The sequence below is a fragment of the Emydura macquarii genome, unplaced genomic scaffold, assembly GCF_026122565.2.
Source record: "Emydura macquarii macquarii isolate MOO-44397 ecotype Brisbane River unplaced genomic scaffold, CSIRO-AGI_Emac_v2 contig_3512, whole genome shotgun sequence".
In the NCBI taxonomy this organism is placed as follows: Eukaryota; Metazoa; Chordata; order Testudines; family Chelidae; genus Emydura; species Emydura macquarii.
Genome location: NW_027133649.1, coordinates 37,418 through 105,145, shown reverse-complemented (window position 1 = coordinate 105,145; position 67,728 = coordinate 37,418). Strand labels below are relative to the sequence as shown.

At 55.6% G+C, this 67,728-nt stretch overlaps 6 protein-coding genes across 6 annotated transcripts in view; all 6 read right to left on the bottom strand.

The window, feature by feature from the left end:
- LOC137145113 (mast cell protease 1A-like) overlaps window positions 1–4,537 on the bottom strand; it is a 5,130-nt gene extending 593 nt beyond the window's left edge. The window contains exons 1-4 of the mRNA XM_067535731.1: window positions 4,408–4,537; window positions 1,137–1,281; window positions 400–547; window positions 1–169 (exon numbers count right to left, since the gene is read on the bottom strand). The exon at window positions 1–169 is cut by the window's left edge and continues 89 nt beyond it. Coding sequence (XP_067391832.1) covers window positions 1–169; window positions 400–547; window positions 1,137–1,281; window positions 4,408–4,465 — 520 coding nt within the window. The 5' untranslated portion in view covers window positions 4,466–4,537. The remainder of the gene's footprint in view (window positions 170–399; window positions 548–1,136; window positions 1,282–4,407) is intronic.
- A 6,863-nt stretch (window positions 4,538–11,400) lies between these two features.
- LOC137145117 (mast cell protease 1A-like) lies at window positions 11,401–16,219 on the bottom strand. Its single transcript, XM_067535735.1, has 5 exons — window positions 16,153–16,219; window positions 14,022–14,169; window positions 13,355–13,490; window positions 12,944–13,198; window positions 11,401–11,547 (listed from the first exon to the last, which is right to left on the bottom strand). The coding sequence occupies exons 1-5, from the start codon at window positions 16,217–16,219 to the stop codon at window positions 11,401–11,403; spliced, it is 753 nt and encodes a 250-aa protein (XP_067391836.1).
- A 6,487-nt stretch (window positions 16,220–22,706) lies between these two features.
- LOC137145112 (cathepsin G-like) lies at window positions 22,707–26,304 on the bottom strand. The gene is made up of 5 exons (XM_067535730.1): window positions 26,229–26,304; window positions 24,693–24,840; window positions 24,006–24,141; window positions 23,470–23,724; window positions 22,707–22,853 (listed from the first exon to the last, which is right to left on the bottom strand). Exons 1-5 carry the CDS (start codon window positions 26,302–26,304, stop codon window positions 22,707–22,709), a joined length of 762 nt encoding a protein of 253 aa, XP_067391831.1.
- A 3,725-nt stretch (window positions 26,305–30,029) lies between these two features.
- On the bottom strand, window positions 30,030–31,358 carry LOC137145115 (mast cell protease 3-like; the record flags this gene model as incomplete). Its single annotated transcript, XM_067535733.1, has 4 exons — window positions 30,030–30,179; window positions 30,454–30,726; window positions 30,925–31,060; window positions 31,201–31,358. Coding segments are annotated over 4 exons (717 nt in total), but the record flags the coding sequence as incomplete, so codon positions are not given.
- An 11,187-nt stretch (window positions 31,359–42,545) lies between these two features.
- On the bottom strand, window positions 42,546–47,227 carry LOC137145114 (mast cell protease 3-like). The gene is made up of 5 exons (XM_067535732.1): window positions 47,137–47,227; window positions 44,114–44,261; window positions 43,396–43,534; window positions 42,960–43,214; window positions 42,546–42,695 (listed from the first exon to the last, which is right to left on the bottom strand). The coding sequence occupies exons 1-5, from the start codon at window positions 47,192–47,194 to the stop codon at window positions 42,546–42,548; spliced, it is 750 nt and encodes a 249-aa protein (XP_067391833.1). The 5' UTR covers window positions 47,195–47,227.
- A 5,797-nt stretch (window positions 47,228–53,024) lies between these two features.
- Window positions 53,025–57,737, bottom strand: LOC137145116 (mast cell protease 1A-like). Its single transcript, XM_067535734.1, has 5 exons — window positions 57,608–57,737; window positions 54,594–54,741; window positions 53,875–54,013; window positions 53,439–53,693; window positions 53,025–53,174 (listed from the first exon to the last, which is right to left on the bottom strand). The coding sequence occupies exons 1-5, from the start codon at window positions 57,663–57,665 to the stop codon at window positions 53,025–53,027; spliced, it is 750 nt and encodes a 249-aa protein (XP_067391835.1). The 5' UTR covers window positions 57,666–57,737.
- Window positions 57,738–67,728: the final 9,991 nt, after the last annotated feature.

Genomic DNA, 67,728 nt, shown 5'->3' with positions numbered 1-67,728 from the left:
TCAGCACCTCCACGTCCACCTCCTGCAGCGTGTCTAGGGTCCTTCCCATCCCTGGGCAAATCATGCCCCAGCCGGCAACGCTGCAATTGGTCCCTGGCGTTATTCTCTCCTGAGCATCGGGCAGGGGGATGGTTTTCACCCATTTATTCAGCTTCACTTTCCTCTTCAGCTGCGACACAGGAACGATGAACAAAATGAGGGTCGCGCTCAAGGACCCAGAGAAAAACACCTCACCCCAGAGAAAGGCAGAGCCATGACTGAGACCTCACTGGTGGCAGGGGATGGGATGGGGTCGGGGCCTGCAGCAGAGTGAGGTCACAGGGGGCGGGGAATGGGATGGGGGCAGGGCCTGCAGCAGTGTGAGGTCACAGGGGGTGGGGGGATGGGATGGGGCGGTACCTGCAGCAGCATGATGTCATTGTTATCAGTTTTTTCGACATATTGCGTGTGGGGAATCTTGGCACGCACGGGGATCTTTTTTCGTCTCCAGTCCGCTCTTTCCCGTTTGCTTTTTATGTTGTGGGCCCCCAGAATCACCGTGATCTTCCTGTGAAAGCCAAGAGCAACGTGTGGGGCGTTAGGGGCAGGGCGGGGAGCTGGGGGAGGGGCGCAGTGACAGTGATATGGGGGGACGGGGCAGTCTGGGGCTCTCAGGCCGAGATCTCGGACTCAGCTCCTGGCCTGAAAACCCTCAGCCCACTGCACGCGTGCCGGCTGCCATCCGGCCCCGGGGCCGGGCACTGGCTGGCTGGGGGGTGGGAACGGGGCACAAGGGGCCTTTCCCCTCTAGGGGCGCCGGCTTCAGCACAGAGCCCCTGCCCCGTGGCATTGGGGTCCCAGCTGGTGACTCCCCCTGTGCTGTTCCCCTGAGTGCCTTCGTTGCCTGGTGTCCTCCTGGCCCCTGGGTCTCATCTCCCTGCACCCCAGGGACCCCCCAGCTAGATCCAGAGACCTGTCGAGCTGTCTTGGGGCTGGGAGGCACCCCCTGCCCCGATCTGGCTGGGGGGTGGGAAGGGGGCCCAAGGGGCCTCTCCATCCCCGATCTTCTCCTTCCCCGTGACCTACGACGGTGCCAGAGCTCCCAGCCCCCCATCGCCCGCTAACGCCCGACCTGCCCCCCATGCAGAGACGCTTACTCTCCATTGCAGTGAGCAGCCGTCAGCACGAAGTTCTCCGACACCAGGAACCCACCGCACATACCATAATTTCCTTTTTTTATATCCAGATAGGCCATGTAGGGCCTGGAGTGGGGCTGGGCTTCCCATCCCCCGACGATCTCACCTGGAGCAGAACCAGGTTCACATAAAGGGCCTCATCATCTCCACAAGACAAACTGGGACCGAGCTGCCTGTCCCATAACCTCAGCCTGCTCCCCCCGGTGATGCTCTCCCTGGGACATCCCTGTGCATGGATCCCTGCCCTCTGCTCAACTCCCCACCAGACAGGATGCCCCGTGCGGCCGGAGGGTGAATGTAAAGCTGTGACATCGCTGGGTGGAGACTCGGTGCCAAATGTACCGGGGGTGGGTCAGTGATCACACGGCCTTGAGTTACCGGCGTTGGGGGCCGGGGTTGGCTAGAACTTCACTGACATCTCCCCTGCTGACATTCCACCTTCTCCGTCAACCCAGTTACAAGCCAGGCCTCATCCAAGACTGACCCTCCATCTGTTTTCCAACAACTAATTGGGTTATCTAGAAAATGAACATTTTCCCCGAATGTGTCCCCTCGCCACAAACATTGCAGCGTTATTCTTGGAAAACTGATGATATCCCCTAGTTTTCTGAATTTTTCAGCTACAAATTTGTTGGGTTTTTGTTGCTTTTTTTTTTTTTTTTTTTTTTTTTTTTTTTGGTAAACTTTTGGTCACGTTAGAGACTGAGAAGACGTGGCAAAATATTCAACGGAAACCTGCTGTTTTCCATCCGTTTAGCCCCGACGCCTTCGCTACCCATAACCCATTACTGCTTTTGCGTCTCCCAATGCTACCCACATTGACAAGGTCTACGGCAGCGTTATACGCACACCTGGCTGGCCAGTAAATTTGAACTAAACATGGATCCTCTAAAAATGCAATGGGAGGAGGAACTAGGCCAATTAACTAAGTGGAAACAAATTTTCGCCAGCGCTCCACTCTGCTCCTTGGACCTACATTGAAGATTAATTCAGCAGCAAATCACATGGAGGATGTGTTGGCCCCATGTTCAAAACAGGCGTTGCTAAGACCCTGTCTACACTTACCTGCGAGATTTGGCGGCAGTCGACAGGAGTTATGCAAAGTACGCAAAAAATTTGTGTAACTCCCATCGACTGCTGAGCTTCTCTTCTGTGCTCCATGTTCACTTCACAGCGCTACACTACTTGCGTAGCTGGTATTAGTACATCGATTTCTGATTCGACTGAGGAGGTCTTCACTGACCAGAGAAATCAAACTGACGGCGGCAAATTTGCCGCTGTCAGTGAAGCCATAGCCTCAGTCAGACAAATATTGGTGCTGTGATTCAGGAGGTGGTTACTTAACCCAAATGCTCTAGGAAATTTCCAAGACCCGTGGGCTTTGGGCGGAATTGAAGGGGAGAGGTAATAGTTTTCCTGTCAAATAAAATTTCAACCAAATGGGTGTTAATTGGAAGTGCAATAAATCTGAAAGACTTTGGCTCAGCAGAGCACTAATAATGGTGAAAGGACTAGTACTACAAAACCAGAAATCCAAAAAGTGACCAACAATCAAAGAAGATTGGAGCACAGACCTCATAAACTTCAGAAGAAATGTAGACCATTACATTTACAGAGATGTACCCCAAACAAGTTGTCAAAGATATGAGATATTTTCCTGGAAGTATCTGAATGATCTGATCAAATGCATGGGCCCCCTTCACTTCCCCCTTCTCTCTACCCACTTCCTTCCTCTCCCGACTCTGAATTTTCCTTCTAGTCTTTATCAGACTTCAGTAATTTTTCTTTTGTTGAATTTTTATAACCAAATTTGGTTTGTAAATTGTGGAATACAATAAAGGATTGATATTTTAACCATTCATATTACAGATAACTAAATGTTTCAAGCATAGCTAAGGTGAGGTAGCAAATACATAATATCTTATGGGACGTATATATAGTATGAAAGGTTTATCTATTTTTTTCTCTTTCTTTTCTCACTCTCTCCAAATGTCTTTTAAAAAAATTAATAAAATGTGAACAGGAAAACAAATTCCTTTTGGGGTTTTCAAGGAAAAGTCAAAATTTCCCGTAGAAAAACTTTTCAGACCAACTCTGAACGATTCTCAACCCAGGTGGATGTAACCAAAACTCGACATTTGGTGTAAAGACAGCAGGGTGGAGGGGAGAGAAGAAAGGGCAAGGAACAAGTGAAGCTGAAGGACAGGGCTGGCAGACGACCGAATGGGGATAAACTGGGCAGGGACGGATGGAGCTGGAATGAGAAGATCTCTGTCCATCAGAGGCACGTAGGACTTAGAAAATGCCAGGCTGCACATTTGGCTTTAACCTCGCTCAATCCCCATCTGCAGACACTCGTAGGGGTTGAACGCAGGGTCTGTGGGGCTAGCTGGCCCCTGGGAAGTTTTTGACACTATAGGCCAGGTGGAAATCAGTATCAGGGCAGCCACATTCAGAGCTGACCCAGCCGAATGACAGATGTGGGTTAAAATCAGTTTAGTTAAACCCGTGCAAGTCCGTGAGTCGCTCAGACTTGAACGTTTGCAAAGACGACTCAGGGATGTTGGTTTGGCTTCCAAATCAATGAGGGAGGTTGGAAAATCTGATGCCGTTATTTGTATATGGTCCCCCGTTGTGCCGGACACGGCACAGACCCCAACCAAGATCAGGGCCCCCCTTTGGGACGGTTGCAGCACCAGCCCTTCCCTAAAGACCTTCAGTTTAAAACAATAGCACAGACGAAGGAAAAAGAAGCTAGAACCCCGATTCCCAGCCCCCCACCCCACTCTAATCAATAGACCCACTGCCCTCCCAGAGCTGAAGAGAGAAACGATGCATCCTGGCTCCCTACCTCCCTCCTCTAACCATTATACTCCACTTCCCTCCCAGACCTGGGGATAGAACCCAGGCGTCCTGATTCCCACACCCTTACCCCTCCATGACCACTATACTGCACTCCTCTCCCAGAGCTGGGGATAAAACCCAGGTGTCCTGGCTCCTGGACACCACTTAAGATCCCCTGTGTCTCTCTCCTATTCTCAGTCTCTCTCTCTGTCTCGCAGGGGCTTCATCTTGGTACCAGCTCCACAGCTCAGGCTCCCTCACCCACACCTGCAAACCCTTCACTAGCTGGTTTTAAGAGGCCGCAATTGCCCTGGCAGATGCATCTGACTCTGGGGAGGAGCTGGGATTTGCAGAGAGCCTAGAGAGATCCCGATTCCCCGTCACTCACCAGCCCCAGCCCCGGGAGGCAGAAGAAAGGCCACAGGCAGCAGGATGAGGATCAGCATCGTCACTGTCTGGGGAAAATGACAGCGCTGGTGCCTCCACCCCGGGGGATTTATAGAGCGAGCAGCAAACCCCAAGTCACGTACGCAGGGCCCACAGAAACCTCAGCCTGTGGCTGCTGACACGTCGGGGGCAGGTGGGAGGGAGCTGTTGGCTGGAAAACAACCTGCCTCTGGAGGCAGAAGCTCAGTGGGAAAGACCCTCTGGGATAGGGCGTCTCCTCCCCCAGAACATCTGGGAGTAGGGGCAGGAGCCCCACACATTTGGGGCTGGGTTCCCCTGCATGTCTCCCAGCTTCTTTGTTCCAGCATCTCCTCCTCCAGAACATCTGGGAGCAGGGCTAGGAGCACATCTGGTGCCGGGTTCCCCTGCACCTCACCAAGCTTCTCCGCTCCAGCAGCTCATCTGTGGAGAGTGCAGCCGGCACTGAGTCACCCACTGGCTCACCTTGGCTCCCCACTTCCTTCCCAGCGCGCGTCTCAGAGCAGCGAGCAGAGGACAGGGCCCAGAAGCCACAGAGCCCCCTGAGAAATTCTCCTAGAGGGTTGGGGAGCTCGGAGTCCAGCAGCCGGTGGGGACTGACAGGACCCAGGGGACAGCCCAGATACCAAGGTGACAACAGGAGAACCCCCTTTTCTCTCCTGGGGGTGTCCTCCAACTCCCCACGAGTGGCATCTTCATGGCCCATATGAGGAGGTGCTAGGCTCTTCCCGTTCCCATAGCACCAGGCACATGGTACGGAAGAAAGGATGGGCCCCCAACATCTGCGGCTGCTCAGTAAAATAGTAAAAGTAGTCTGCTCTGAAGCCCCTCAGGGGTTCCACGCAGGCACAGAGCCTGGTATGGCCAAGCTGGCCCGTTAAAGGGGCACGTCTCCTTTAACTCAGTTTCTGCAGAGGGTCGTTGAGCGTCAGATACAACATTTCCCCAGCTGCAGGCCTGTCCCCCACGCTGTGAAGTGCACCGTTTGGGCTTTCTGACCTCAGCCTCTTCCGTTGTCTCCCTCACGGTGGCAGGAGACGCCTGGGAAGGATCAAAGGGCCTGCAGAGGAGATGAACTGGGGTTGACCACAGACCCTCACTGCAACAGGCGGGGAAAGAGATGAGTATCTTGTGTTGTCTGGGGATGCATATTTCCCCCCACCTCTGCTCTGCTCCAGCTGTGCATGGAGACAGAAGTTGCAGGGCCCTGGATCCAGTTGTGCACAGGGGGGGCATTGGTCAGTCCCAGCTGTGCCGGAATCCAGGTAGAGAAGGAAGCCCAGCTGTGCAGAGCCAGACCCTTCCCCCAGCACCCACGGGGAGATCTCCGGAAAACCACACGGCAGAGTTTGACCCTGAGGTTTCCTGTCTCCCCCTCCACAACCAGCCATGTCTATAAACCCCCGGGGCTGTGTGAGAAGCACCTTCTCCTTCTTTGATCTGGTGCAGACGATGCTGCTACTGCTACTGCTGCCCGTGGGCGTTCTCCTGCCCCCCCCCCCCCGGCTTGGGCTGGTGAGTGGGCGGGGGGCCCCCCACAGGCAGCAGAGCCTGCTGTGGCTCGTGGGAAGCGTGTGGGGCTCCTTCCCCAAAACAGCAATCCTCCCCCTCTCTCTGCCAGGGGAGATCATCAGGGGGTGGGAAACTGTGCCTCACTCCAGACCCTACATGCTCTTTTTGAAGATAGGGAAAGGAGGGAAATGTGGCGGGTTCCTCATCCGGGAGGACGTGGTGCTGACAGCAGCTCATTGTAACCGCAGCCAGGAGTAAGAAACGTGTCATCTGCATCCACAGTATTGGCCCGTGTGCAGCACCTGCTCCCCTTCTACCTCACAGCAGCATCACCGCGCTGCTGGGCGCCCACAATGTTGCAATAGATGAACCCGGCAGGCAGGAGATCCAGGTACGTCAACGAATCCCCCACCCAGACTACAATGACGAGACGTTTGCAAATGACATCATGCTGCCGCAGGTACCAACCCCTTTGCATCCCGCCCCCAGGGACCTCACACTGCTGCAGGTACCGCCCCCATCCCATCACCCCACCCCGTGACATCACACTGCTGCAGGTACCGCCCTCATCCCCTCACCCCACCCCCACACATCACACTGGGGAAGGCACCGCCCCATCCCATCCTCCCTCCCCCAGTGGCATCACACTGTTGCTGGTACCGCCCCCATCCCATGACTCCGCCCCAGTGACCTCACACTGCTGCAGGTACCGCCTCCATCCCTGTGCCCCGCCCCCTGTGACCTCACACTCCCAGGACTGTTATCTCACTGGAACTTTTTATTGTCTCCTGGCAATCTCGTGGCAGCTGGCCCGGAAATCACAGCGGGATGAGTGCGTGACAGCTATCTCCCTGCCAACGCGTGGGGACGGAGGGAAGCCAACAGTCCAGTTTAGTGTGGCTGGGTGGGGTCTGATCAGCATGGAAAGGCGCACCAGCACCCTCCACGAGGTGAACCTGACGGTGACGGAGGACCGTGTGTGCAGGAAGAAATACGGCCCTCGACCATGCTGTGTGTGGGCAGCCGCCAGAAGATGAAAACAGCATTGAAGGTAAATTTCCTATTACCTTTGTGGTTAGCTCTTCTCAGCTATTCATAGCCGTGAAGATCACTTCATGGTGATGGCTGCCCTCTGATGTAGTGGTCCCCACCCAGGCACGCAAGGTGCAGTTTGTGGATCTTGATTTTGCTCCCTTTTCCCAGGAAATCACTCGCCTGCAGATAGCAGTCCAGGTCAGAGCAGACGAAGAAGCTTCCGCTGCCATTGTGGAAGACGTCGGTGCCGCGGGAGTCCTTCCAAGGGACCAGTGACCCAGTGATTGGCGTGAAGCCCTGGTGTGGGGACAAATGGGAAGGGAAGTAAGGGGAGGAGTTGAGAAGAGGATCAAGGCAGCTTGAGAAGACCACGTGGGGTTGGACGGGAGCACATCAGGGGACTTCTCTGTTTCTATCCAGGGGAAAATGTTTCAGTGACCCCAGGAGTGAATCCCTCAGGACCACGACGGCTCCTCTCTCAGCCCCATAGACCTACAACTGATACGCACCGGCTGGGGTCTGGCCCACTGACACCAATGGAGCTAAGGACATTTGACCGTAGCTCATCTGATCTTTTGTGAATCTTTAATGCTAGAAAACACCCCGAGCTCCAACAGTGCCCAGGCACCTGGGATGGGAATGGGGCAACCCTGGGAGATTTCTGCTGTGACGTTTCCTCAATTCATCCTGGGCCTGCAGCCGTATCTCCAGGGGGTGGGATTGTCCTGAAGGAGGGATGGGCGAGGAATGCCCAGGGTCCTGCCCCTGGGGTTCCTGCCTTGCACAGGATCCGACTTACCACCTCTGGTCTATTGGACGGGCCATGTCTCCTCTGTCTCACCCTGCAAGTCCGACGAGGTGCCCTGCGTGGAAATAAAGAGGTGAGACAGTAGCAAGGAGATGCTGATGTGTAACTCGGTGCCCAGCAAGGAATCCATGAATAGAGCTCACAGGAAAACAATGCGCCAACGTTTGTCCAATCCTGACCTACAGCCCCTAATATCCCAGCTCCCGGCTCAGCCCTGCCCCCAGCTGTGGTAGTGCTCCTCTGTCCTGACCCGCAGCCCTCTGCCAGCCCAACACTGGACTCAGGGTTTTCTCCAGAAATTGAAATTAGAGGGGTGCTCACATTTACAGGGGGGGGAGGTCCCTGATAGTGCAGATGTGCTGCATGTAACTGTTTTTTTTGGTTTTCTAAAACAAAAAAGATCCAAAGTATTTTAAAATGTATTGTGGCGAGGGAGGCCTATTCTGCCCCTGCAGGTCCTGCGCTTTCTTCAGCTACGCCGGTGGTGTGTGGGTGGGTGGGAGCAGGGGGGCCGGTCCCACCCTCTACCCCGGGCCCCGACCCAGGGACCCTGCAAGGAGTAGCCTCAAACTGCTTAGTCCCTGAGACCTACGACCTTCCCTGGGTCGTCTGTCTGTTGTCCCGCTGCTTGTGGTCCACTTCCTGGAACCAGGGAGGAGGGTTGTTCCTCCTTCCTCGCCTTGAGCCTCTCCGTCCTGTGATCGTCCCCTGTCTGGGGTGAGGTTCCCCCGCCTCAACTCCTTCGCCCAACTGCATGAGTGACCAGGTCCTCCTTCAGGCCTCTGGGCCCACGACCCTCGGCCCCGCCCAGACAGGCTTCTCCCTAGCTCCTGTACCTGGTGTTGTCACCGCACCGCACCTAGCCACTCTACTCCTTCTCTCAACTCCCTTCCAGCTGCCTGAAATGGAGACTTTTAACTGCTGGGGCAAGCTCCTTAACTGGCCTCCGCTGGCCTAATTGCCCTGGAGTAACACCCCTGAATCACCCAGGGAATAAGGATCTATTGAGCTTGCAGCTAATGTATATGCCTTCCAGCCCCCTTCTAGATGGCCCTGGCCAAAGTATGGCCCTGGCCAAAGTTACCATCTACAATACCAGGGAGGGGAGGTTGGCTGGGGAGGCGCCCTGCGACTGTGGGGCCTATTTCCGTTCCCGTCTCCATTCACGTCTCCGGGCAGAGTTCTCCTGGGCGGCGTCCGCCGGCTCCATGGATACCTTCCGGGAGCGGTGGGCGCTGTCCGGGGTTCTCTGCTCGGTGTCCCCTTCCGGTTCCCTTCTTTTATACCTTTGACCCTCACGCCCTTTTCCCGTTTTTACATTTGTTGTCCCAAGTAATTAATTGTATCCTAGGTCTGGTGGCTCCTCCCCTTAGGCTGGGGGAGGGGCCTTGAGCGGTGGGCGTTTACAAATAGGAGCCCCCTTCTAGAGCTGTTGGGGAGACTGCTGCCCTGGGGAGCCCCTAAAATTGCTGCCTTTGCTTTTTTGGGGGTCCCCACTAACCTTCCTGCCTCCCCTGGCCAGCTGGGAGGGAGCGGGTGCGTGAGGGGCCTCCCTATCACCCCCACCAGCTGTAGAGGGACACCTTTCTCCTGGCTTGCTGTTTTCTCCTGCTGTGGCTGCTGCCGTGAGCACCCCTCCCTGCTGCCCCCCCAACCCCCATGCTCGGGGGCACCCCTGCCCTCCCCTCTTTTTGCCCCCCCTGTAGCTGCCCCTGCTGCCTAGGCTCCCCCTCCCCTTACTGCCCCCCTGTAGTTTGTTGCTTGCCTGTTAGTCTGTGTTGGTTTGTTTGCCCTGCCCTTCTTGCTTTGCTCCCCTTTGGTCTGTTTGTTTGCTCCCTGCCCAGCCCCTAACTTCCTTTGTTTGCTCCCTGCCCAGCCTGGATTCAGGGGTCTGCCCCCCAGGCCTCCCAGCCCTGCCCCTGTCCCACGTCCCCCCCCTCCCAGGCTGCAGCAGCTCTCCTGTTGCCTCTTCCCCTCTGGCCCCCCGTGCTCTTGACCCCCCAGTGCTCATGGCCTCCCTTTAACTGACCCCCCCTTTTTAGTTGACCCCCCTGCACACTGCACTCCCCTCTATTGGTTTAGCCCCCCCCCCCCCAAGTGCAGCCGGAAGAGCCGGGTTTCCATCTCCGGGCTGGTGAGTGCATCGCCCCTGCACCCCCGCCTGGCTTAGGCCCCCCGTTTTCCTTGTGCTGGTGCCCTCCTCCCCTGCTTTCAGCCTAGCGGGGAGGAGCATTTGCCTCCCCTCCCCTCCCCCACCCTTTCCCCCTCCCCCATCTTCCCCCTCCCCTTCCTCCTCTGCCCCCTTACCCTCGCCCCTCTGTCCTCGCCCCTTCTCCTCCCAAGATGGCGGGTGTGCCTGGGGCCGGGACCCCCTCCCTGGATGCCCCCGCCCCTCGCCCTGACGCTCCGTCCCCACCCATGGAGACTGGCCTCCCTGCCCATACTGGGCCACCAGGCGTCGGTCCCACAGCCCCGGTGGCGGCCATCTCGAGGGGGGACTCCAGAGGCCCTGTCGCCACCACGGTTACTACCCCCCTCCTCCGGGGGCGCGCCCTCGGCTGGGAAGAAGGGCCGGGGGGAGAAAAGAGCAAGGGAGCTGCAGATAGTGTATGGCAAAAGCTTTAAAGAGACTGGGACCCAGGCGTCCGGGACGGCAGTTAATGGGGACCAGATGCTCTATGCAATCAATATTAACAAGGGGTAGGAGACGCAAGTGAACATGGAGATGTAGAGATGGGTGTGGAGAGGTGGAGGTGCCGTAGCCAGAGAGAACCAGCCCTGCCCACCCTGAGAGTCAGAGCACACAGCTCCTCCAGACTGTCCGTCATGCATAGACCTCACAGCACAGGTGGGTGTTAATATCCACACGGGACAGGTGGGGAAACTGAGGCCCAGGGAGGGACATAACTTGCCCCCAGAAGGCCAGGTCAGAGCCTTTCCATCATTCTCTTTGGAGCCACCCCATGGCCATTCGCAGGGTGTACACTCGGGGGGAGACCTGAGCCCTACAGAGGGTTTGCAGGTTCCTCTCCAGGTATGGGAGGAAGATGGAGATCCTTGTGGGTCGTTGGTGGGAGGGACCCGCTGGGATCTGCTGTGAAGACGATGCCCTGGGCTGCCCCATCGCTCACCACAGCTGCCCTGTCAGGAACCAGCGCCAGGCAGCTATGGACCGTTTCCCCACTGAAGATCTCAAGCTACTTGGTTTAAGAACTGAGGCTGACCATCCATTTGCCTGGCGCTGAGGGAGGGTGATTGATTCAGGCCTTGCAGAGCCAGTAGATGCAGATGGCCCAGCTGTGGATGTGTGGAGCAGCCTCCCACCCACCCCCAAATCCCCACTCAGAGGGACACGGGGCAGTGCGAGGGGCTGGGGACAACCCAGCTGTCACAGGCAGCGAAACACTCAGGAGTCCAGCCACCAGCAACAGCTGCTGCGAAAAGCCATTTATTGCGCCACAAGCTCCCCAGCGGAGGGAGCGCTGCACATTTTCCATTTCCGGGGCTATCGAGGATACAAGCAAAAAGGAACGGGGTACGTGGCCTGTCGTCTGGAGGAGGAGGTCGCGTAGCAGCAGGCTGACCACGCTCTCGCTGTCGCTAGAAATGTTTCATGGTGTCATTGATCCAGCGCATGAAGGGGGAAATCCGGGTGTACACAGCGGGAGGTGCAATGCTGTTGTTTTTACCGTGTGAGACGATGCCCTCGGCCACTCCACCGCACACGAGAGGGCCTCCGGAATCGCCCTGCCCCAGAACAAGCAGGGAGACGGGGGTTCATACCCGGGACTCACGCATTGTTTGTACCAATGTTACACTGGAAAAGGAAATGAACGAACACCGAGACGGGGGATTCATAGAATCTAAGACCAGAAGAACCACGGTGATTATCTCGTCTCAGCTCCTGTGTAACGCCGGCCATGGGACGGCCCCGAATTAATTCCTGGCTGCACTAAGGCAAGAACATACAGAATAACATCCAGCCTTGATTTAAAAATCTCCAGTGCTGGAGACTTTACTTTTATAGCTGTGGCTGATGGGACTCCGCATCTCCAACTGGGGCAGCTCGTATCTTTAGCTCTGGGGTAGGGTGACCAGCTGTCCTGATTTGATAGGGGCAGTCCCGATATTTGGCGATTTCTCTTATATGGGCGCTTCTTACCTCCCACCCCCTGTCCTGTTTCTTCACACTTGCTGTCTGGTCACCCTGCTCTGGGGGTCCCCGGTTCAGTCCCCCGGTGTGTCTGCCAAGACATTACACAAGTTCCGTGTAAACTGGGTGCAGGGGGCGGGGGTTGATCTTCCTCCTCTGAAGCCTGAGAAGTGGCCGGGGCCAAGGATGGGACACTGGACAGCGCTGTGTGCTGATAGAGAAGATTCTGTCCCGCGGGAGCTTGGCTGGGTCTCGCTCACATGGCCAGGGTCTGAGGGATCCCCATATTCAGAGTTGGAAGGAATCTTCCTCCCAGGTCAGATGGGTGGGGACCGTGGGGAGTTACCTCCCTCTGGGGCCTGGGTCACGTCTCTCCTAATCCATTCCCTGCCACTGTGGGCCTTGGTCATCGGTGGCCCCTCGGTCCCTCCTCTTCTCTGCCTGTCGCCCCAACAGCTGAGTCTCCTGTGGACCATGATACCTTGGGTGCTTTCTGGATTGGCTGATCTGCTCCCTGCTGGGCTCAGCTCTGTCATGCCATGACTCTGTGGGGCTCGCCTGGGCTTTGAAAGATTGAAAGACCCACCTTGGGTCTGCCTCCGACCGAAGGGAATAGGGGTGTCTTGTCAACAACGCAGAAGCCTGTGGTGGGGTTCACAGTGTCTCGTGTCTCGTGCGTTACTGGGGACAGGGAGCCGGGCCTCGTGGGCTGTGTGTAGTCAGGGAACATGGATCTTGGGACCCCACCGCATCGGACCCCTGTGACGTGTGAATCAGACAGCAAGGAGCCGCGTGATGGCCCCGGACAGTGGGTGGCAAGGGGAGGTGAAGGTGTCAGTGCACGACCTGGGCCAGGTCACTTTGGGTAGATAATCAGGAGGGCTCCAGTCCCATTGTCCTCGCCAGGCCCCTGTGAGCCCCAGCAGCCCCCCCACAAAGCGGCTGAGGAAGGACAAAATGCAGCAGAGCTCACAGCCGGCAGCCACTTACCCGATAAACTGTCTTTTTGTCGCGGGGATCCCCTGCACACAGCATGCTGGAAGGGTCGTAGTTAGGGTACCGTCTGTTACAGGTCTGGTCGCTCATCACCGTCAGGTTCACTTCCCGAAGGGTGTTGGTTGTATTGGTCAGGGAGGTCATACCCCAGCCAGCCGCACTGCACAGGGTCCTCACGGGGACAATGTGATCAGCCGGTGGTAAATTGATCGGTCTCACCCAGTTAGTCAGCGTCGCGTTGTCCCTCAGCTGTCGGAGCAGAGACAGGAGGGGAATGAACCCAGCCCAGAAACCTGTGTGTGTGTTTGCATGTTTGTGTGTTTGCGTGTGTGTGTACGTGTGTGCTGGATGAAGAAAAATCAGAAACTCAAGAATCAGGGGGCAGGGGATGGGATGGGGCGGTACCTTCAGAAGCATGATGTCATTGTTATAAGTTGTATGGTCATATCGCGGGTGAGGGATGTGGTCCCATGCTTGGATCACTTGTTCACTTCCTTCTGGATCACTAATGTTGTGGGCTCCCAGTATGACAGTGATCTTGCTGCAAAAGTCAAGAGCAACGTGTGGGGCGTTAGAGGCAGGGCGGGGAGGTGGGGGAGGGGCGCAGGGACAGTGATATGGGGGGACGGGGCAGCCTGGGGCTCTCAGGCCGAGATGTTGGACTCAGCTCCCGGCCTGAAAACCCTCACCCCACTGCACTGGCTGGGGAGATGGGAACAGGACACAAGGGGCCTTTTTCCTCTAGGGGGCACCAGTTGCACCTGCCCCGTGGCATTGGGGTCCCAGCCAGTGTCTCCTCCGGAGCACTGTGCTGTTCCGCTGAGCACCTTCACTGCCCAGTGTCCTCCCGGCCCCTAGGTCTCAGCTCCCTGCACCATGGGGACCCCCCCGGCTACATCCAGACAGGGTCTGTGCCCAGCTCCTCCAGCTCAGAGCCCTGCCCTGCTGCCCCGGGTCTGGGAGCCCCCCTGGCTCCACTCTTCTCCTTCCTTGTGACCTATGACGGTGCCAGAGCTCCCAGCGCCCCATCGCCCACTAATGCCCGACCTGCCCCCCATGCAGAGACGCTTACTCTTCATTGCAGTGAGCGGCCGTCAGCACAAAGTTCTTCGACACCAGGAACCCTCCACAGCGGGAGATCTTTTTTCCATCTTGTATTTTCAGAAAGGCCATGTAGGGCCTGGAGTGGGGCCGGGCTTCCTGTCCCCCGATGATCTCACCTGGGTGGAAAACAGTTTCATATATAGGGTACCATCGTCTCCCTGGGATGGGCTGGGACCCAGCTGCCCACCCCACACCCTCAAGCCATGCCTCCCCTGGTGATGCTCTTCCTGGGGCATCCCTCTGCCTGGATCCCTGCCCCCTACCCAGCTCTCCCCGGAGACAGGATGCCCCATGTGGCCGGAGGGTGAATCTAAAGCTCTGACTCGGTGCCAAATGCACTGGGACTGGGTCAGTGATTGCACAGCCTTGAGTTACTGACATCTCCCCTGCTGACATTTCACCTTCTCCGTCAACCCACAGTTACAAGCCAGGCCTCCTCCAAGGCTGACCCTCCAATCTGTTTTCCAACCACTAATCAGGTTTTCTAGAAAATCAACATTTCCCCAGAATGTGTCACATTGCTCCAAACATTGCAGCGGTTTTCTGCACTTTTCAGCTGCAAATTTGTTGGGTTTCAATTGCCAATTTTTTTAAAGCTTTTGGTCATGCTAGAGACTGAGAAGGACTGGCAAGATATGCAATGGAAACCTGCTGTTTTCCACCAATTTGGCCTTCACACCTTCGCTACCCATAACCCATTGCTGCTTTTGCTTCTCCGAAGGCTACCCACATTGCCAAGGTCTATGGCAGTGTTATACGCACACCTGGCTGGCCAGAAACTTCAAACTAAACACAGATCCTCTAAAAATGCAATGGGAGGAGGAACGAGGCAAATTATTTTCTGCTAACTAAGTGGAAAAAATTTTTAGCCAGCGCTCCAGCCTGCTCCTTGGACCTACAGTTAAGACTAATTCAGCAGCAAATCACATGGAGGGTGTGTTGGACCCGTCTTCTAATCAGGCGCTGCTAAGTCAGACAAATATTGGTGCTGTGATTCAGCAGGTGGTTAGTTAACCCATATGCTCTGGGAAAGCTCCTAGATGTGTGGGTTTTGGGCGGAATTGAAGTGGAGGGTTCTCTTTTCCCCTATGAAATGAAATTTCAACCGAATGGGTGTTAATTGGAAGTGCAATAAATCTGAAAGACTTTGGCTAAGCAGAGCACTAATAATGGTGACAGGACTAGTACTACAAAAACAGAAATCCAAAATGTGACCAACAATCGAAGAAGGTTGGAGTGTAGGGGTTGAATGCGGAGTCTGTGGGGCTAGCTGGCCCCTGGGAAGTTTTGACACTACAGGCCAGGTGGAAATCAACATCAGGGCAGCCACATTCAGAGCTGACCCAGTCGAATGACAGATGTGGGTTAAAATGACTTTCCTTAAACCCGTGCAAGTCCGTGAGTCGCTCAGACCTGAACGTTTGCAAAGACTACTCAGGGATGATGGTTTTGCTTCCACATCATCGAGGGAAGCTGGAAAATCTGCTGCCATTATTTGTATATGATCCCCCATTGTGCCGGACACGGCACAGACCGCAACCAATATTGGGGCCCCCCTTTGGGCTGAGTGCAGCACCATCCCTTTCCTAAAGAGCTTCAGTTTAAAACAACAGCACAGACAAAGGAAGAAGAAGCCAGAACCCAGGGGTCCTGACTCCCAGCCCCCCACCCCACTCTTATCCCAGAGCTGGAGAGAGAACCGAGGCATCCTGGCTCCCTGCCTCCCTGCTGTAATCACTGGACCCTACTCCCCTCTCAGTGATAGGGACAGAATCCAGGCATCCTCACTCCCAGCCCCTCTGCTCTAATCACTATACCACACTCCCCTCCCAGAGCTGTGGATAAAACACAGGAGTCCTGGCTCCTGGACCCCACTTAAGATCCCCTGTGTCTCTCTCCTATTCTCAGTCTCTCTCTCTGTCTCGCAGGGGCTTTAATCTCAGTACCAGCTCCACCACTCGGGCTCCCTCACTCCCACCTACAAACCATTCACTAGCTGGGTCTGAGGATGCAGCGATCACCCTGGCAGATGCATCTGAATCTGGGGAGGAGCTGGGATTTCAGAGAGCCCAGAGAGATCCCGATTCCCCGTCACTCACCAGCCCCAGCCCCAGGGGGCAGAAGAAAGGCCACGGGCAGCAGGATGAGGACCAGCATCATCACCATCAGGGGAAAATGACAGCGCTGGTGCCTCCACCTTGGAGGATTTATAGAGCGAGCAGCAAACCCCAAGTCACGTACACTCTGGGTTCATGCAGGGGCCAACAGAAACCTCAGCCTCTGGCTGCTGACATGTCGGGGGCAGGTGGGAGGGTACCGGTGGTTGGAAAACAACCTCATTCTGGAAGCAGGAGCCCAGGGTGGAAAGACCCTCTGGGATAGGGTGTCTCCTCCCCCAGAACATCTGGGAGAAGGGGCAGGAGTCTAGCACATCTGGGGCTGGGTTCCCCTGCATGTCGCCTGGCTTTTTTGCTCCAGCAGCTCATCTGGGGAGAGAGCAACCGGTACTGAGTCACTTGCTGGCTCGCCTCGGCTCCCCACTTCCTTCCCAGTGCGCATCTCAGAGCAGTGAGCAGGGGACAGGGCCAGAAGCCACAGAGCCCCCTGAGAAATTCTCCCAGAGGGTTGGGGAGCTCGGAGCCCAGCAGCCAGTGGGGACTGACAGGACCCAGGGGGCAGCCCTGTTACCAAGGTGAAAACAGGAGAACCACCCATTCCTTCCTGGGGATGTCCTCCAACTCCCCATGAGTCGCATCTTCATAGCCCATATGAGGAGATGCTAGGCTCTCCCTGCACCCATAGCCCCAGGCACATGGTACGAGAGAAAGGACGGGCCCCCAACATCTGCGGATGCTCAGTAAAATAGTAAAAATACTCGGCTCTGAAGCCATTAGGGGGCGTGTCTCCTTTAACTCAGTTTCTGCAGAGGGTCGTTAAGCGTCAGATACAACATTTCCCCGGCCGCAGGCCTGTCCCCCACGCCGTGAAATACACCGTTTGGGCTTTCTGACCTCAGCCCCTTCCGTTGTCTCCCCCACGGTGGCAGGAGACGCCTGGGAAGGATCAAAGGGCTGGGTTCCCACCCGCAGAGGAGATGAACTGGGGTTGACCACAGGCCCCCTCAGCAATAGACGGGGAGAAGGCTGAGTGTCTTGTGTCGGCCGGGGGGATGCATGTTCCACCCCACCTCTGCTCTGCTCCAGCTGTGCATGGGGACAGAAGTTGCAGGGCCCCGGATCCAGTTGTGCACAGGGGGGCATGGATCAGGCCCAGCTGTGCCGGGATCCAGGTAGAGAAGGAAGCCCAGCTGTGCAGAGCCAGACCCTTCCCCCAGCACCCACGGGGAGATCTCCGGAAAACCACACGGCAGAGAGTTTGACCCTGAGGTTTCCTGTCTCCCCCCTCCACAACCAGCCGTGTCTATAAACCCCCCCGGGGCTGTGTGAGAAGCACCTTCTCCTTCTTTGATCTGGTGCAGACGATGCTTCTACTGCTGCCTGTGGGCGTTCTCCTGGCCCCCCCGGCTTGGGCTGGTGAGTGGGCGGGTGGGGGCTCCACAGGCAGCAGAGCCTGCTGTGGCTCGTGAGACGCGTGTGGGGCTCCTTCCCCAAAACAGCAATCCTCCCCGTCTCTCTGCCAGGGGAGATCATCGGGGGTGGGAAGCCGTGCCTCACTCCAGACCCTACATGCTCCTTTTGAAGATAGGGAAAGGAGGGAAATGTGGCGGGTTCCTCATCCGGGAGGACGTGGTGATGACAGCAGCTCATTGTAACCGCAGCCAGGAGTAAGAAACGTGTCATCTGCATCCACAGTATTGGCCCGTGTGCAGCACCTGCTCCCCTTCTACCTCACAGCAGCATCACCGCGCTGCTGGGCGCCCACAATGTTGCAATAGATGAACCCGGCAGGCAGGAGATCCAGGTACGTCAACGAATCCCCCACCCAGACTACAATGACGAGACGTTTGCAAATGACATCATGCTGCCGCAGGTACCAACCCCTTTGTATCCCGCCCCCAGTGACCTCACACTGCTGCAGGTACCGCCCCCATCCCATCACCCCACCCCCAGTGACCTCACACTACTGCAGGTACTCCCCTCATCCCATCACCCCACCCCCTGTGACCTCACACTGGGGAAGGCACCGCCCCATCCCATCCTCCCTCCCCAGTGGCATCACACTGTTGCTGGTACCGCCCCCATCCCATGACTCCGCCCACAGTGACCTCACACTGCTGAAGGTACTGCCTCCATCCCTGTGCCCCACCCCCTGTGACCTCACACTCCCAGGACAGTTATCTCACTGGAACTTTTCATTGTCTCCTGGCAATCTCGTGGCAGCTGGCCCCGAAATCACAATGGGATGAGTGCATGACAGCTATCTCCCTGCCAACACGTGGGGACAGAGGGAAGCCAACAGTCCAGTGTAGTGTGGCTGGGTGGGGTCTGATCAGCATGGAAAGGCGCACCAGCATCCTCCACGAGGTGAACCTGACGGTGACGGAGGACCGTGTGTGCAGGAAGAAATACAGCCCTCGACGATGCTGTGTGTGGCCAGCCGCCAGAAGATGAAAACAACATTGAAGGTAAATTTCCTATTACCTTTGTGGTTAGCTCTTCTCAGCTATTCATAGCCGTGAAGATCACTTCATGGTGATGGCTGCCCTCTGATGTAGTGGTCCCCACCCAGGCACGCGGGGTGCAGTTTGTGGATCTTGATGTTGCTCCCTTTTCCCAGGAAATCACTCGCCTGCACGTAGCAGCCCAGGTCGGAGCGGACGATGAAGCTTCCTCTGTCATTGTGGAAGACGTCGGTGCCGCGGGAGTCCTTCCAAGGGACCAGTGACCCAGTGATTGGCGTGAAGCCCTGGTGTGGGGACAAATGGGAATGGACGTGAGGGGAGGAGTTGAGAAGAGGATCAAGGCAGCTTGAGAAGACCACGTGGGGTTGGAAGGGAGCACATCAGAGGACTTCTGTTTCTATCCAGGGTAAAATGTTTCAGTGACCCCAGGAGTGAATCCCTCAGGACCACGACGGCTCCTCTCTCAGCTCCATAGACCTACGACTGATACGCACCGGCTGGGGTCTGGCCCACTGACACCAATGGAGCTAAGGACATTTGACCATAGCTCATCTGATATTTTGTGAATCTTTGATGTTGGAGCTGGGGGTGTTTTCTAACAGTGCCCGGGCACCTGGGATGGGAATGGGACAACCCTGGGAGATTTCTGCTGTGACGTTTCCTCAATTCATCCTGGGCCTGCAGCCGTATCTCCAGGGGGTGGGATTGTCCTGAAGGAGGGATGGGCGAGGAATGCCCAGGGTCCTGCCCCTGGGGTTCCTGCCTTGCACGGGATCCCACTTTCCACCTCTGGTCTATTGGACTGGGCCATGTCTCCTCTGTCTCACCCTGCAAGTCCGACGGGGTGCCCTGCGTGGAAATAAAGAGGTGAGAAAGTAGCAAGGAGATGCTGACGTGTAACTCGGTGCCCAGCAAGGAATCCATGAATACAGCTCCCAGGAGAACAATGTGCCAATGTTTGTCCAATCCTGACCTACAGCCCCTAATATGCCAACTCCTGGCTCAGCCCTGCCCCCCAGCTGTGCTAGTGTTCCTCTGTCCTGACCTGCAGCCCTCTGCCAGGCCAACACTGGACTCAGGGTTTTCCCCAGAAATTGAAATTAGAGGAGTGCTCACATTTACAGGGGGGAGGTCCCTGATAGTGCATACATGCTGCATGAAACTGGTTTTTTTGGATTTCTAAAACAAAAAACATCCAAAATATTGTAAAACGTATTCTGGCGAGGGAGGCCTATTCTGCCCCTGCAGGTCCTGCGCTTTCTTCAGCTACGCCGGTGGTGTGTGGGTGGGTGGGAGCAGGGGGGCCGGTCCCACCCTCCACCCCGGGCCCCGACCGAGGGACCCTGCAAGGAATATCTTCAAACTGCTTAATCCCTGAGACCTACGACCTTCCCTGCGTCGCTTGTCCGTGGCCCCGCTGCTTGTGGTCCACTTCCTGGAACCAGGGAGGAGGGTTGTTCCTCCTTCCTCGCCTTGAACCTCTCCGTCCCTGTGATCCTCCCCTGTCTGGGGTGAGGTTCCCCCACCTCAACTCCTTCGCCCAACTGCGTGAGTGACCAGGTCCTCCTTCAGGCCTCTGAGCCCTCGACCCCGCCCGGACAGGCTTTTCCCTAGCTCCTGTACCTGGTGTTGTGACAGCAACAGCAACAGCACCCAGCTCTGGAGCGGAGCGGAGCGGAGCGGAGCCGAGCCGAGCCACTCTACTCCTTCTCTCAACTCCCTTCCAGCTGCCTGAAATGGAGACTTTTAAGTGCCGGGGCAAGCTCCTTAACTGGCCTCAGCTGGTCTAATTGCCCTGGAGTAACACCGGCTGAATCACCCAGGGAATAAGGGTCTATTGAGCCTGCAGCTAATATATATGCCTTCCAGCCCCCTTCTAGAGCTGTTGGGGAGACTGCTGACCTGGGGAGCCCCTAAAATTGCTGCCTTTGCTTTTGGGGGGCCCCCACTAGCATTCCTGCCTCCCCTGGCCAGCTGGGAGGGAGCGGGTGAGTGAGGGGCCTCCCTATCACCCCCACCAGCTGTAGAGGGACACCTTTCTCCTGGCTTGCTGTTTTCTCCTGCTGTGGCTGCTGCTGTGAGCACCCCCTCCCTGCTGCCCCCCCCCAAACCCCATGCTGGGGGCACCCCTGCCCTCCCCTCTTTTTGCCCCCCCTGTAGCTGTCTAGGCTCCCCCCTCCTCTTAATGCCCCCCCTCCCTGTAGTTTGTTGCTTGCCTGTTAGTCTGTGTTGGTTTGTTTGCCCTGCCCTTCTTGCTTTGGTCCCCCTTTGGTCTGTTTGTTTGCTCCCTGCCCAGCCCCTGACTTCCTTTGTTTGCTCCCAGCCCAGCCTGGATTCAGAGATCTGCCTCCCAGCCCTGCCCCTGCCCCACGCCACCCCCCCCCGCCCGGCTGCAGCAGCTCTCCTGTTGCCTCTTCCCCTCTGCCCCCCGTGCTCTTGACCCCCCAGTGCTCATAGCCTCCCTTTAACTGACCCCCCCTTTTTAGTTGACCCCGCTGCACACTGCACTCCCCTCTATTGGTTTAGCCCCTGGCCCCCCCCCCCCCCCAGTGCAGCCGGAGGAGCCGGGTTTCCATCTCCGGGCTGGTGAGTGCATCGCCCCTGCACCCCCGCCTGGCTTAGGCCCCCCGTTTTCCTTGTGCTGGTGCCCTCCTCCCCTGCTTTCAGCCTAGCGGGGAGGAGCATTTGCCCCCCTCCTCTCCCCCACCCTTTCCACCTCCCCCGTCTTCCCCTCCCCCATTCCCCCTCCCCTTCCTCCTCTGCCCCCTTACCCCCGCCTCTCTGTCCTCGCCCCTTCTCCTCCCAAGATGGTGGGTGTGCCTGGGGCCGGGACCCCCTCCCTGGATGCCCTCGCCCTGATGCTCCGTCCCCACCCATAGAGACCGGCCTCCCTGCCCTACTGGGCCACCAGGTGTCGGTCCCGCAGCCCCGGTGGTGGCCATCTCGAGGGGGGACTCCAGAGGCCCTGTCGCCACCACGGTTACTGCCCCCCCTCCTCCGGGGGGCACGTCCTCGGCTGGGAAGAAGGGCCGGGCGGGGGAGAAAAAGAGCAAGGGAGCTGCAGATAGTGTATGGCAAAAGCTTTAAAGAGACTGGGACCCAGGCGTCCGGGACAGCAGTTAATGGGGACCAGATGCTCTACGCAATCAATATTAACAAGGGGTAAGAGACGCAAGCGAATATGGAGATGGAGAGATGGGTGGGGAGAGGTGGAGGTGCCGTAGTCAGAGAGAACCAGCCCTGCCCACCCTGAGAGTCAGAGCACCCAGCTCCTCCAGACTGTCCGTCATGCATAGACCTCACAGCGCAGATGGGTGTCAACATCCGCACGGGACAGGTGGGGAAACTGAGGCCCAGGGAGGGACATAACTTGCCCCCAGCAGGCCAGGTCAGAGCCTTTCCATCATTCTCTTTGGAGCCACCCCATGGCCATTCGCAGGGTGTACACTCGGGGGGAGACCTGAGCCCTACAGAGGGTTTGCAGGTTCCTCTCCAGGCACGGGAGGAAGCTGGAGATCCTTGTGGGTCGTTGGTGGGAGGGACCCGCTGGGATCTGCTGTGAAGATGATGCCCTGGGCCGTGCCATCGCTCACCACAGCTGCCCTGTCAGGAACCAGCGCCAGGCAGCCATGGGCCGTTTCTCCACTGAAGATCGCAAGCTACTTGGTTTAGGAACTGAGGCCGACCAGCCATTTGCCTGGCGCTGAGCAGGGGTGATTGATCCAGGCCTAGCAGAGCCTGTAGGCGCAGGGTCCAGCCGGCCCGGCTGCAGACGTGTGGAGCAGCCTCCCACCCACCCCCAAATCCCCACTCAGAGGCACACGGGGCTGTGTGAGGGGCTGGGGTCAACCCAGCTGTCACAGGCAGTGAAACACTCAGGAGTCCAGCCACCAGCAACAGCTGCTGCGAAAAAAGCCATTTATTGCGCCACAGGCTCCCCAGCGGAGGGAGCGCTGCACATTTTCCATTTCCGGGGCTATCGAGGATACAAGCAAAAAGGAACGGGGTACGTGGCCTGTCGTCTGGAGGAGGAGGTCGCGTAGCAGCAGGCTGACCACGCTCTCGCTGTTGCTAGATTCGTCTCATGGTGTCATTGATCCAGGGCATGAAGTGGGAAATCCGGGTGTACACTCCGGGAGGCGCGATGCTGTTCGCGATGCAGTGTGAGACGATGCCCTCGGCCACTCCACCGCACACGAGAGGGCCTCCAGAATCGCCCTGCCCCAGAACAAGCAGGGAGACGGGGGTTCATACCCGGGACTCACGCATTGTTTGGGCCAATGTTACACTCGAAAAGGAAATGAACGAACACCGAGACGGGGGATTCATAGAATCTAAGACCACAAGAACTACGGTGATTATCTCGTCTCAGCTCCTGTGTAACACCGGCCATGGGACGGCCCCGAATTAATTCCTGACTGCACTAGGGCAAGAACATACAGAATAACATCCAGCCTTGATTTAAAAATCCCCAGTGCTGGAGACTTTACTTTTATAGCTGTGGCTGATGGGACTCCGCATCTCCAACTGGGGCAGCTCGTATCTTTAGCTCTGGGGTAGGGTGACCAGCTGTCCCGATTTGATAGAGGCAGTCCCGATATTTGGGGATTTCTCTTATATGGGCGCTTCTTACCTCCCACCCCCTGTCCTGTTTCTTCACACTTGCTGTCTGGTCACCCTGCTCTGGGGGTCCCCGGTTCAGTCCCCCGGTGTGTCTGCCAAGACATTTCACAAGTTCCATGTAAACCAGATGCAGGGGGCGGGGTTCGATCTTCTTCCTCTGAAGCCTGAGAAGTGGCCGGGGCCGAGGATGGAACACTGGACAGCGACTTACCCGATAAAATGTCTTCTTGTCACCGGGATCCCCTGCACACAGCATGCTGGAAGGGTCGTAGTTAGGGTACCGTCTGTTACAGGTCTCGTTGCTCATCACCGTCAGGTTCACTTCCCGAAGGGTGTCAGTTGTATGGTTCAGGGAGGTCCTACCCCAGCCAGCCACGCTGCACGTGGTCCCCGGGGGGACACGGTGAGGAGCCGGTGGTAAATTGATGGTGCTCACCACATTAGTCAGTGTCACGTTCTTACTCAGCTGTCGGAGGGGAGGGGAATGAACCTGGCCCAGGAACGTGTGCGTGCGTGTGCGTGTGTGTGTGTGTGCTGGATTAAGACAAATCAGAAACTCATGAATCAGGTGGCGGGGTGATGGGATGGGGGCGGTGCGTTCAGCAGTGTGAGGTCACGGGGCGGGGAGATGGGATGGGGGTGGTACCTGTAGCGGTGTGAGGTCATAGGGGGCGGGGAGATGGGATGGGGGCGGTACCTGCAGCAGTGTGAGGTCACAGGGTCGGGGGGATGGGATCGGGGAGGTACCTGCAGCAGCATGATGTCGTTGTTAAAAGTTGTATTGTTGTATTGTGGGTGGCGGATGCGGCGCCCTGCGCTGATCACTTCTTCGCTCCCTCCAGGTTTCCTAACGTTGTGAGCTCCCAGTGTGACATTGATCTTGCTGCAAAAGACAAGAGCAACGCGTGGGGTGTTAGTGGCAGGGTGGGGAGATGGGGGAGGGGCTCAGGGACAGTGATATGGGGGGACGGGGCAGCCTGGGGCTCTCAGGCGGAGATCTCGGACTCAGCTCCTGGCCTGAAAACCCTCCCCCCACTGCACGCATGCCGGCTGCCATCCGGCCCCGGGGCTGGGCACTGGCCGGCTGGGGGATGGGAACGGGGCACAAGGCGCCGGCTGCAGCACAGAGCCCCTCCCCCATGGCGTTGGGGTCCCAGCCGGTGTCTCCCCCGGCCCCCTGTGCTGTTCCCCTTTGCCTCTTCGCTGCCTGGCGTCCTCCCAGCCCCTGGGTCTCAGTTCCCGGGACCCCCCCGGCTAGATCCAGACTGGGTCTGTGCCCGGCAACCCCAGCTCAGAGCCCTGCCCAGCTGTCCTGGGGCTGGGAGCTCCCCTGACCCTGATCCGGTCCTTCCCTGTGACCTACGACGGTGCCAGAGCTCCCGGCCCCGCATCGCCCGCTAACGCCCGACCTGCCCCCTGCCCAGAGACACTTACTCTCCATTGCAGTGAGCGGCCGTCACCACGAAGTTCTGTGTCACCAGGAAGCCTCCGCAGAAGACGTATTTCGTTCCACGTTGTATGTCCAGATAGGCCATGTAGGGCCTGGAGTGGGGCTGGGCTTCCCATCCCCCGATGATCTCACCTGGGGGGGAACCAAGTTAACATAAAGGGCCCCATCATCTCTCCTCCCACAACCTCAACCCGCACCCTCGGAGATGCTCTCATGGTGGGATCCCTGTGCCTGGATCCCTGCCCAGCTCCCCCCCAGACAAGACGCCCCGTGGGGCCGGAGGGTGAATCTAAAGCTCTGACATGGCTGGGTGGAGACTCGGTGCCAAACGCACCAGGAGTGGGTCAGTGATCGCACGGCCTGAGTTACCGGCGTTGGGTGCCGGGGTCAGTAGAATGCTACTGACATCTCCCCTGCTGACATTTCACCTTCTCCGTCAACCCCTAGTTACAAGCCAGGCCTCCTCCAAGGCTGACCCTCCATCTGTTTTCCAACCACTAATCGGGTTTTCTAGAAAATGAACATTTCCCCAGAATGTGGCCCCTCACCCCAAACATTGCAGCGTTTTTCTTGGATAACTGATGATATCCCCGGTTTTCTGAACCTTTGAGCAGCAAATTTGTTGGGGTTTGGTCGCCAATTTTTTTTTTTTTAAACTTTTGGTCACACTAGAGACTGAGAAGGACTGGCTAGGTATGCAACGGAAACCTGCTGTTTTCCATCCATTTGGCCCTGACGCCTTCGCTACCCATAACCCGTAACTGCATTTGCTTCTCCGAATGCTACCCACATTGCTGAGGTCTATGGCAGCGTTATATGCACACCTGGCTGGCCAGCAAATTTGAACTAAACACGGATCATCTAAAAACGCAACGGGAGGAGGAACTAGGCCAATTATTTTCTGCTAACTAAGTGGAAACAAATTTTCACCAGCGCTCCAGCCTGCTCCTGAAGATTAATTCAGCAGCAAATCACATGGAGGATGTGTTGGACCTGTGTTCAAAACAGGCGCTGCTAAGTCAGACAAATATCGCTGCTGAACTCAGCAGGTGGTTACTTAACCCAAATGCTCAGGGAAAGCTCCTAGACCCGTGGGCTGTGGGCGGACCTGAAAGGGAGAGGTCATTGTTTTCCTGTCAAATAAAATTAAACATGTCATTTTCAACCAAATGGGTGTTAATTGGAAGTGCAATCAATCTGAAAGACTTTGGCTAAGCAGATCCTGCACAGAGGTGGGAACTGCTCCCAGATTTCTTGGGTCCCTGGCGCCTTAGCCCCACGGCCGGCATCCCTGTGTGGGGCACGGATTGGCAGAGGGGTTCCCAAGGAGCCTGCGGGAGCTGGGACACCCAGTCCCTTGGGCTGCTTTGAGAGCCCCAGCCGCACTCAGGAGAGTCTGAGGGTTACCTAGAGTCCCCTTGGCCCAGCAGGATTGGGGGGGAGACCCTTACTGCTGCCCATAGCTCCCCCTGTGGGGCAAGGGCCTCTCTCCCCATGGGCCTCGATCCCCCCCGACTCACCAGTCCGAGCTGCTGGGGGCAGGAGAAAGGCCGTGGGGAGCAGGATCAGGATCAAGAGCTGCATCGTCAGAGCCATCCAGGAACGGGCACAGAGCCTCTGCCTCAGCCCTGGGAGTTATATGGACTGGGAGGGAGGGCAGGGCCTGGTGACCACAGGGGTACGGACCCTGCTGCCGTGGATCCCCCGCCCCGGATGGGCCGGGTCCAGACGCCCATTGGGAAACCTCAGGTCACAGCCACACGGGGCAGGGATTTCCTCTCTGCTCTGCTGCGCAAACCACCCAGCTGAGAATGTGGCTAACACCCCCCTATCTACCCGTGTTAGAAACGCCCCTGGGCTGTTCCGCACCTCGATTCCCAGACCCAGAGATTGCAAACCCAGGCGAGGCCCCTGGGACTTTCCAGCCTGATCCCCTGGGCACCCCAGAGCCCAGAACCCACCCAGCGACTCCGGCCTCCAGCCCCACACCGTGGTGACACTGGGGCAGGTGTCTGGAGAGAGACACCCCATCTCCAGGGAAAGTCGCTCTGCGATGGAGGCGCCATGGCGGCCCCAGGTCCGCTGCTACCCCGGCTCTGTGTTCACCTCTGTCCCAGCTGGACCTTTGCTGGCTCCAGCTCCCAGCCATCGGGGCCCGTCTTGCCGTGGCCAACGAGGTTGAAAGCCCTCTCCTCATGGAGGCTGCTGCAGACGGGGGCCGAGTCCCCTCTTCGCCTCCCACACCCCCAGGCGGTGGATCTCCGTGAAGCTCTCCCCGCTGGGCAGGGTCTCCAGATCTTGGCTCGTCCTTGAAGCTCTTTCTAATCCGCCAACATCCTGCTGCAGGTGTGGACAAACCAGAGCTGGACACGGGTCTCCGGTCCCGGTCCCACCGAGGCCTTACCCAGAGGTGACCCCATCGCCTTGCTCCTGGTTGATATCCCATAGTTTGTACACCCAAGGACGGCGTCTGCTCGCTGAGCTCCATCATCGCGCTGGGAGCTCATGTTGGGTTGGTTTCTACCCTGCTCCCTTTCAGCATCCCTGCTCCCCAGGATCCAGTCTCCGTCCTGCCAGCCTCAGCGACATCCCTTGTCCCTTGAAGTCTGACCATGGCTTTGGCTGGATTCACGTGCAGAGAGCTTTTATCCTGAGGTTTAACAGTGTCACCACATCCCTCATCACAGGGAGGCGTTTCAAATCATTGTTTATCACACCACGCCTTCCGTGTTCCCAAGCTGACGACACAGATCAGTAACCCACACAACAACACTTCCTGACTTCACAAGCAACGATAACACACACAGCCCAACAGCGTACAAATGGTCCAGAGATCAAGGCTTTTCAAATGACACCTCGCCAGGCTCACTTTGCACAAAACGTCAGAATTAGAATCAGAGAAGATGTGGGTTGGAAGGGACCTCAGGAGGTCGTCTAGTCCAACCCCCTGCTCAAAGCAGGACTAACCTCAGCTAAATCATCCCAGCCAGGCCTTTGTCAAGCCTCATCTTAAAAACCTCTAAAGATGGAGATTCCACCACCTCCCTAGGTAACCCATTCCAGTGCTTCACCACCCTCCTAGTGAAAAACTTTTTCCTAATGTCCAACCTAGACCTCCTCCACTGCAACTTGAGACCATTGCTCCTTGTTCTGTCATCGACTACCATTGAGAACAGCCTAGTTCCATATTCCCTGGAGCCCCCTTTCAGGTAGTTAAAGGCTGCTATCAAATCCCCCTCATTCTTCTCTTCTGCAGATTAAACAAGCCTAGTTCACTTCTGCCTCTCCTCATAAGTCTTGTGCTCCAGCCCCCTAATCATTTTTGTTGCCCTCCGCTGGACTCTCTCCAACTTGTCCACATCCTTGTTGTAGTGGGGGGCCCAAAATTGGACACAATACTCCAAATGCAGCCTCAGCAGTGCCGAATAGAGGGGAATAATCACTTCCCGTGATCTGCTGGTAATGCTCCTATGAATGCAGCCCAATATGCTATTAGCCTTCCTGGCAACCAGGACACACTGCTGACTCGTATCCAGCTTCTTATCCACTGTAACCCCCGGGTCCTTTTCTGCAGAACTGGTTTTACCCAGGCAAAGTCTTTCACATCCATGGAGTGGGGGGGGGGGTCACTCTCACTCCAGCCCCCCATCACAACCAGCCCATGGCCCCCCCACGCCATCTGCTGGCGTTTCCCTTCCTGAGGGCATGGTGCGCCCCTCAATATTTCGGCTCCTCCACCGACCTGGGTTGGGTTCAGCTGCCATTTGACCCCCCTCTAGGTGGGGACAGGCTCCCACCATTGCTTTATCCCAACACAAGCTTTGTGACCCTTGAACCGCCCTGCCCACCAATGCAAAGCACAGAGGGGAAACTGAGGCACGGCCCAGGCATTGTAAAAAAGTGACCAAGATTCCCACGTTTGTCGCAGCTGGTGCCCGCTCGCCTTGAGAGGTGGGTGGCTGATACAGAGAAAGTGCTGCCATTTGTGAACCCTCACGTGTGGGGCAGGAGATTGTATCTTGCCGCTTTAAATCAGAGGCAGGGAGTCAGCCAGGAGAGGATGTGCAAATAGCTTTACAGAGACTGGGACCCAGGCCTCCGGGAGGGCAGTGCCAGGCACTCCCCCACAAAAGGTTTCCAGAGCTCCCGTTCCCTATGGGCAGAGACTGGGACATGGGATGGGACCCAGGCATCTGGGATGGGAATCAGGTTGAACAACCCCAAGTGGGCCCCACAGCTTCTCAGAGGAGAAGCCGATTGGGGAACAGGGATAGATAGATAGATAGATGTGTATGGGGATGGACAGACAGACAGATAGACAGACAGACAGATGGGGGGGAAGATGTGGTGGGAAGAAGCCGATTCATTTGTCACTCGAACAGTTTCCAACCTGTTTCCCTTTTGTCCCGGAAGCTGAACCTCTGGGGTAGGACCAGCTGCTTGCCCAGGGAGCTTTTCTCCTTGAGTTTCCCTTTGCAGCTCACCCCGGCCAGCGGGGATCCCTCCAGCCCTGCGCGGGTTCATTCCCTGCTGCCACCCACCAGCTCCCGGTTCCCAGGGCCCAGCCCAGTGCATTACGCAACCAGCCCAGCCTTTGTCTGTGGAGCCGATTCACCCCACGCCCGGCGTATGCAGCGGCTGTGCTGGATTCACGGCTCGGGTCGGTCGCTCATTCCCGGAATCTCGCTTGTTTTTTTTAACTTCATTTTTATTCATTGCTGGCTACAAAGCAGCGAGTGAGATGCACCAGGCCGCTCAGCAGTGCGGGGAAGGGGAGGCGGGACCAGTGCAGCCTTGGCAGAGTTCCCTTCCCACCAGCGAACGCCCGTTGGCGTGGCCGGCGCTGGGACAGGGTGTTTGCAGCGGTAGGGGCCGCCCCATGGTGACTAACACGTGGGACAGGCCTGGTGAGGACGGGGTTTTCACACGAGTTAGCAGGGCAGGGACGGACAAGGATCTCCCATGAACAGCCCCTCGACCGGCTGACAGAGGGAGAGCTACAAACCCCCGCATCTTCCCCAGCGCTGGGCTCGTGTCTGTCACCCCGGGGTAAAGAAACCAGCTGTTACCCTAGTGAAGGGACAGGCTGTGGGCTGGGATTTCCAAGGGAGCTGAGAGGAGCCGGCCTTGAACCCAGCTCCTAACTCCCCTAGGGTCCCTGCCTTGAGGCTCCTGGGTTGGGCGCTGCCTGAGCGAAGCGATAGCTGGGGGGGCTCACTTTGGAGGGGCTCAGCCCCTCTGCAAAGCAGGCCCAATGGGTAGACCTCGCCAAAGGGCAGAAGCGGCGCAGCTCTGACCCCTGCAGAAATTCCCAGTCGGGCTCAGGGATGCAGCTTCTTCATTGTCTTCTCAATCCAGGGGACGAAAGTGGAGACTCTTGTGTACACCCCGGGGGGATTCCCATCAGTGCGTCCCCAAGACACGATGCTGTGGGCCTTTTTCTCACACACCAGGGGGCCCCCAGAGTCACCCTGTGAAATGGACCAAGAAACAGATAAAGAACAGGTCTCAGCACCAGCTCCCCAGCTCAGCCGGTCTCAGCTTCGCCCCTGCCCATCCCTGGCAGCCACCTGGGCTCTACCTCCCCTGGCAAAAGAGCTGCTATTTTCACATTCATGTGTACAGTACTGAGTGCAGGGGAGGACCTGCCCTTCGATCTCTGCTTTGTGGATTGACTGCAACACTGACAGACTCGTAAGTTACAATCATTGGTCAAGGGGTATTTGAAGCCAGGAGGAGAATCACCTGTGCAGAGTCTTTGCCCTCGTGTGGGTCTCCCACACATAGCACCGTGGAGGGGTTATAGTGATGATATGGCCCATTTCGAATCCTCAGACAGTCAGTATCCAGCATCACCTCCACGTCCACCTCCTGCAGCGTATCTGAGAGCAGCTCACTGTCTGCACTAGTCCGGCCCCAGCCGGCGACACTACACACGGTTTCTGGAGGCACTGGCTGATGGTCCAGGGGCAGGGGGATGAGGTCGATGCGTTTGTTGAGCTCTGCCTCGTCCTCCAGCTGTGCACAGGAGAAGACACAAACACCAGGGCCAACATGAAGGTCAGAGTCGATGCTGGGCAGAGACATCCCAATCCCAGGAGAGAGAAAGTACAACAACCCGTGGCCAGGAGGTCACTGGGGGTGGGGGATGGGATGGGGGCAGGGCCTGCAGCAGTGTGAGGTCACTGGGGGTGGGGGATGGGATGGGGGCGGTACCTGCAGCAGCATGATGTCGTTGTGCAACGTCTCGTCATTGTAGTCTGGGTGTTGGATTCGGCGATGTACCTGGATCTCCTGCCTGTCAGGTTCATCTATTTCAACGTTGTGGGCGCCCAGCAGCACGGTGATGCTGCTGTGAGATACAAGAGGTGCTCTAAAGGTCAATGCACAGAGGCCCGTGCACTAGGGTCTCTCCCCTCTAGGGGGGCATGGCTTTGACCTGCTCCAGGGCAGGGAAAGGCAGGTAGGGGGAGGCGATCTTGCATGTCTTACCCCAGGTTGCAGTTACAATGAGCTGCCGTAACCACCACGTCCTCCCGGATCAGGAAACCTCCACAACTGCCTCCTCCTTCGTCTATGTTCACAAAGGCCATGTAGGGTCTGGAGTGAGGCCAGGCTTCCCATCCCCCGATGATCTCCCCTGGCAGAGCCCCCAAGAGAACACGTTAGTGCAGCCCCCTGATCCAGCAAGCTGGTGTAACCCTCCCCTGCTTGAGTTCAGGCCCCGTTGTGCCAGGCACTGAGAAACCCCCAACCGAGATCAGGGCCTCTTGTGCTCCAACCACTAGACTTCACTCCCCTCCCAGAGCCGGAGACTGAACCCAGGAGTCCTGGCTCCCAGCCCTCCCGGCTCTAACCCACAGGCTGCCCAGACCTGCATTTCCTGTCTAGGCACTGACTGTTCACATCAGCCCCTACTGAGCTTCTCTGTGCTGGCCCCCTGCAGGGGAGTTATTACGGTGCCAGAAGCCCTTCCTCTCCCCTTTAGCTCCCTGCCCACCTGCCCCACCTCACGGCTCACCAGCTGAGTTCTGGGAACACACCGATGCCCCTCAGGTCCCACGGCCCAGGGGCTATCCAAACACTGATGGCTTTGGTGGATGCATCTGACTCTAGGGAGCAGCTGGGCTTTGCAGACAGCTCTAATGGCACCAGGCTCCACCCCCATGGATCTGGGGGGCCTATCCCCTGTGTTCTCACAGCCCAGAGGCAGCGCGGCTGGGTGCTGTGAACACACCGATGGCATTTTTTTACTTTGGTCACGCTAGAGACTGAGAAGGAGTGGCAAGATATGCAATAGAAACCTGGCATCTTCCATCCGTTTATCTCCGACACCTTCACTACCCATAACCCATTACTGCTTTTGCTTCTCCAAATGCTATCCACATTGCCAAGGTCTATGGCAGTGTTATACGCACACCTGGATGGCTAGCAAATTTGAACTAAACACGGATCCTCTAAAAACGCAATGGGAGGAGGAACTAGGCCAATTATTTTCCTCTAACTAAGTGGAACTAAGCACTAAGCTTTGGGCAGATTCACCAAGGGCAAGTTATGCCTGACAAAACTGATTGCCATCTATGAAGAGGTAACTGACTCTGTGGATGTGGGGAAAGCAGTGGTGATGATATATATGGACTTTAGCAAAGCTTTTGATACGGTCTCCCACAGTATTCTTATCAACAAGTTAAAAAAGTATGAGTTGGATGAATGGACTATAAAATGGATCGAAAACTGGCTACAGCATAGGGATCAACGAGTAATGATCAATGAAACTACTGAAACTTCCTGTTGTGGGATTTATTTGTGGCATTGACACACCCACAGTGGCCAGGATCTGGAGGGGAAAACTGGAGCCGACTCTCAGACCTGATTGACCAGCCGAGAGTCTGAGCTGGGCTATCTCCCCGTCCCCCGGCAGGGCAAGGCGGGTCCCTGCGCACGGCCGTGTCAGGAATGAAAATTGATCTCAGACGCAGACATTAGGGGGCCCAGGGGATTTGTCTGAGGGGCAGCAGGGCCAGTCCAGGGCTCGATGGCAGGAATGGAGAGGCCCCTAATACATTAGTTATTTCTCCACTCATTTTCTTTTCCTCCTGTTTCTCAGAAACTTTTCCAGACCAGCTTTGTTTGCTGGGTGTGATGTTTCATATCTGCCTGGCCCCCTGCCCAGCTGGGCTCCCGGTCACGGGCAGTGGAGAGGAAGGAAGCTCAGAGGATTTCTTCATGGAAGATCTTGCATAGCATAAAGTCATAGACATATCGGTCTGGAAATGACCTGGAGAGGTCACCTAGTCCAGTCCCCTGCTCTGAGACAGGACCTACATCCTCCCTGACAGGTTTTTGTCCAATCTTGTCTTAGAAACCTACAATGATGGGGATTCCACAGCCTCCCCGGGGAGCCCTTTCCAGCGCTTAACACCTCTTAGAGTAAGAAAGCTTTTCCTAAAATCTAACCTCAATCTCGCTTGCTGCAGATTAAGCCCATCACGTCTTGTCCTCCCTTCAGTGGACACGGACAACGGTTGATCCTGTCCCCTTGCTAACAACCCTTCAGGTATTTGAAGACCGTTATCAGCCTCCTCTTCTCTAGATGAAACATGCCCCAATTATTTCCACCTTTCCTCGTAGGTCAAGGTTTCTAAACATCTCATTGTTTTTCTTGCTCCTCTTGGGACCTTCTCCCACTTCTCTACATTTCTCCTAAAGTGCAGGAGGGGAGGTGGGAAGGACACGATCAGCACTGTCAATTGATCTGCCATCAATTCCCTTCCCATGAGCGAATGCCCGCCGGCCTTTCCAGCACTGGGAGAAGGGGTGATTGGAGCCTGAGGTGGCCACCCCGGGGTGACTAACATGTGGGAAAGGCCCAGTACGGGCAAGGATCTCCCATAAACAGTCCCTGCGCTGGCTGATACAGGGGAAATCTCCAATCCGCCACGTCTTCCCCAGCGTTTGGCTCATATCCATTACCCTGGGGGAAATAAACCAGCTGTATACCTAGCAAAGAGTCATTCCACTCTTTGGCTCTGGGTCCTTCTCCTGGAAATGGGACGTTTGGCGGATGAGGAATGGGATCGATTGATCCATTGTGACACTCTGTACCCCAAAGTAGCACCCTGACAGCCCCCTATCCACAGTTGTCTTATAATTCTGACATGTTCTGTGCAAAGACGATAGAGCTCGTTGGGGGACAGGCCGGGCTGGGTAATGTCGGTCACTAATGTTATTCTCCATATTGCAGGGCGATTCAGGCGGGCCGCTGGTGTGCGACGGGGTGGTCCAGGGCATCGTCTCCAACAGAGATCCCGCCAGGCGCCCTCCCAGCGTATACACAAGAATCTCCAAATTTGTCCCCTGGATCAATGAAACTCCACACAAACTGAGTTAAAGAAGATGCTCCCCTTTAACGGGCCAGCTTGGCCATACAGGGCTCTTTGCCTGCATGGAACCCCTGAAGAACTTTAGAGCCGAGTATTTTTTTCTTCTGTTAGAGAAATGCTATGAAGGGCTCAGCCCGGAAATGGCCTTGAGGCTAGAAATGCCCCAGCGATGTTTGAAATTTTCTTCTCTTCTATTGTCACCCCCAGCGGCCGGTCAACGTTCGAGGCCCTGCCTGTGTTCTGGATGGGAGCACAAATTGATGATAGACTCTGGCATTTCGTTTGATGTGATCCGGTTTATTTACCAGGAATCTTGAAAGTCAGAATCAAACAGCAGCAGAGAGCTCCTCTGTTCGCAGTCCTGAGCCTGCCTTTCCAGCCACGACTCTGTGCCCAAAATGCTGCTTCCCTCAGCTGTCTCTCGGGGCCATGTTCCTGAGCATCCATGTATGTCTGCTGGATTTTTATCTGCGTCTGCCTTGTTTCTCTTCCCGGGTCTTTCTGTTTGGGTCTCGTCTTCTCCAAACCAGAGAGAAGGAATGGGGCCATGTGGTTTAGACAGGCAACCTATCACCATGGAGGGTGGCTAGGCAAATTAAACAGCCCCTGACAATCGCACATCAAAACGATTGTATGAAAAACCTGACCTTTCAAATGTTTTGCTTCATGCATTTTGAGCTGGGCCCAACTTTCATTTTCTTTTCTTTTTTCTCTCCCCACCCCACAAGTATTTAACTATTTATTATTTATTTTGTTGATACTGAATAAAATATGTATTGTTTGGAGAATTTGCCCTGACTTTTCCCTCCCTGGCCTGTCGATTGGACGTTGCATGCGTGAATGATGCAGGGCTGGGTTTATGATAAAGAGGTGGGGGGGCAGGAGGAAAGGTAGCTGGGTTGAGCCATAAACAACGTTAGGGCTAAATAAGAACAAATAGGCCCAGATCTTAAGAGGTGTTTAGGGCCTAACTCCCCTTGACTTCACTGGGAGTCTAAATACCTTTGAGTATCTGGGACCAGGCTCTTCCCTTCAGCAAATCTCAAAGCACTTTCCCAAGGCGGTTGGGATCATTATCCCCAGATGGGGAAACTGAGGTGCAGAGAGGGGATGTGACTTGCCCAAGGTCACCCAGCAGCAGAACCTGGAACAGGACCCAGGCATCATGAGAGGCAGGTCTATGCTTTGGCTACAATGCCACACAGCTGCCCTGAAACTCACAGCCCCTCTATCAGGCGGCCCCAGGCCCCACGACCCCCCCAGCCCCTCCACCATGGCTTACTAATTTCACTTCCCATCTCGTATCCTCTGCAGTCAGTACAGATCTGATAAAAAGGTCTCTAGTCCTCAATTCCCTCCTGAACCATGTGTTCTGGGGCAGGCCCTGGGTCCCCCAGGGCAGAACGGGTCTCTGGATACAGGTGTGGGGCTGTAACAACCACAGGCTAAAGGCCAGATATGTCTGGGTCCCTGGGTCCCCCACCCCAACTCGCCGCACTAAGAGATCCACGTGTCGTCGATAGATTCGACCGCTCCAAGGCCAGACACACCACGGGGCTCGTCCCGTCAGACCCCTGCCTGCCCCAGCCCCGAGTTAATCCCGGTTTGAACTAGGGATGAGCTATCAGAGAAACGTCTCCGTCCCCAGGGACGGGGAATCCAGCCCAGCCCTGGGGAGCAGCATCTGCGAAACTGTCCAGGGCCTAGCCGCCGAAGGGATTTCAACAGGCTTTTCCTGGGTAAAGTCTTTCAGATTCGGAGAGTGTGGGGGGGTCGCTCTCACCCCAGACCTCCATCACATCCAGCCCATCGTCCCCGCCGCCATCTGCCGGTGTTTCCCTTCCTGTGCTCGTGGCGCACCCCTCGATATTTCGGCCCCTCCACCGATCTGGGTTGGGTTCAGACGGGCATTTGATCCCTGTAGCAAGGTGCTGTGGCCATCCTCGGAGCCTGGGCCCAAGGAAGGGTCGCTCTGCCCCCGCTGGACAGAACCAGGCCCTGCAGGCCCAGCCACCCGGAACAGAGGGGTGGAGCCAGGCCCAGGGCAGGCAGTATAAAAGACAGGCCCAGGAGCTCAGTCAGGGGGAGGCTGCTGCTGGAGGCAGATGTGTCTTCCCAGCGTTTGCAGTCTAGGCCTGACCCAGGCCCTGTGGCTGTTTGGTGTAAACGTCCCGCTGCCCGGAGCCACCAGACCTTGCCGAGCTTGCCAGGCCCGAGCAAATGGAGGGGGCTGCCCAACCCTGGTGACTGGATAGGGCTCCCAGACCTCGTAGCTGGGAGAAGCCAACCCCGCCCGCTGGATGGGAGAAACCCCCGGAGGAGCTGCCCGACACTGGGGAACCCCAGGAGCCTCATGACCCAGAGGAACTGCCCTCCGCTGCAGAGTTCCCAGACTTAAAAACGACCGACGAGGAGGGACTGGTGGTCGTGCCGAGTACCCCAGCGATCCCGAGGACATGGAGGACACAGGTACCTGGGGACCAGGGGAGGAAGTGGCCCAGGGACAGCCATAGCCAGTGGCTGAGTCAGGGGCAAGACCCCGTCAGCGTGTTGCGTCAGGAGCCCTGCTGTGACTCAGTGGCAAACACCTTTGCCAGTGATAGGCCCTGGACTGGGATGCAGTGGAGACTGGTGGGCCTGCCTCCTCCTCCCCCCTGCCCTCGCCACCCAGGGAATAATAGCCGTCCTCTGTTACTGGCCAGAGGGCATCATGCGTCCCTGCCTTGCCGTTCCGAAGGGCCAGGGGCCATAGACTGTGCCAAGAGCCCGCCGGTGGGAAGGCCGGGGGCTGTGGTCTCATAAACAGACTGCTAATTCCCCATAGCAGAGGCACTGTGACCTTCCTCGGAGCCTGGGACCGAGGAAGGGTCGCGATGCCCCAGCCGGGCTGTGCCGCCCACTTACACATGGTGGAGAATGCGGGCAACCACCCTGTGACCAGAAGGGGACTGCCCGCTTGGACACTCCATTAACCCCACAATGCCAGGGACTGGCTGAGCACTGCAGTACGATAAGTTTAGGAAGTGGTCGGCCGACCACCAGCAACAGGCGGCCCACAGCAGCAGCTGCTACAGACACTAGTCACACAGCAGCAGCAGTTGATCCAGGATTTGGGGGCCCAGTAACAGGAGCGACAGGCCCAATTTCTCCCGCCTGCTCTCTGGCCACCCTAGTCAGGGCGAGAAAGACGTGTCGGGAGCAGAACTGGGACAATGTCACCCAGGAAGATTTCCTGGCAGCTCATCCAATCCAGCTGAAATTTTTGTTCGGGGTTTCCAGTTTTAACACCCCCCTCCAGCCTCCATCCTGCAAAAAGAAGGGAAGATACTTTTCATAACATTTTTCCCCCTTGATTTTGGTCCAGGCGAGGTGTTTGTAGGATGGATTAGGAATCCCTTCCAGCCTCCTTTGGTCCAAAGGAACCATTATCGAGGGGGCGGAAAAGTGCTGCTGAAAATTATTCGAGGCTATCGCAAAAATGGGAAAGGAAAGCGTCTTTAGCCACTGAGACACACCTGCCGATCTCGCAGCCGTCGAATCCAGACCGGCCACCTTCCCAGAAGAGGCTTTACAGACCCGCAGAGAGCTGAGGTGCGGGACGTAATATCTTTTATAGGGCAGAACCGGCTCTTTCGCCAGCGGGAGTGGGGCCAATAAAAGACGTCGCCTCAGCCGCTTTGTCTCTGTGCTGTCCTGGGACCCAGCGACCCGGCTCTCAAGCTGAAACCTCCAGCGTCTGACGGGACCTCGGCCAGCTTTTAAAATCATGCGCATCAGGCAGCACAAACAGGGATCTGATTTATTAATCGGCTTTGCTGTGAGCCCATCCCGCAGCAGCGGGGCTTCGGGCAAGGCTGTACAGGGGTGGTGAACAGAGGGATGGCTAACAGAAGGAGAAGGAGGGAGTTTGCCTGGGATCTGTCCGAGAGGAGCCCAGGTGAGTGCTAAGTGAGGGGAGCTGTGTTTTGTGTGCTGTGATAGAGGGGGGAGTATCTGAGAGACCAGGTGTGTGACTGGTGCAAGTTACAGCTGACCGTGTGTGGGTGCTTGTGACTGGTGCAGTTACAGGCACCATTTTGGCAGTTGGGAGTTTGTCTGTTTGATTGATTGATTGGATCCAGGTGGGCTTTGAGGGGGTTAATTGCGGGGGCGGGGCTTTGAGGGGTAATTACAGGCACCAGTCACACAACTGGTCTCTCAAATGAGCGGCGAACAGAGAGGCGGCTAACAGAAGGAGAAGGAGGGAGTTTGCCTGGGAGTTCGCCTGCAGGGAGAGCCCACTGCAGGTTTTTGCCTTTCACACGTTGCTGAGCAGGAAATACAGCATCTGAGGAGGCTCTCAGAGCAGAGATATGGAGATGGAGCGATCTGTTGTTGTCACCTGCACTGGATGTGCTATGTTTGTCTTCCTCCCACAGGATAGAGATGACTTCATCTGTACCAAGTGAAGGCTGGTTTCCTTATTGGAAGAGAAGGTTAAAGGACTAGAGACCCAAATATCAACCCTGCGTTGCATTAAAGAAAACGATGTCTTTCTCCATCGGGCACAGGCATAGTGTAAGGAAGATTCAGAAAAGGCCGGGCAAGCGAATCTGAAGAACAGGGAAGAAAATCGGCAGCATGTGACCTCCCGAAGAAAGAGAACCCATGTGCCCACCATGCAGATAGAAGTAAGGAATCGTTTTCATCCTCTCTGCACAAGTACTACGGCAGAGAATGATTTGGAGGACCCTTCGGAGGGAATGGATCAGAAGGAGACCTGTTTGATCAGAAGGCAAGGGATGCATTCTCCTAGGGACGGGGGTTCCACGACCACCATTCCGAAGAGGAAGAGAAGGGTGATGGTGGTCGGGGACTCCCTCCTAAGGTGGACGGAGTCATCCATCTGCCGTCCAGACCGGGAAACTAGAGAAGTGTGCTGCTTGCCTGGAGGTAGGATTAGGGATGTGACGGAGAGACTGCCAAAACTTATCAAGTCCTCAGACCGCTACCCCTTCCTGCTCCTCCATGTGGGCACCAATGACACTGCCAAGAATGATCTTGAGCAGATCACTACAGACTATGTGGCTCTGGGAAGAGAGATAAAGGAGTTTGAAGCGCAAGTGGTGTTCTCGTCCATCCTCCCTGTTCAGGGAAAAGGCCCAGGTAGAGACCATCGCATTGTGGAAGTTAATGCGTGGTTACGCAGGTGGTGTCGAAGAGAGGGCTTTGGATTCTTCGATCATGGAATGTTGTTCCAGGAAGAAGGATTACTAGGAAGAGACGGGATTCATCTAATGAAGACAGGGAAGAGTATCTTCGCAGACAGGCTGGCTAACCTAGTGAGGAGGGCTTTAAACTAGTTTCGACGGGGGATGGGGACCTAAGCCCGAATGTTAGTGGGGAAGAGGGACACCATGAGGAAGCAGAAGGAGGAGGGTGCAGCAGGGGAGGCCTCCTGATTCATACTGTGAAAGTAGGCCACTCGGCTACTTATCTCAAGTGCCTGTACACAAATGCAAGAAGCCTGGGAAACAAGCAGGAGGAACTGGAAGTCCTGGCACAGTCAAGAAACTACGACATGATTGGAATAACTGAGACTTGGTGGAATAACTCTCACGATTGGAGCACTGGCATGGATGGGTATAAACTGTTCAGGAAGGACAGGCAGGGGCGAAAGGGGGAGGAGTTGCACTGTATGTTGCACTATGACTGCTCTGAAACTGCTCTGAAACTGGAGATAAGTCAGTTGAGTGTCTCTGGGTTAAGCTTAGAAGCAAGAACAATAAGGGTGATGTCGTGGTGGGTGTCTGTTACAGACCATCAGACCAGGAGGATGAGGTAGATGAGGCTTTCTTTACTCAACTAAGGAAAGTTTCCAGTTCACAGGGCCTGATTCTCATGGGAGATTTCATTCACCCTGACATCTGCTGGAAGAGCAATACAGCAGAGCACAAACAATCCAGGAAGTTGGAGCCGCCGAAAGTCTGCATTGCCACTTTAAGAGATTTGTGGGGCCAGCGTCTTAAAGCGGCAATACCTTTCGCTCCACAACTCTGCCGCCGAAAAGGAGAACTCGTCCTCGTTTTTGCGGCGGCGAGTATCCCTCCCAGAAACGTCTTAAAGTGGCGAAAGGGCATTGCTGAAAGCTACTGATCCTGCGCCGCCGAAAATGGGCAGAGGGCCTGAAATATTCGGCGGAGAGCATTGTATGGCCCCTTCAAAGTAGAGGTTCTGTGATTCCGGCCCGTCACTTTGAGTGAGTTTGACACCCCTGGGCTAGAGCATAGGGCTCAACAAGTAGTGATCAATGGCTCCATGTCTAGTTGGCAACCGGTCACAAGCAGAGTGCCCCAGGGGTTGGTCCTGGGGCTGGTTTTATTCAACATCTTTATTAATGATCTGGAGGATGGGGTAGATTGCACCCTCAGCAAGTTTGCAGATGACACTAAGCTGGGGGGAGTGGTAGATAGGATGGAGGGTAGGGATAGGATACAGAGTGACCTAAACAAACTGGAGGATTGGGCCAAAAGGAATCTAATGAGGTTCAATAAAGAAAAGTGCAGAGTCCTCCACTTAGGAAGGAAGAATCCCATGCACAGCTATAGACCGGGGACCGATGAGCTAGGCAGCAGTTATGCAGAAAAGGACCTGGGGGTAACAGTGGATAAAAAGCTGGATATGAGTCAGCAGTGTGCCCTGGTTGTCAAGAAGGCTAATAGCATATTGGGCTGCATTAGGAGGGGCATTGCCAGCAGGACGCAGGAAGTGATTATTCCCCTCTATTCGTCATTGGTGAGGCCGCTTTTAGAATATTGTGTCCAGTTTTGGGCCCCCCACTACAAAAAGGATGTGGACAAGTTGGAGAGAGTCCAGCGGAGGGCAACAAAAATGATTAGGGGGCTGGAGCACAGGACTTATGAGGAGAGGCTGAGGGAACTGGGCTTGTTTAGTTTGCAAAAGAGAAGAGTGAGGGGGGATTTGATAGCGGCCTTTAACTACTTAAAAGGGGGTTCCAGGGAGGATGGAGCTAGGCTGTTCTCGGTGGTGGCAGATGACAGAACAAGGAGCAACGGTCTCAAGTTGCAGGGTGGGAGGTGTAGTTTGGACATTAGGAAAAAGTTTTTCACTAGGAGGGTGGTGAAGCACTGGAATGGGTTACCTAGAGAGGTGGTGGAATCTCCATCTTTAGAGGTTTTTTAAGCTGCATCTTGACAAAGCCCTGGCTGGGATGATATAGCTGAGCTTAGTCCTGCTTTGAGCAGGGGGTTGGACTAGATGACCTCCTGAGGTCCCTTCCAGCTCTAATATTCTATGATTCTATGACTTTTCCCCGGGGAGCTAAGTGAGGATTGGCACGCCTGTTTTGCAGAGGAGAAACTGAGGCCGGTTGCGAGGAAGGGGATTGTTTAAGGTTAATTTTGCGCCTTTCTCATAGTTTTCCTGTTCCAGCGGACGTACACGGAGACCCTGGTGAACACCTTCAGGGGGGACCCATCGCCTTTGCCAAAAGCAACAGTGCCCTGGGCCATCCTGTCGCAGATCAGGGGGCCCATGGAGTTGCTCTAACAAAAAAACCCCAAGGTTTGGGATCTGTTTTTATTCACCATTCCCATCCCCTGTGCTGCTGTATGGACAAAAAGACAGACAGACAGATAGATAGATGGGGAGAATGCCACCCCCCAGCTCCCCGTTCCCAGGGCCCAGCCTAGCGCATTATGCACCAGCCCAGCCTTTGTCTGTGGAGCCGATTCCCCCCGCGCCCGGCAGATGCAGCGGCTGCGCTGGATTCACGGCTCAGGTCGGTCACTCATTCCCGGAATCTCGCTTGGTTTTTTTTAACTTCATTTTTATTCATTGCTGGCTACAAAGCAGCGAGCGAGATGCACCAGGCCGCTCAGCAGTGCGGGGAAGGAGGAGGGAGGACGGAGAAGATCAGCGCCGTTGATTAATCTGCCCTCAATGCAGCCTTCACGGAGTTCCTTTCCCACCAGCGAACACCCGCTGGCCTGGTCGGAGCGGGGACAGGGTGTTTGCAGCGGGAGGGGCCACCCCGGGGTGACTAACCCGTGGGACAGGCCCAGTGAGGACGGGGTTTTCACACGAGTTAGCAGGGCAGGGACGGACGAGGATCTCCCATGAACAGCCCCTCGACCGGCTGACACGGGGGAGAGCTACAAATCCCCGCGTCTTCCCCAGCGCTGGGCTCTGTCCGTCACCCAGGGGGGAAGAAACCAGCTGTTTCCCTAGCGAAGAGGCAGGTTAAAGGCTGGGATTTCCAAGGGAGCTGACGGGAACCAGCCTTAAACCCAGCTCCTAACTCCCCTAGGCTCACGGGTTGGGCGCTGCCTGAGCAAAGCGATAGCTGGGGGGGCTCAGCCTGGAGCAGGTTCAGCAAAGCAGGCTCCATGGCTGGGCCTCGCCAAAGGACAGAAGCGGCGCAGCTCCGGCCCCTGCAGCGAATCCTGGAGGGACTCAGGGATGCAGCTTCTTTATCTCTTCCTGGATCCAGGGGACGAAGGTGGAGACTCTTGTGTACACCGCGGGGGGGGTCCCATCACCGGATCCATAGGAGACGATGCCCTGGGCTTTTCCCCTGCATACCAGGGGGCCCCCAGAGTCGCCCTGAGAAATGGAACAAGAACCAGATAAAGAACATCCAGCTGTGGGCCCACCTGTCTGCATCACACCCTCCCGTCTCCTGCAGTCTGCCTCATCTCTGCCCCCTCCCTGGCAAAAGAGCAGCTATTTTCCCAGGCCTTTGTACAGCACCGAGCGTAAGGGGAGACCTGCCCTTTGATCTGTGCTTGGCAGCCTGTCTACGACCCCGACACACTCATAAATCACAACCATTGGTCAAGGAGGGCTTGAAGCCAGGAGGAGAATCACCTTGGAAGGGTTTTTGTCCTTGCGTGGGTCCCCTGCACACAGCATCGTGCAGCTGTTATAGTCATGATATGAGCAAGCATCATCTCGTATCACCACCACGTCCACCTCCTGCAGCGTATCCGAGGTCTTGTTTCTTTTTGCGCTAGTCCAGCCCCAGCCGGCGACGCTGCATTTTCTCCTGGGTTTTAGTTTCTTGTCGGCGCGGGGCAGGGGGATGGTTTTCACCCATTGGGTCAGCTCCGCTTTCCTCTTCAGCTGAGACATGATAAGACCAATGACGATCAGAGGGAGGGTCGCACAAAGGGATGAAGAGACTCACCCCGTGCCCAGGAAAACACATGGCCAGGAGGTCAGTGAGGGCAGGGGGATGGAATGAGGGCGGGGCCTGCAGCAGTGTGAGGTCACAGGGGGAGGGGAGATAGGATGGGGGTGGTACCTGCAGCAGCATGATGTCGTTGTTATCAGTTTCTTTGTCATATTCCGGGTGGGGGATCTTGGCGCGTGCAGGGATCACCTGTCGGCCCTGTTCCTGTTTGTTCTTAATGTTGTGGGCCCCCAGATACACCGTGATCTCGCTGTGAGAGCCAAGAGCAACGCGTGTGGCATTAGGGTCAGGGCGGGGAGCTGGGGGAGGGGCGCAGGGACAGTGATATGGAGGGACTGGGGAGCTTGGGGATCTCAGGCCGAGATCTCGGACTCAACTACCAGACTGAAAATCCTCACCCCACTGCACGCGTGCCGGCTGCCATACGGCCCTGGGGCTGGGCACCGGCTGGCTGGGGGGTGGGAACGGGGCACAAGGGGCCTTTCCCCTCTAGGGGGCACCGGCTGCAGCACAGAGCCCCTGCCCCGTGGCATTGGGGTCCCAGCCGGTGTCTGCCCTGGCCCCCTGTGCTGTTCCCTTGAGCTCCTTCCCTGCCTGGTGTTCTCCTGGCCCCTGGGTCTCAGCTCCCTGCACCCCGGGGACCCCCAAGCTACATCTAGACAGGGTCTGTGCCCGGCTCCCCCAGGTCAGAGTCCTGCCCAGCTGTCCTGGGGCTGGGAGCGCCCCCATCACTTATCTGCTCCTTCCCAGTGACCTACGACCATGCCAGAGCTCCTGGCCCCCCATCACCTGCTAATGCCTGACCTGCCCCCCATGCAGAGACGCTTACTCTCCATTGCAGTGAGCGGCCGTCAGCACAAAGTCCTTCGACACCAGGAACCCTCCGCAGCTGAAGTTCTTCTTTCCACGTTGTATCTCCAGATAGGCCATGTAGCGCCTGGAGTGCGGTCGGGCTTCCCGTCCCCCAATGATCTCACCTGGGGGAGAACCAGGTTAACATAAAGGGCCCCATCATCTCCCCGGGACAGGCTGGGACCGAGCTGCCCATCCCACAACCTCAATCTGTGCCCCACAGTGATACTCTCGCTGGGGCATCTCTGTGCCTTGATCCTGGCTCAGGTCCCCCGCTGACAGGACGCCCCGTGAGTCCGGAGGGTGAATCTAAAGCTCTGACATTGCTTGGCGGAGACTTGGTGCCAAACACACCAGGAGTGGGTCTGTGATCGCACGACCTGAGTTACCGGCGTTGGGTGCCAGGGTCACTAGAACACCACTGACATCTCACCTGCTGACATTCCACCTTCTCCATCAACCCACAGTTACAAGCCAGGCCTCCTCCATGGCTGACCCTCCATCTGTTTTCCAACAGCTAATCGGGTTTTCTAGAAAATGAACATTTTCCCAGCATGTGTCCCCTCGCCACAAACTTTGCAGCGTTTTTCTTGGAAAACTGATGATATCCCCTGGTTTTCTGAACCTTTGAGTTGCAAATTTGTTGGGTTTTGGTCGCCAACCTTTTTTTTTTAACTTTTGGTCACGCTAGAGACTGAGAAGGCGTGGCAAGGTATGCAACGGAAACCTGCTGTTTTCCATCCATTTAGCCCTGACACTTCGCTGCCCATAACCCATTGTTGCTTTTGCTTCTCCAAATGCTACCCACATTGCCAAGGTCTATGGCATCGTTATACGCACACCTGGCTGGTCAGCAAATTTGAACTAAACACGGATCCTCTAAAAAACCAGTAGGAGGAGGAACTAGGCCAATTATTTCCCGCTAACTAAGTGGAAACAAATTTTAGCCAGCGCTCCAGCCTGCACCTTGGACCTACATTGAAGATTAATTCAGTAACAAATCACATGGAGGATGTGTTGGACCCGTGTTCAAAACAGGCGCTGCTAAGTCAGAAAAATATTGGTGCTGTGATTCAAGAAGTGTTTACTTAACCCATGTGCTCTGGGAAATCTCCTAGACCCATGGGCTTTGGGCAGAACTGAAGTGGGAGGTCATTGTTTTCCTGTCAAATAAAATTAAACATGTAATTTTCAAACGAATGGGTGTTAATTGGAAGTGCAATCAATCTGAAAGACTTTGGCTAAGAAGAGCATTAATAATGGTGAAAGGATTAGTACTACAAAACCAGAAATGCAAAAAGTGACCATCAATCAAAGAAGATTGGAGCCTGGACCTCCTAAGTTTGGGAAGAAATGGATACCATTACAGAGATACCCCAGAAACGTTGTCAAAGATATGGGATACGTTCCTGGAAGTAACTGAATGATCTGATCAAATGCATGGGCCCCCTTCACCTCCCCCTCCTCTCTACCCACTTCCTTCCTCTCTCGTCTCTATCTCCAGCCTCTGAATTTTGCTTCTAGTCTTTATCTGACTTCAATAATTTTTCTTTTGTTGGATTTTAATAAGTACCTTTGGTTTGCGAATTGTGGAGTACAATAGGGGATTGATATTCTAATCATGCATACTAGAGATAATGAAATGTTTCAAGCCTAGCTAAGGTGAGGTAGCAAACACATAATATCTTGTGGGATGTTTATATAGTATGGAAGGTTCATGTATATTGTGTTCCGTTTGTTTTCTCACTCTCTCCAGGTGTCTTTTAAAAAAATTAATAAAACGTGAACAGGAAAACAAATTCCTTTTGGGGTTTTCAAGGAAAAGTCAAAATTTCCCGTGGAAAAACTTTTCAGACCAACTCTGAATGAGTCTTAACCCAGGTGGATGAAACCAAAACTCGACATTCGCTGTAAAGACAGCGGGGTGGAGGGGAGAGAAGGGCAGAGGAAGAACTAGTGAAGCTGAAGGAAAGGGCTGGCACACAACCAAATGGGGATAAACTGGGCAGGGCTGGATGGAGCTGGAATGAGAAGGTCTCTGTCCATCAGAGGGACGTAGGACTTAGGAAATGCCAGGCTGCATGTTCGGCTTTAACCCCGTGCAATCCCCATCTGCAGACACTCGTAGGGGTTGAACGCAGGGTCTGTGGGGCTAGCTGGTCCCTGGTCAAACTATAGGCCAGGTGGAAATCAGTATCAGGGCAGCCACATTCAGAGCTGACCCAGTCGAATGACAGATGTGGGTTAAACTCAGTTTAGTTAAACCCGTGCAGGTCCGTGAGTCACTCAGACCTGAACGTTTGCAAAGATGACTCAGGGATGTTGGTTTGGCTTCCAAATAAATGAGGGAGGTTTGAAAAGCTGATGCCGTTATTTTTATGTGGTGCCCCGTTGTGCTGGACACTGCAGAGACCCCAACCAAGATCAGGACTCCCCTTTAGGATGGCTGCGGCACCGTCCCTTCCCTAAAGAGCTTCAGTTTAAAACAACAGCCCAGACAAAGGAAGAATAAGCTAGAACCCAGGAGACCTGACTCTGAGGCCCCACCCCACTCTAATCACTAGACGACACTCCCTTCCCAGAGCTGGAGAGAGAAACGAGGCATCCTGGCTCCCTGCCTCCCTCCTCTAACCATTATATAGCACTTCCTCCCAGACCTGGGATAGAACCCAGGCGTCCTGATTCCCACACTCTCATCCCTCCATGACCACTATACTGCACTCCCCTCCCTGAGCTGGGGACAAAACCCAGGAGTCCTGGCTCGTGGCCCCCACTTAAGATCCCCTGTGTCTCTCTCCTATTCTTAGTCTCTCTCTCTCTGTCTCGCAGGGGCTTTATCTTGGTACCAGCTCTGCCACCCGGACTCCCTCACCCCCACCTCCAAACCCTTCACTCGCTGGGTTTTGGGAGGCCGCGATTTCCCTGGCAGATGCATCTGACTCTGGGGAGGAGCTGGGATTCGCAGAGAGCCCAGAGAGACCCAGATTCCCCCGCACTCACCAGCCCCAGCCCCGGGGGGCAGAAGAAAGGCTGCTGGCAGCAGGATGAGGATCAGCATCGTCACCGTCTGGGGAAAATGACAGCGCTGGTGCCTCACCCTGTGGAATTTATAGAGTGAGCAGCAAACCCCAAGTCACGTATGCTGTGGGTTCATGCAGGGGCCAAAGAAACCTCAGCCTTTGGTGGCTGACACATTGGGGGAACATGAGAGTGAGTAGGTGGCTAGAAAACAACATCCCCCTGGAGGCAGGAGGCCAGAGGGAAAGACCATCTGGGATGGGGCGTCTCCTCCCCCAGAACATCTGGGAGCAGGGCCAGGAGCCCAGCACATCTGGCACCAGGTTCCCCTGCAGCTCGCCCGGCTTCTCTGCTCCAGCAGCTCGTCTGGGGAGAGAGCAGCCGGCTCTGAGTCACCTGCTGGCTCGCCTCAGCTCCCCACTTCCTTCCCAGCGCGCGTCTCAGAGCAGTGAGCAGAAGATGGGGCCCAGAAGCCACAGAGCCCCCTGAGAAATTCTTCCAGAGGGTTGGGGAGCTCAGAACCCAGCAGCCGGTGCAGACTGACAGGACCCGGAGGGGGCATCCCAGATACCAAAGTGACAACAGGATAACACCCCATTCTCTCCTGAGGGTGTCCTCCAACTCCCCACGAATGGCATCTTCATGGCCCATATGAGGTGGTGCTAGGCTCTCCTGGTGCACGTAGTCCCAGGCACATGGTATAGGAGAAAGGATGGGCCCCCAACATCTGCAGATGCTCAGCATCTTGTGTTTTGTCGGTGCTGGTTCACGTGCCATGATCAGTCACCGCGGCCTCTGAAACTTCCTGTCGTGGGATTTATTTGTGGCATTGCTGCACCCACAGTGGCCAGGGCCCAGAGGGGAAAACTGGAGCTGATTGTCAGCCCTGATTGACCAGCTGAGAGTCCGAGCTGGGCCATCTCCCCATCCCACCACGCGCCCGGCCGTGTCAGGAATGGAAATTGATCTCAGAGTCAGACATTAGGGGGCCCAAGGGAGTTGTCTGAGGGGCAGCGGGGCCAGTCCAGGGCTGGATGGCAGGAACGGACGGGCCCCTAATACATTAGTTATTTCTCCACTCATTTCCTTTTCATCCTGGTTCTCAGAAACTTTTCCAGACCAGCTTTGTTTGCTGGGTGTGATGTTTCATATCTGCCTGGCCCCCTGCCCAGCTGGGCTCCCGGTCACGGGCAGTGGAGAGGAAGGAAGCTCAGAGGATTTCTTCTTGGAAGATCTTGCATAGCATAAAGTCATAGACATATCGATCTGGAAAGGACCTGGAGAGGTCACCTAGTCCAGCACCCTGCTCTCAGAGGAGACTGACAGCTGTTTGTCCAACCTTTTCTTAGAAACCTACAATGACGGGGATTCCACAACCTCCTTGGGGAACCGAGTCCGGTGCGTCACGCCCCTTTGAGTTAGAAAAGTTTTTCCTAATATCTAACCTCAGTCTCACTTGCTGCAGATTAAGCCCATCCCGTCTTGTCCTCGCTTCAGTGGACATGGGCAACAGCTGATCCTGTCCCCTTGCTAACAACCCTTCAGGTATTTGAAGACCGTTTTCAGCCTCCTCTTCTCTAGATGAAACATGCTCCAATTATTTCCACCTTTCCTCGTAGGTCAAGGTTTCTAAACATCTCATTATTTTTCTTGCTCTTCTTGGGACCTTCTCCCATTTCTCTACATCTCTCTGAAGTGCGGCAGGGGAGGTGGGAAGGACACAATCAGCACCGTCAATTGATCTGCCATCAATTCAGCGTAGCCTGCCCTGAGTTCCCTTCCCATGAGCGAACGCCCGCCGGCCTTTCCGGCACTGGGAACAGGGCTGTTTGGAGTTGGAGGTGGCCACTCCGGGGTGATTAACACGTGGGAAAGGCCCAGTAAGGACGAGTATCTCCCATTAACAGTCTCTGCATTGGCTGACACAGGGGAGAGCTACAAACTGTCGCGTCTTCCCCAGCGTTTGGCTCGTGTCCGTTACCTTGGGGGAAATAAACCAGCTGTTTCCCTAGCGAAGAGTCATTCCACTCTTTGGCTCTGGGTCCCCCTCCTGGAAACGGGCCTTTTGGTGGATGAGGGACGGGATCGATAGGATCGATGTGATACTTTGTACCTTAAAGTAGCACCCTGGCAGCCCCCTATTCACTGGTGTCTTATAATTATGACGTGTTTTGTGCAAAGTGCGCCTGGCGAGGTGTCATTTGATAAGCCTTGATCTCTCAACTGTTCGGACCCTGTTGGGTTGTGTGTGTTATCATTGCTTGTGCAGTTCGGAAGTGTTGCTGTGTGGGTTACTGCACTATGTCATGAGGTGGGGGACACCCACCACCAGCATTACAGTTACCGCTGTAAGCGGGGTCTGAAGGAGCTCTCCCCGCACATCTAGTGAGTCGCTGGGGGACGAGGACGTCAGGAGCCGACCTTGTTTGCATGGACACACCCACCTGCCTCGGTGCTTGGCATGATGGGACTTCTTTGCCCAAATGATCCTTATTTCCAGACCGGTTCTATTTGATGGCAAGAGCTGGGCCTTTGGAAGCAGAGATCAGCCGTCCCCCATGGAATCGGAGATCTCTGGGGGACAGGCCGGGCTGGGTAATGTCAATCACTGATGTTATTCTCCGTATTGGCAGGGACATTCTGGCAGACCGCTGGTGTGCGATGGGGTGGTCCAGGGCATCGTCTCCAACAGAGATCTGTCCGGGCGCCCTCCCAGCATATACACGAGAATCTCAAAATTCATCCCCTGGATCAATGAAGCTCTGCAGAAACTGAGTTAAAGGAGACGCTCCCCTTTAACGAGTCAGCTTGACCATACCGGGCTCTGTGCCTGTGTGAAACCCCTGAGGGCCTTTAGAGCCAAGTATTTTTTTCTGCTGTTAGAGAAATGCTACGAAGGGCTCAGCCCAGAAATGGCCTTGTGGCTATAAATGCCCCAGCGATGTTTGAAATTTTCTTCTCTTCTATTGTCACCCCAGCAGCCGGTCAATGTTCGAGGACCTGCCTGTCTTCTGGATGGCAGCACGAATTGACGATAGAGTCTGGCATTTCCTTTGATGTGATCCGGTTTATTTACCAGGAATCTTGAAAGTCAGAATCAAACAGCAGCAGAGAGCTCCTCTGTTCGCAGTCCCGAGCCTGCCTTTCCAGCCAAGACTCTGTGCCCAAAAAGCTGCTTCCCTCAGCTGTCTCTCGGGGCCACGTTCCTGAGCATCTATGGTGTGTCTGCCGGATTTTTATCTGCATCTGCCTTGTTTCTCTCCCTGGGTCTCTCTGTTTGGGTCTTGTCTTCTCCCAAACAGAGAGAAGTAATGGGGCCATGTGGTTTAGACAGGCAACCTATCACCATGAAGTGTGGTTAGGCAAATTAAACAGCCCCTGACAATCGCAGATCGAAACCAAGAGCCCGCCGGTGGGAAGGCCGGGGGCCGTGGGCTCGTAAACAGACTGCTAATTTCCTGTAGCAGAGGCACTGTGGCCTTCCTCAGAGCCTGGGACCGAGGAAGGGTCGCGATGCCCCAGCTGGGCTGTGCCGCCCGCTTACACGTGGTGGAGAACGCGGGCAACCACCCTGTGACCAGAGGGAGACTGCCCGCTTGGATACTCCATTAACTCCATGACGCCAGGGACCGGCTGAGCAGTGCAGTACAATAGGTTTATGAAGTGGTCGGCCGACCACCAACAACAGCAACAGGTGGCCCAGCTGCAGCAGCAGCAGCAGCTGCTACAGACACTAGGCACACAGCAGCAGCAGTTGATCCAGGATTCGGGTGCCCAGCAACAGGAGCAACAGGCCCAATTTTTCCCGCCTGCTCTCTGGCCACCCTAGGCAGGGCAACAAAGGCGTGTCAGGAGCAGAACTGGGACAATGTCACCCAGGAAGATTTACTGGCAGCTCGTCCGATCCGGCTGAAATTTTTGGTTGGGGTTTCTAATTTTAACCCCCCCCCCCTCCAGCCTCCATCCCACAAAAAGAAGGGAAGATACTTTTCATGACATTTTTCCCCCTTGAATCCGGTCCAGGCGAGGTGTTTGTAGGACTCATTAGGAATCCCCTCTGGCCTCTTTTGGACCAAAGCAACCATTTTCGAGGGGGCAGAAAAGTGCTGCTGAAAATGATTCGAGGCCATCACAAAAACGGGAAAGGAAAGTGTCTTTAGCCACTGAGACACACCTGCCAGTCTCGCAGCCGTCGAATTCAGACCGGCCACCTTCCCAGAAGAGGCTTTACAGACCCGCAGAGAGCTGAGCTGCGGGAGGCGATATCTTTTATAGGGCAGAACCAGCTCTTTCGCCAGCGGGAGTGGGGCCGATGAAAGACATCGCCTCAGCCGCTTTGTCTCTGTGCTGTCCTGGGACCCGGCGACCCGGCTCTCAAGCTGAAACCTCCAGCCTCTGACGGGGCCTCGGCCAGCTTTTAAAATCACGCGCATCAGGCAGCACAAACAGGGATCCGATTTATTGATCGGCTTTGCTGTGAGTCCATCCCGCAGCGGTGGGGCTTCGGGCATGGCTGTATAGACTTATCCCCGGGGAGCTAAGTGAGGATTGGCACGCCTGTTTTGCAGAGGAGAAACTGAGGCTGGTTGCCAGGAAGGGGATTGTTTAAGGTTAATCTTGAGCCTTTCTCATAGTTTTCCTGCTCCAGGGGACATACACGGAGACCCTGGTGAACACCCTCGGGGGGACCCATCACCTTTGCAAAAAGCAACAGTGCCTTGAGCCATCCCGTCGCAGACCAGGGGGCCCATGGAGTTACTCTGACAAAAAAAAAATAACAGGTTTGGGAGCTGGTTTTTTGCACTGTTCCCGTCACCTGTGCTGCTGTACAGACAAAAAGACAGACAGACAGATAGCTAGATGGGGAGAATGGGGGGATGGGAGATGGGAAGAGACCGATCGATTATTTGTCACTAAAACAGTTTCCAACCTGTTCCCTTTTGTCCCGGAAGTTGAACCTCTGGGGTCTGACCAGCCGCTTGCCCAGGCAGCTTTTCTCCTTGCGGTTCCCTTTGCAGCTCAGCCCTGGCCAGCGGGGACCCCTCCATCCCCGCGTGGGTTCATTCCCCGCTGCCACTCCCCAGCTCCCCATTCCCAGGGCCCAGCCTAGCACATTATGCACCAGCCCAGCCTTTGTCTGTGGAGCCGATTCCCCCCGCGCCCGGCGGACGCAGCGGCTGCGCTGGATTCACGGCTCGGGTCGGTCGCTCATTCCCAGAATCTCGCTTGTTTTTTTAACTTCATTTTTATTCATTGCTGGCTACAAAGCAGCGAGTGAGATGCACCAGGCCGCTCAGCAGTGCGGGGAAGGGGAGGCAGGATGGAGAAGATCAGCGCCCTCGACTGATCTGCCCTCAGTGCAGCCTTCGTGGAGTTCCCTTCCCACCAGCGAACGCCCGCTGGCTTGGCCGGTGCTGGGACAGGGTGTTTGCAGCGGGAGGGGCCACCCCGGGGTGACTAACCCGTGGGACAGGCCCAGTGAGGACGGGGTTTTCACACGAGTTAGCAGGGCAGGGACGGACGAGGATCTCCCATGAACAGCCCGTCGACCAGCTGACAGAGGGGAGAGCTACAAACCCCCGTGTCCTCCTCAGCGCTGGGCTCTGTCCGTCACCCTGCGGGGAAGAAACCAGCTGTTTCCCTAGCGAAGAGGCAGGTTAAAGGCTGGAATTTCCAAGGGAGCTGACGGGAGCCAGCCTTGAACCCAGCTCCTACCTCCCCTAGGCTCACGGGTTGGGCGCTGCCTGAGCAAAGCGATAGCTGGGGGGGCTCGGCCTGAGGGGGGTTCAGCAAAGCAGGCTCCACGGCTGGGCCTCGCCAAAGGACAGAAGCGGTGCAGCTCCGGCCCCTGCAGCGATTCCTGGCGGGGCTCAGGGCTGCAGCTTCTTTATCTCTTCCTGGATCCAGGGGACGAAGGTGGAGACTCTTGTGTACACCGCGGGGGGGTCCCCATCACCGGATCCATAGGAGACGATGCCCTGGGCTGTTCCCCTGCACACCAGGGGGCCCCCAGAGTCACCCTGAGAAATGGAACAAGAACCAGATAAAGACCATCCAGCTGTGGGCCCACCTGTCTGCATCACACCCTCCCGTCCCCTGTAGCCTGCCTCATCTCTGCCCCCTCCCTGGCAAAAGAGCAGCTATTCTCCCATTCCTTTGTACAGCACCGAGTGCAGGGGGAGACCTGCCCTTTGATCTGTGCTTGGCAGCCTGTTTGCGACCCCAAAACACTCATAAATCACAACCATGGGTCAAGGGGGGCTTGAAGCCAGGAGGAGAATCACCTGGGAAGGGTTTTTGTCCTTGCTTGAGACCCCTGCACACAGCATCGTGTAGCTGTTATAGTCACTATATGAGCAAGCATCATCTCGCATCACCACCACGTCCACCTCCTGCAGCGTATCCGAGGTCTTGTTTCTTTTTGCGCTAGTCCAGCCCCAGCCAGCGACGCTGCATTTTGTCCTGGGCTTTAGTTTCTTGTCAGCGCGGGGCAGGGGGATGGTTTTCACCCATTGGGTCAGCTCCGCTTTCCTCTTCAGCTGAGACATGATAAGACTGATGACGATCAGAACGAGGGTCGCACAAAGGGACGCAGAGACACACCCCACGCCCACGAAAACACATGGCCAGGAGGTCACTGGGGGTAGGGGGATGGGATGGGGGCGGGGCCTGCAGCAGTGTGAGGTCACAGGGGGAGGGGTAATGGGATGGGAGCGGTACCTGCAACAGCATGATGTCGTTGTTATCAGTTTCTTCATCATATTCCGGGTGCGGGATCTTCACGCGAGTGGGGATCACCTGTCGGCTCTGTTCCTGTTTGTTCTTAATGTTGTGTGCCCCCAGATACACTGTGATCTTGCTGTGAGAGCCAAGAGCAACGCGTGGGGCGTTAGGGGCAGGGTGTGGAGCTGGCGGAGGGGCACAGGGACAGTGATATGGGGGGACTGGGCAGCCTGGGGCTGTCAGGCCGAGATCTCGGACTCAGCTCCCGGCCTGAAAACCTTCCCCCCAGTGCATGTGTGCCGGCTGCCATCCGGCCCCGGGGCTGGGCACTGGCTGGCTGGGGGGTGGGAACGGGGCACAAGGGGCCTTTCCCCTCTAGGGGCGCCAGCTTCAGCACAGAGTCCCTGCCCCATGGCGTTGGGGGTCCCAGCTGGTGTCTGCCCCAGCCCCCTCTGCTGCTCCCCTGAGCGCCTTCGCTGCCCAGTGTCCTCCTGGCCCCTGGGTCTCAGATCCCTGCACCCCGGGAACCCCCCCGGCTAGATCGAGACGGGGTCTGTGCCCGGCTCCCCCAGCCCAGAGCCCTGCCCAGCTGTCCTGGGGCTGGGAGCCCCCCGACCCTGATCTGCTCCTTCCCTGTGACCTACAACGGTGTCAGAGCTCCTGGCCACCCCATCACCTGCTAATGCCCGACCTGCCCCCCATGCAGAGACACTTACCCTTCTTTGCAGTGAGCGGCCGTCAGCACGAAGTTCTCCGACACCAGGAACCCTCCGCAGACAAAGCTGCTCTTTCCACGTTGTATTTCCAGGTAGGCCATGTAGGGCCTGGAGTGGGGCCGGGCTTCCCGTCCCCCGATGATCTCACCTGGGGAGCAACCAAGTTAACATAAAGGGCCCCATCGTCTCCCCGGGATGGGCTGGGACTGAGCTGCCTGTCCCACAACCTCAACCCGCACCCTCAGTGATGCTTTTCCTGGGGGATCCCTGTGCCTGGATCCCTGCCCTCTGCCCAGCTCCCCCCCCAGACAGGACGCCCCGTGTGGCCGGAAGGTGAATCTAAAGCTCTGCCATTGTTGGGTGGAGACTCACTGTCAAATGCACTGGAAGTGGGTTAGTGATCGCACGGCCTGAGTTACCGGCGTTGGGGGCCGGGCTCACCTAGAACGCCACTGACATCTCACCTGCTCACATTCCACCTTCTCCATCAACCCACAGTTACAAGCCAGGCCTCCTCCAAGGCTGACCCTCCATCTGCTTTCCAACCACTAATTGGGTTTTCTAGAAAATGAACATTTCCCCAGAATGTGTCCCCTCGCCCCAAACATTGCAGCGTTTTTCTTGGAAAACTGATGATATCCCCGGTTTTCTGAACCTTTAAGTTGCAAATTTGTTGGGTTTTGGTCGCCAATTTTTTTTTTTTTTTTTTTAACTTTTCGTCACGCTAGAGACTGAGAAGGATTGGCAAGATGTGCAACGGAAATCTGCAGTTTTCCATCCATTTAGCCCCGATGCATTCGCTGCCCATAACCCATAACTGCATTTACTTCTCCGAATGCTACCCACATTGCCAAGGTCTACGGCAGCATTATACGCACACTTGGCTGGTCAGAAAATTTGAACTAACCACGGATCCTCTAAAAACACAATGGGAGGAGGAACTAGGCCAATTATTTTCTGCTAACTAAGTGGAAACAAATTTTCGCCAGCGCTCCAGCCTGCTCCTTGGACCTACATTTAACCTTAATTCAGTAGAAAATAGCCTGGAGGATATGTTGGACCCGTGTTCAAAACAGGCGCTACTAAGTCAGACAAATATTGGTGCTGAACTCAGCAGGTGGTTACTTAACCAATATGCTCTGGGAAATCTCCTAGACCCGTGGGCTTTGGGCGGAACTGAAGTGGAGACGTCATTTTTCCCTATCAAATAAAATTTCAACCAAATGGGTGTTAATTGGAAGTGGAATAAATCTGAAGGACTTTGGCTAAGCAGAGAACTGATAATGGTGAAAGGACTTGTACTACCAAATCAGAAATACAAAAAGTGACCAATAATCAAAGAAGATTGGAGCACAGACCTCATAAACTTCAGAAGAAATGTAGACCATTACAGAGATACCCCCCAAAAGTTGTTGAAGATACTTGCCTGGAAGTATCTGAATGATCCGTTCAAATGCATGGGCCCCCTTCATCTCCCCCTCCTCTCCACCCACTTCCTTCCTCTCCCCATCTCTATCTCCTGCCTCTGAATTTTCCTTCTAGTCTTTATCAGACTTCAGTAATTTTTCTTTTGTTAGAGTTTTATAAGTATCTTTGGTTTGTGAATTGTGGAATACAATAAGGGATTGATATTCTAACCATTCATATTGCAGATTACTAAATGTTTCAAGACTAGTGAAGGAGAGGTAGCAAACACATAATATCTTATGGGAAGTTTATATAGTATGAAAGGTTCATGTATATTATGTTCTGTTTGTTTTCTCACTCTCTCCAGATGTCTTTTAAAAAAATTAATAAAACGTGAACAGGAAAACAAATTCCTTTTGGGGTTTTCAAGGAAAAGTAGAAATTTCCCGTGGAAAATTTTTCAGACCAACTCTGAACGAGTCTTAACCCAGGTGGATGAAACCAAAACTCGACATTCGGTGTAAAGACAGCGGGGTGGAGGGGAGAGAAGGGCAAGGAAGAACTAGTGAAACTGAAGGACAGAGCTGGCACATGACCGAATGGGGATAAACTGGGCAGGGATGGATGGAGCTGGAAATGAGAAGGTCTCTGTCCATCAGAGGGATGTAGGACTTAGGAAATGCCAGCTGCACATTCGGCTTTAACCCCGCGCAATCCCCATCTGCAGACACTCGTAGGGGTTGAACGTAGGGTCTGTGGGGCTAGCTGGCTCCTGGGAAGTTTTGACACTATAGGCCAGGTTGAAATCAGTATCAGGGCAGCCACATTCAGAGCTGACCCACTCGAATGACAGATCTGGTTTGAAGTCATTTTCATTAAACCCATGCAAGTCTGTGAGTTGCTCAGAGCTGAACGTTTGCAAAGACGACTCAGGGATGTTGGTTTGGCTTCCAAATCAATGAGGGAGGTTGGAAAATCTGATGCCGTTATTTGTATATGGTCCCCCGTTGTGCTGCACACGGCACAGACCCCAACCAAGATCAGGGCCCCCCTTTGGGACGGTTGCAGCACCAGCCCTTCCCTAAAGACCTTCAGTTTAAAACAACAGCACAGACGAAGGAAAAAGAAGCTAGAACCCCGACTCCCAGCCCCCCACCCCACTCTAATCTATAGACCCCACTGCCCTCCCAGAGCTGAAGAGAGAAACGAGGCATCCTGGCTCCCTACATCCCTCCTCTAACCATTATACACCACTTCCCTCCCAGACCTGGGGATAGAACCCAGGCGTCCTGATTCCAACACCCTTACCCCTCCATGACCACTATACTGCACTCCTGTCCCAAGGCTGGGGATAAAACCCAGGTGTCCTGGCTCGTGGCCCCACTTAAGATCCCCTGAGCCTCTCTCCTATTCTCAGTCTCTCTCTCTGTCTCGCAGGGGCTTTATCTTGGTACCAGCTCCACAGCTCAGGCTCCCTCACCCACACCTGCAAACCCTTCACTAGCTGGTTTTAAGAGGCCACAATTGCCCTGGCAAATGCATCTGACTCTGGGGAGGAGCTGGAATTTGCACAGAGCCCAGAGAGATCCCAATTCCCTGTCACTCACCAGCCCCAGCCCCGGGAGGCAGAAGAAAGGTCACAGGCAGCAGGATGAGGATCAGCATCGTCACCGTCTGGGGAAAATGACAGTGCTGATGCCTCCACCCCGGGGGATTTATAGAGCGAGCAGCAAACCCCAAGTCACGTACGCTCCGAGTTCATGCAGGGGCCCACAGAAACCTCAGCCTGTGGCTGCTGACACGTCGGGGGCAGGTGGGAGGGAGCTGTTGCCTGGAAAACAACCTCCCTCTGGAGGCAGAAGCTTAGTGGGAAAGACCCTCTGGGATAGGGCGTCTCCTCCCCCAGAACATCTGGGAGTAGGGGCAGGAGCCCCACACATCTGGGGCTGGGTTCCCCTGCATGTCGCCCGGCTTCTTTGTTCCAGCATCTCCTCCTCCAGAACATCTAGGAGCAGGGCTAGGAGCACATCTGGCGCTGGGTTCCCCTGCACCTCGCCAAGCTTCTCCGCTCCAGCAGCTCATCTGTGGGGAGTGCAACTGGTGCTGAGTCACCCGCTGGCTCGCCTCGGCTCCACACTTCCTTCCCAGCGCACGTCTCAGAGCAGCGAGCAGAGGACAGGGCCCAGAAGCCACAGAGCCCCCTGAGAAATTCTCCCAGAGGATTGGGGAGCTCGGAGTCCAGCAGCCGGTGGGGACTGACAGGACCCGGGGAACAGCCCAGATACCAAGGTTACAACAGGAGAACCCTCCATTCTCTCCTGGGGGTGTCCTCCAACTCCCCACGAGTGGCATCTTCATGGCCCATATGAGGAGATGCTAGGCTCTTCCCGCGCCCATAGCCCCGGGCACATGGTACGGGAGAAAGGATGGGCCCCCAACATCTGCGGATGCTCAGTAAAATAGTAAAAGTAGTCTGCTCTAAAGCCCCTCAGGGGTTCCACACAGGCACGGAGCCCAGTATGGCCAAGCTGGCCCGTTAAAGGGGCACGTCTCCTTTAACTCAGTTTCTGCAGAGGGTCGTTGAGCGTCAGATACAACATTTCCCCAGCTGCAGGCCTGTCCCCCACGCCATGAAGTGCACCGTTTGGGCTTTCTGACCTCAGCCCCTTCCGTTGTCTCCCCCACGGTGGCAGGAGACGCCTGGGAAGGATCAAAGGGCCAGGTTCCCACCCGCAGAGGAGATGAACTGGGGTTGACCACAGGCCCCCGCAGCAACAGGCGGGGAGAGAGCTGAGTGTCTTGTGTCGGCCGGGGGGATGCATGTTCCACCCCACCTCTGCTCTGCTCCAGCTGTGCATGGAGACAGAAGTTGCAGGGCCCCAGATCCAGTTGTGCACAGGGGGGCATGGATCAGGCCCAGCTGTGCCGGGATCCAGGTAGAGGAGAAAGCCCAGCTATGCAGAGCCAGACCCTTCCGCCAGCACCCACGGGGAGATATCCAGAAAACCACACAGCAGAGAGTTTGACCCTGAGGTTTCCTGTCTCCCCCTCCACCACCCAGCCGTGTCTATAAACCCCATCACCTGGGGCTGTGTGAGAAGCACCTTCTCCTTCCTTGATCTGGTGCAGACAATGCTCATACTGCTACTGCTGCCTGTGGGCATTCTCCCCCCCTCCCCCCGGGAGGACGTGGTGATGACGGCAGCTCATTGTAACCGCAGCCAAGAGTAAGAAACATGTCATCTGCATCCACAGTATTGGCCCGTCTGCAGCACCTGCTCCCCGTCTATCTCACAGCAGCATCACGGTGCTGCTGGGCGCCCACAACGTTGCAACAGATGAACCCGGCAGGCAGGAGATCCAGGTACGTCAATGAATCCCCCACCCAGACTACAATGACGAGACGTTTGCAAATGACATCATGCTGCTGCAGGTTCCAACCCCTTTGCATCACCCCACCCCCCAGTGACATCACACTGCTGCAGGTACCTCCCTCATCGCATCGCCCCACCCCTTGTGACATCACACTGGGGCAGGCACTGCCCCCATCCCATCCTCCCACCCCCAGTGGTGTAACACTGCTGCTGGTACCGCCTCCATCCATGACCCCACCCCCAGTGACCTCACACTGCTGCAGGTACCGCCTCCATCCCCGTGCCCCACCCCCTGTGACCTCACACTCCCAGGACAGTTATCTCACTGGAACTTTTTATTGTCTCCTGGCAATCTCGTGGCAGCTGGCCCGGAAATCACAGCGGGATGAGTGCGTGACAACTATCTCCCTGCCAACATGTGGGGACAGAGGGAAGCCAACAGCCCAGTGTAGTGTGGCTGGGTGGGGTCTGATCAGCTTGGAAAGGCGCACCAGCACCCTCCACGAGGTGAACCTGACGGTGACGGAGGACCGTGCGTGCAGGAAGAAATACGGCCCTCGACCATGCTGTGTGTGGGCAGCCACCAGAAGATGAAAACAGCATTGAAGGTAAATTTCCTATTACCTTTGTGGTTAGCTCTTCTCAGCTATTCATAGCCATGAAGATCACTTCATGGTGATGGCTGCCCTCTGATGTAGTGGTCCCCACCCAGGCACGCGGGGTGCAGTTTGTGGATCTTGATGTTGCTCCCTTTTCCCAGGAAATCACTCGCCTGCAGGTAGCAGCCCAGGTCGGAGCGGATGATGAAGCTTCCTCTGTCATTGTGAAAGACGTCGGTGCCACGGGAGTCCTTCCGAGGGACCAGTGACCCAGTGATTGGCGTGAAACCCTAGGGTGGGGACAAATGGGAAGGAAAGTGCGGGGAGGAGTTGAGAAGAGGATCAAGGCAGCTTGAGAAAACCACGTAGGGTTGGATGGGGGCACATCAGGGGACTTCTCTGTTTCTATCCAGGGGAAAATGTTTCAGTGACCCCGGGAGTGAATCCCTCAGGACCACGACGGCTCCTCCACTCTCAGCCCCATGGAGCGTCGGCTGATATGTACCGGCTGGGGTCTGGCCCACTGACATCAATGGAGCTAGGGACCTTTGACCGTAGCTCATCTGATCTTTGTGAATCTTTAATGCTAGAAAACACCCCCAGCTCCAACAGTGCCCAGGCACCTGGGATAGGAATGGGGCAACCCTGGGATATTTCTGCTCTGACATTTCCTCGAATTGTCCTGAGCCTGCAGCCCTATCTCCAGGGGGTGGGATTGTCCTGAAGGTGGGAGAGGTGGGGAACGCCCAGGGTCCTTCCCCTGGAGTTCCTGCCTTGCACGGGATCCCACTTACCACCTCTGGTCTATTAGACTGGGCCATGTCTCCTCTGTCTCACCCTGCAAGTCTGACGGGGTGCCCTGCGTGGAAATAAAGAGGTGAGAAAGTAGCAAGGAGATGCTGACGTGACTTATGAGGAGAGGCTGAGGGAACTGGGCTTGTTTAGTCTGCAAAAGAGAAGAATGAGGGGGGATTTGATAGCGGCCTTTAACTACCTGAAAGGGGGTTCCAGGGAGGATGGGGCTAGGCTGTTATCGGTGGTGGCGGATGACAGAACAAGGAGAAATGGTCTCAAGTTGCAGTGGGGGAGGTCTAGGTTGGACATTAGGGAAAACTTTTTCACTAGGAGGATGGTGAAGCACTGGAATGGGTTACCTAGGGAGGTGGTGGAATCTCCATCCTTAGAGGTTTTTAAGCTGAGGCTTGACAAAGCCCTGGTTGGGATGATATAGCTGAGGTTAGTCCTGCTTTGAGCAGGGGGTTGGACTAGATACCTCCTGAGGTCCCTTCCAACTCTAATATTCTATGATTCTATGAACTCGGTGCCCAGCAAGGAATCCACGAATACAGCTCCCAGGAGAACAATGCACCAACGTTTGTCCAATCCTGACCTACAGCCCTCTAATATCCCAGCTCCCGGCTCAGCCCTGCCCCCCAGCTGTGCTAGTGCTCCTCAGTCCTGATCCGCAGCCCTCTGTCAGTCCAACACTGGACTCAGGGTTTTCCCCAGAAATTGAAATTAGAGGGGTGCTCACATTTACAGGGGGGGGAGGTCCCTGATAGTGCAGATGTGCTGCATGAAACTGGTTTTTTTTTGGATTTCTAGAACAAAAAAAATCTAAAGTATTTTAAAATGTATTGTGGCGAGGGAGGCCTATTCTGCCCCTGCGGGTCCTTCACTTTCTTCGGCTACGCCGGTGGTGTGGGTGGGAGCCAGGGCGGGGGCCCGGTCCTGCCCTCTACCCCGGGCCCCAACCCAGGGACCCTGCAAGAAATAGCCTCAAACTGCTTAGTCCCTGAGACCTACGACCTTCCCTGGGTCGTCTGTCCGTACACCCCATTGCTTGTGGTCTGCTTCCTGGAACCGGGGAGTAGGGTTGTTCCGCCTTCCTCACCTTGAGCCTCTTCATCCCTGTGATCCTCCCCTTCTGGGGTGAGGTTCCCCGACCTCAACTACTTCACACAACTGTGTGAGCGATCGGGTCCTCCTTCAAGCCTCTGGGCCCACGACCCTCGACCCTGCCCGGATGGGCTTCTCCCTAGCTCCCGTACCTGGTACTGGGACAGCAATAGCACTGCACTGCACTGCTCAGCTTTCTTCCAGCTGCCCCATGTGCCTGAAATGGAGGCTTTTAATTGCTGGGGCAAGCTCCTTAACTGGCCTCAGCTGGCTTAATTGCCCTGGAGTAACACCAGCTGAATCACCCAGGGAATAAGGATCTATTGAGCCTGCAGCTAATATATATGCCTTCCAGCCCCCTTCTAGAGAGGTGAGGGCAGCCTTGCCCCCCACTGCTCACGCCTACCTTGTGCGGGTCCTGGGAGAGGGTACTCCCCGCCCGCCCCTCAGCCCTGGCCCTCCGGCACTCTCCATCGGTCCCCGGCCCCACGAGCCCGCTCGGCCCCCCCTTCCCTACGCACCAAGCTGGCTGCACGATTTGCAGCCGGTCCCCTTCCGAACCGCGCCGAGAGACCACCTTTACACGCTCGTGCTCCACACCCTTCACTTCCCCGCCCTCGCGTCCCGCCCCGACACCAAATGGCGGGACCTTCTACCACCTCTGGAGGGCGGGGACCCCCGGTGGGCCAGCCTGTATTCCACCTTGACCCCACGGCCCACCGGGGACATCAGTTGGCGGCTCCTTCATGGAGTCGTGAGCACGGGCGTGTACTTGGCGCGGTTCACCCCCCGCCCCGACACCTGCCCCTTTTGCGGCACGAGGGAGACCCTGGCGCACGCATACCTGGAGTGCGCCAGGCTGCAGCCCCTCTTCCGGCTCCTCCAGAACCTCCTGCTGAGGTTCTGGCTGCACTTTTCCCCACACTTGTTTATCTATGCGCACCCCGTCCGTGGCCCCACGAAGTCGCGGGACCTCCTCGTCAACCTCCTCCTGGCCCTGGCCAAAGTTACCATCTACAATACCAGGGAGGGGAGGTTGGCTGGGGAGGCGCCCTGCGACTGTGGGGCCTATTTCCGTTCCCTTCTCCGTTCACGTCTCCGGGCAGAGTTCTCCTGGGCGGCATCCGCCGGCTCCATGGATACCTTCCGGGAACGGTGGGCGCTGTCCGGGGTTCTCTGCTCGGTGTCCCCTTCTGGTTCCCTTCTTTTATACCTTTGACCCTCACGCCCTTTTCCTGTTTTTACATTTGTTGTCCCAAGTAATTAATTGTATCCTAGGTCCGGTGGCTCCTCCCCTTAGGCTGGGGGAGGGGCCTTGAGCGGTGGGCGGGCTCAGGCCCGCCCACCTTTCCTAGTTTACAAATAGGAGCCCCCTTCTAGAGCCGTCAGGGCTGGCCCTGTCACAGTATTTAATTCAAATTGACCTTTGAAAAATTATTTAAAGTATAATAATAAAAATGTTTAATACAGAGACTTCTTGAAACAGCGACGATGCGTGATAACGACCTGGGCAAAGAATGTCTTTTAAATAGCTTGGCCTACTAGAAAAAGTCGATTTATATGTTTCCCAGTCACAAATCCAGCATCCTGGAGCATAGTCATTCAAACATACTAATCTAGCTGTCCAAAGATTGAGAAATTATATTAATTCCTTCTAGACATGCAGATTCTTTCACGAAATGTCAATAAAAACATTAAAGTTACTGGTACTGCCCGGTTGCTGTAGGCAAGTTTTGTTCATTTTCGTCGGCAAGGTGATTTGCTGCTAACTCTAAGCCTCACGTTTTAAACATCGAAAAACACCAATAAACATTAGCATTTGAATTGATGATGATTTTTATATCTATGCTTTTAAAGTGTGCGTTAATGTTTCCATTTCAATTCAAAATTCCAACCAACGACTGCATGGAATTGTTTTCCAACTCAGAGATGTTTAGAGCTACTGTATCTAGTTGGAAAAGGACTAAATTGGCAACACTGCATGATGATGTAACTAGCTGACCACTTGTGGGGGTGTAACAGGGGAGTTCAGAGGGGGTATAGTGAAAATCTGGATTCAGATTCCCCCCAGCTCTGCTGGTGCCCCTCAATCCCGACCTCCAGCCCCCAGCTATCCCAGCCTTGGGCTGGTGGGTCGTGAGGCAGATACTCACAGTGAGGAGTTGAGTTTGAAGTGACTGTCTCTGTTCCTGTCAGGGTGTCTCCCTCTAGGTGAGTGATTTCTGGTGAAGATCCTCCGTCCTCTGCAACATGAGACACTCACAAAGGAACCGGGTTATATTGGGCAGATTTGGGTGTTTCCACCCTGTCCCCGGACCTGCTTTTGTGGGCGTCACTTACACGCCCCGCTGGTTCCTGGAATGCAATTCCCTCTTCCCCCAGCACACAGGGAGCTGATAACCAGACAGGCTTTCTGGGGCAGATGAGCACCAGCCGGGCACCTACCTGGGCGGCTGCACAGCTACTTCGAAGCCCTGCCAGCTGCACACGGGATGCGCTGGCCAGGGCCTGCCTGGAGCCGGGGAAGGATACTGCCCCTGGCAGCACGGGGTGGGCATGGCTAGAACAGCTCTGCAGGGCAGGGGCAATGCACCGCCACGGGGCGGAAAGACAGCGTGGGCGGAAATCCCAGGGGATCCCCTGTGACCCGAGCATTGCAGGGCACGGGGGCTCTTGTGGATGGGGCACCCCAGGGGAGTGGAGGAAGAAGGGCAGGGCATGGGATGCTGAACTGCTCTGTGAATGGGGCAGCTCTGGGGAGGGGGGAGTGCAGAGCACAGGAGAGCCTCTTGGGAATGGGGAGGGAGCAGCTCCCAGGGGAGGGTAGGACGATGGCATTTTAAATCCCCATTTCTCAAGTGTGGTGGAGGGACCCCACAAAATCTAATAACCCTGGGCCCACAGGAGAGTTAATCCAGCCCTGGTGTCAGGGACTGAGCTCACTCTGCCTGTGTGAGTGTGGACAAGCCACTGCCTGACTCTGAGCCTGACTTGCATACTCCTCTGATTGGGGTTCAGATAACACTGCCCGTGTCACTGTAGGGCCAGTTGGTTTCAGGGGGGTTGGGTGGGGGCCGCTGGCATCCCGAGGCTTTGAGCAAAGGGAAGTGGGCTGGGACACAGTTCCATGGAAAGCAACAGTCCAGAGTCCAATCTGCAGGCACTCTGCAAAGGGTTTATTGCGGGTTACGCTGATAAACTTAAAACTGTAACTGGATCTCCAAGCCTCTCACACCAGTTGGGCTTATTTCTCTATACGCTGAGAAGGTTTCCTCCCCGCAATCCTAGTTCTATACACTGATATAGCAAGGACAGCATAAGAGTACACTACGGAGGTATGTAAGCCCCAGAATGATCAGGGCTTTATTCCCTGCAGACCAGGAGAGGGCAATCAGGAGCAGCTGAGACCAATTAAGGCCCAGCCAGGTGCCTGATAAAAGCCCACTGCTCCAGAGAAACAGGGCACAAGCTGGAGGAAGTAGGTATGCTGTGCTATGAGATGCAGACAGGAGTATAGTGGAAGAGAGAGGTACTGAGCACAGGAGAGGGGGGAACCTGCCACTGGCCAGACTGAAACACTCCCCCCGGCACAGGGGCCTGGGTCAGGAAGCCCAGTTTGGGGCAACAAGGAAAACAGGGTCTGAGAGGACAGAAGGACTGAGAGGGGGGAAAAAATAGCCCAGAGGAAAAAGACTGCAGCTGTGAATACAGTGCCAGCAGCTCACAGCTGCTACTCACAGGGCCCCTGGGCTGGGACCTGGAGGAGCAGGTGGGCCCGGGTCCTTACCCCATCCCCAGGGGAGACGGGGTGAGGGGCGACTCCCTGGCCCACTACGAGAAGTGAAGCGTGAGACCCACAAGAGGGAAGCTGGCTGTCTGCCACAACTCCCATAAAACTCCCTCTTTCCCTGGCCATGGGTCCGTACTCTGATGAAACCCCTCCTCCCTCCTTTCTCTTGATAGCCTTAATTATCCCTGTAGGCCACCTCCCCTCAGTACCACCCCTTCCAATGTATGGTCATATTCTGTTTTGGGGGGGTCTGGGGGTTTTAGTACAACCCCTTTTCTACCCCGTGGGAGTGGCATCTTGGTCACTTTATGGCCCTATATTTATGTTTCTTTTGAACACCTCCCTCACTTGGTCTTGTTCTGGTCTTGAAGAGGAGTCAGAGCTTTTGTGCATTCGTATATCACACCTTCGCTGCACCTTGAAATATTTTAAATACATCCCTTCTCTTTTCCCAGTAATAAAGAAAACCGTCTCATTGCACACAGGCAAAAGGAACACACACCGTCTTTGTTCTTTGCTAACGTGCATCTCAGGCACTAGCTGTCAGGCAGGCACACAGACTCCCATCTCAGGCAGATACACACAGGCTAACTCCTTATACTAACATACATTATATAGTTATACCTTAACAAGGAGGCTCAAAGGATTTCATCTCCAAAGAGATTTAGCAGATTGGAGTCTGAAATGTTGGGCTTTCAGTGACCCGCAAGGTCATCTAGTTCAGATCTCATTTTCAGCCTCAAACCAGGCTATATACAGAACAGGGGAACCACCTTACAATAGGATGCATTGGGAATGCTAGATAACATGCATACAAATCAGACAACTCCATACCTCCAGTCTTGTGTGACAAGCGAGGCTGTTTTAAATCCCACCTAAATTGCATAAGAAGCCTGTTTATTTCAGTGAAAAACAAAAGTGAGACTTTGAAAGGCAATAGGCTAATGATAGAAATCACTTTGGGACAGGTATTCCTTTTGACTATTTCTATTCTCCCCTATAAGGATACAGGGAGGAGATGTCACCTCTCTATATCCTTGGAAATGTCTTTTAATATATAGTTTGTACTCATAGAAAAAATGTGGGGAAGATTAGGACAAATTTTAAGACCTCAGTAAGTTATTTCCTGCATATTTGCAATGGAAAAGGCTGAAACTGAGAAGGATCTGGTCTTTCAGATATATCCAGAGACTGTCTGCCCGCTCGGAAGCAAGGGTGCGGGACTGGACGTATAAAAGGAAGGCCCAGGAGGTTAGTCTGTGGCAAGCTCCCGGAGGGGAAGGATGTCGCTCCCTGCCCTCCAGAGCTGCCTGCGGTCTGGTACCAGGGCTTGGGACCGGGTGCCAGTGAGGGAGCATCTGGCAGCCTGGGGCCCACCGATTCCCCTGGAGCTGAGCACCCCGGAGGACCTGGTAATCCAGACGGGCCGGATCTGGAGGAGCTGCCAGATGCCGACAATGGGGCAAGGGCCCTGACGGGGCTGGACTTAGAGGAACTGCCCTACGCCGACTTCGCTGCTGAACTGCCCGACCTACCACCCCCCGATGATATCGAGGGGCTCAGAAAACTACCCCTGGGTGAGTACCCCGACGAGGCCGACTGGGCTGTGGTGCACCGAATAGCAGAAGTAGCCCAGGGGAGGGGAAACACAGTCCAGGGACTGTGGAACTGGGAAGTGAATCAGCGTGTTGCGGTTGGGACCCCGCTAATCCTGTCGCACACCCCTCCGCCACGGATAGGGACCTGGGCTGGGGCACAGTGGAGGCGGGTGGGCCTGTGTCTTCCTTGCTTTTTCCCACACTGCACCTGGGATAATCTGAATTATTTACTGCCCCGGTGGGGGCTCTGAACTCTTTGCTGCCCCGTCGGGCCCCAAAGACTGTGTCCCGGCCCCAGCGTGGGCCAATACCCGCCGGACCAGGGTAGCGAGTGGGTGTCGCCTCCCTTCAGACCCACCTACTACAATGAGCAATTCACTAAGTGCTGGGATTTGCATCCATCCCAGAGTCCCCCGTGGCCATCTGCTGAGCAAAGGTGGCTCATATCCCTGGAGACAGAGGTCACCA

What these genes read in the sequence shown, in the direction of transcription:
- LOC137145117 (XM_067535735.1), bottom strand. Translation starts at nt 16,219, where the DNA reads ATGGTGATGATGCTGGTCCTCATCCTGCTGCCCGTGGCCTTTCTTCTG. An exon ending in GCCCCCTGGGGCTGGGGCTG is followed by an intron (nt 14,170 to 16,152) that starts GTGAGTGACGGG and finishes TTTTCCACCCAG; the next exon opens with GTGAGATCATCGGGGGACAG. An exon ending in ATGACATCATGCTTCTGAAG is followed by an intron (nt 13,199 to 13,354) that starts GTACCGCCCCAT and finishes CTGCTCCGACAG; the next exon opens with CTGAGGGACAACGCGACGCT.
- LOC137145112 (XM_067535730.1), bottom strand. Translation starts at nt 26,304, where the DNA reads ATGGCTCTGACGATGCAGCTCTTGATCCTGATCCTGCTCCCCACGGCC. An exon ending in GCCGCTCACTGCAATGGAGA is followed by an intron (nt 24,142 to 24,692) that starts GTAAGTGTCTCT and finishes TGTCTTTTGCAG; the next exon opens with CAAGATCAATGTCACACTGG. An exon ending in ACGACATCATGCTGCTGCAG is followed by an intron (nt 23,725 to 24,005) that starts GTACCTCCCCGA and finishes CCCCTCCGACAG; the next exon opens with CTGAGTAAGAACGTGACACT.
- LOC137145114 (XM_067535732.1), bottom strand. Translation starts at nt 47,194, where the DNA reads ATGCTGATCCTCATCCTGCTGCCAGCAGCCTTTCTTCTGCCCCCCGGG. An exon ending in GCCCCCCGGGGCTGGGGCTG is followed by an intron (nt 44,262 to 47,136) that starts GTGAGTGCGGGG and finishes GTTCTCCCCCAG; the next exon opens with GTGAGATCATTGGGGGACGG. An exon ending in GCCGCTCACTGCAATGGAGA is followed by an intron (nt 43,535 to 44,113) that starts GTAAGCGTCTCT and finishes TGGCTCTCACAG; the next exon opens with CGAGATCACGGTGTATCTGG.
- LOC137145116 (XM_067535734.1), bottom strand. Translation starts at nt 57,665, where the DNA reads ATGCTGATCCTCATCCTGCTGCCTGTGACCTTTCTTCTGCCTCCCGGG. An exon ending in GCCTCCCGGGGCTGGGGCTG is followed by an intron (nt 54,742 to 57,607) that starts GTGAGTGACAGG and finishes GTTGCTCCCCAG; the next exon opens with GTGAGATCATCGGGGGACGG. An exon ending in ACGACATCATGCTGTTGCAG is followed by an intron (nt 53,694 to 53,874) that starts GTACCGCTCCCA and finishes ATCATGTCTCAG; the next exon opens with CTGAAGAGGAAAGCGGAGCT.